General features: G+C 44.3%; 2 protein-coding genes and 1 long non-coding RNA gene across 10 annotated transcripts; 2 read left to right on the plus strand and 1 right to left on the minus strand.

Annotated features, from left to right (window-relative positions):
- Positions 1-2781: 2781 nt before the first annotated feature.
- Srsf12 (serine and arginine rich splicing factor 12) lies at positions 2782-27729 on the plus strand. Of its 7 annotated transcripts, none has more exons than XM_087547903.1 (6): positions 2782-2895; positions 2979-3047; positions 18260-18364; positions 20512-20615; positions 20775-20916; positions 25462-27729. In XM_087547903.1, the coding sequence occupies exons 2-6, from the start codon at positions 2983-2985 to the stop codon at positions 25829-25831; spliced, it is 786 nt and encodes a 261-aa protein (XP_087404029.1). In that variant the 5' UTR covers positions 2782-2895; positions 2979-2982; the 3' UTR covers positions 25832-27729.
- A 15548-nt stretch (positions 27730-43277) lies between these two features.
- Pnrc1 (proline-rich nuclear receptor coactivator 1) lies at positions 43278-46368 on the minus strand. 2 transcript variants are annotated; one of them, XR_015687524.1, is made up of 2 exons: positions 44472-46345; positions 43278-44358 (listed from the first exon to the last, which is right to left on the minus strand). XR_015687524.1 is itself a non-coding variant. In NM_173322.2 (2 exon segments), coding segments are annotated over 2 exon segments (894 nt in total). In that variant the 5' UTR covers positions 46236-46368; the 3' UTR covers positions 43279-43914.
- Positions 46369-60056: 13688 nt separating this feature from the next.
- Positions 60057-67478, plus strand: LOC148005729 (uncharacterized). The gene is made up of 3 exons (XR_015620779.1): positions 60057-60161; positions 63342-66091; positions 66150-67478. It is a non-coding gene; the product is annotated as an uncharacterized LOC148005729 (long non-coding RNA).
- Positions 67479-71779: the final 4301 nt, after the last annotated feature.

The following is a 71779-nucleotide window of genomic DNA, read 5'->3' on the forward strand; positions in this document are numbered from 1 at the left end:
TTAAATACAGTAAATCAACTAAAAATCTGAAAAATTAAGGAAAAACACCCACATCCAACACATTCAAGATCTTGGTTCCGTTCACATTGAGCAATAGACTCATGGACTTCTGAAAGAGATTGACTTCGCCCTTCCCTCCTGCTTAGGTTATCACAGACTGGACCTTTACATATCCCCTCCCACAGCATAAGTGTAAACTTCATAAAAGAGGTAATCATATATTCTCCAACTGGGCGATATGAAATGCTGTTTTATAAACAGTGTGGGGTGACAGTGGAGGGAAGAGGATTTACAATTCTTCCTGTATAAATCTCCTATCGGCTGGGTATATGGTCTGTGGTAGAGCATTTGACTGGCATCACAAGGCCTCAGGCTCAATCCCTGCCACCAAACACACCAAACAACTACACCAGCAGCAACAAAGCCAGCAAACGAACCCAAGCTTCCCTATCACCTTCCACATCAAGATTATGACCTGGTTGTGATAGTTTAGGGCTGCTCACTCACTAGCAGCATTAATTCTTCAAATTACCACAGAAGCTTCAAGGCACATGCACAGGACCAAGCACAACTTAAATTTTCTTTTTTCTTTTCCTTTTTCTAAAGATTTATTTATTTTACTTATGTAAGTACACTGTTGCTGTCTTCAGACACACCAGAAGAGGGCATCAGGTCCCATTACAGATGGCTGTGAGCCACCATGTGGTTTCTGGGAATTGAACTCAGGACCTCTGGAAGAGCAGTCAGTGCTCTTAACCACTGAGCCATCTCTCCAGCCCCTAGACCTGTAATTTCTTATTTCCTCCTTCTCCTTTCCCTTCCTCTCCTTCTCCCCTCCCCTTCCTCCTCCTTGTGAACTGTTTCAGTGTTGATATTCAAATCCAAGGCCTCATGCTCACTAGTGCCCTACCAGGGAGCTACATCCTAGCTCTGTGGCATGATTTCAGTTACAACCTTTTAAAAGCACGGTGGTGCGTGTCTGTAATTGCAGCAGGACAGAGGCTGATACAGGAGGACTGCTGCAACTGCAAGCCTACCTGGGGCTTACAACCATGAGTACTAAACCATCAATGCTACCTAATGAGACCCTCTCTCCAAGGGGGAAAAAGGTAAAAATAATTATAGTATCCAAATGAGAAAAGACAAAAATATCTTAAAATACTTTTAAAATAGAGGTCCTGTTTTGGGGAGAAAATAAAAAGCATGAAACAGACCAAAAACTTTCATGCAGATTTCCCTAACCAGGTTGTCCCTCTTGGCTAACTTTTTATTTAAAAATTTATTTATTTATTATATATAAGTACACTGTAGCTGTCTTCAGACACATCAGAAGAGGGCATCAGATCCCATTACAGATGGTTGTAAGCCACCATGTGGTTGCTGGGAATTGAACTCAGGACCTCTGGAAGAGCAGTGAGTGCTCTTAACCACTAAGACATCTCCCTCACTAAACCTGAAGGTTTGGACCGCTCCATATCGCCAGGGACTGCTGGCCAATGAGCTTCTGGGATTCACCGGTCTCTGACCTCACAATGCTGGGTCACAGGTGTGTGGCTATGCCTAGGTTTTTTGCACATGGGTGCTGGGAACTCTGACTCAGGAATTCATGTCTGCATTGCAAGCACTCGTATGTACTGAGTCTTCCTCCTAGTCATTATGCTCAATACACTCCTTGACACACCTCTGACCACTGTGTAGTGTCCCCTGATGCTCTGAAGGCATGACTCAACAAAACAGTGCTTTGGTAACCCGTAGTTACTGAACATAGCTGCTTCAGACACCGGCCAAGCTTAATGCACTACTCCTGTTTCCGAACTATTATTTTTATTGTATGTGTAAGTGTTTTGCCTGCATGTGCATTGCTTGTGTGCCTTGCAGCCCACAGGGACCGGAAGAGGGTGTTGGACACCCTGGAACTGTAAGCCACCACGTGGATGCTGGGAACGGAACCCGGGTCCACCGCAAAAGCAGTCAAGAGCAGCAAGCGCTCCTGACTGCTGGGCCTTCTCTCCAGTCCCCATCTAAAACCCACCCTTGTATAATATTATTTAGTCATTTACACTTGAAAATGTTCCTGCCTCAGACCCTCAAACAGAAAGCTGTTGTACTAAAAGAAGTACTTAACTGCTTCAAAACAGACCTGGAAAGTGTGAGAGTAGATCTATGCATTTGTCAGTAATGACAGGTCTCAGCTGGCCTCCAAATCCTCCATAGTAGATGACCTTTGACCTTCGTGCCATCACCCTACTCCCCTGCCGTCCTAGGATTACAGGTGCCACCACCATCTCTGCTCGGGTACTGGAACAGTACCTCCTGCATGCTAGAGAACCACTCCACCATTGAGCCACACCCCCCAGTCTTTACAAGATGAATTTTATTAAGCCACCAAATGTGTTGGATTGTTACAGCAGCCCCACTGACCAATACACACTACTCTCAATTTTCCTATTAGGAAAGCCAGCCTGACTGGAGCCCACTACAAGAGGAATTCTAGGCCTGAGCAAACAAGCAGGCAAACAAAAGACTGCAGCCTACTCTCCTGTCGGGTTTCTTTGATGCTTACCCTGGTTATTGTCTTGAGGCCTTTACTGCTTAAACCACATATGCTTAAACTGCAGCAGTTCTTCTCCTATGCCCCGTGTTCAGTCGTTCTCCCCTGAGGATAGAGTTGATCTCTTCGGGGAAAGGCTGTGGCTAAGCTTGCTTGCCCACAAGTGGCGCCCTGTCCCTGCACATGGCTCTTTCGAAGCCCTTTTCATGAGATCTTTTCTGGGCCTGTTTGGGAGAGGCGTGTCTTCCTACGGAGCACCTAGCTGGCCCGCAGCGGTGGGGTTTCCGATCTATTCCCTAGAGGCCCGGTGCAGTGGCCAGGTTTGTGCTCGCGCGGCCGCGCAGGCCCCGCGCCCCCCGCCCGCGTCTGCGGCTGCGCGGCCGGCCCGGGAGGGGGCGCGGCGGGCGGCTGGGAGCGGGGCCGCGAGCGGCATGTCTCGCTACACCAGGCCCCCCAACACCTCCCTGTTCGTCAGGAACGTCGCAGACGCCACCAGGTGAGTGAAGACGGGACCCCGCGGGAGTACGGGCCGGGAGCCGGGGTGTCGGGGTGCGGGCTGGGCAGTGGGGAGCTGTCTGGATGTGGATGCCGCCCGGCTGCCCCGGCTGTCGAGCTGCAGGCTGTCGGGGTGTCATCCGGGTGTCGGGGTACCGGTCTTGTGTTGGGGTGCTGGCCGGGTTTTGGGAGTGCTGGCCAGGTGTCCGGGTTTTGGGGGCGGGCTGTCGGGGTGTTCGGTTTTTGGGGTGCGGGTTAGGTACTGGGGCTCGGTTGTGATGTCAAGGTGTTGGCCTGGTGTCAAGGTGCGGGCTGGGTGGCTCCGGCTGTCGTGGCAGTGCTGGCCCTGGCCCTGGTGTCACTGCGCTCTGCAGGCGCCGCCCACTAACCTTCCGGAGGAACTGGGGCCGTCTTCTCCTGAGGATGCGCACCTTAGGCCTTGCAATTTCCTCTGCACTGTTCAGACAGTGCTTATGGCCCAAATTTAATATACAAAAGACTGGTCAGCTCGATTTATATGTTTTTTGTTGAGTCCTGGGAACAATCTTAGGCTTCATCATGGTTAAGGAGGCGGTTTTAATGCTAGAAGTCTGTATTTCCTCTATCCCTGTTTGAAAATTCTGTCCAGATGGTTACCAGGCATAGAGCTGAAGAAATAACCCCTTTTCCATATAGCACGTTTTCCTTTAATAGGAGCCAGAGAGAATGGGAGGGGTGACATTAATAGACACCTTCATTTCATTGGAATTGTTTAATCCCCCTTTCTAGTTCTGCAATCTTGTTCACTTAAGGAAAAGTTGAAGCTCAAGGGTTTTAAGGAGCTACCTGGACCTACACAGACACAAATGTACACAGCTATTCACTTGTTAGTTATCAGGGGTAATCATAATTGGTGTTTGCTTTGGTTAGGTGGAGAGAGAGAGAGAGAGAGAGAGAGAGAGAGAGAGAGAGAGAGAGAATGAATGAATATGAATTAGAGAATCAGAGAATGAATATAGTCCAGGCTGGCCTCAAATTCCCTACATAGGCAAATGACCTTGAAACTTCTGTTCCTGGTACCTCCACCTCCCAAGTTCTGGGATTACAGGTGAGCCCCATCACCAAGCTGATAATTTACTTTTAGGAGAATTAAGTACTTTAACTTTAATCACTGTAAACATACATGCCACCCCTATAGACTGTGACTTAATAGAATTTTAAAAGATGCCTGGGTTTTATGGTTCTTCTCTTAGCCTGTTTATCGGGACATTATTACATAGGAAGCAAAATTAATATTCAGGTAGGCTAAAAAACAGTTAAACAACTTGAACAGTAAGCCCAGGGTCTTCATGGCATGTTTTCGAAAGAAACTCCATAGATTGCCAATTCAAGTGGCCACAAGAGCTAGGCAGAGTAGTGCAGATGGGTGGAGGGACCAGCTTAGAAGGCATAATAGAACGGTACAGCCTGTGACAGATGAACACGCGCCATCTAATGGAAAGTCAGGTTGGCACTTTTTCTTTTCAATTCTAGGGAATCAAGCCCAGAGTCTGCACATGCTGGGCTCCCTACAGAGCTATAGTTCCTGTGACATTGATTCAGTTTTGTAGCCCAACCAGGACTTGGGTTTTTTCCTCTTCCTACGTCAACCTCCCCCGATGGCTGTGATTATGAGCCTGTTCCACCCTTCCCCCAACCCCAGCGGCAACTTGCCTCAACTTCCTTTCAAGAGATATCAGAAACCTGGATTTTTGTGTGCCTTGAATGGATTTTAAAACATTAGCATTACTAGCTACGTAAGAGGCCAGCACGATGTGGTCTCCATGAGTAAAGATGTAAACTTGAGGATCTGAGCTCTGCCACTGGGATCGACACAGTGGAAGAAGGGAGTAACTCCCTCAACTGCTCCTCTGACATAAGCCACATCCACACATGCACCACAGCTAAATAAAGATGTCTTACGTTGAATAGTGTGAATTCCCACCTTTGTAGATCTAGAAAGTATAAAATATTGGCTATTTCACAGAGTTTTCAGATGTTCAGACATGGTGCATACTAAATAAAACCTATCTGGGGGGGGGGTGTCGCTCAGTAGTCGATTGCTCGCCTTAAATGCAGGGGGCTTTGGCTTCTGTAAAGTAACGACAAATAAAAACATGTCTTCATGCGACTACTAGCCTTGGGTCCAGGTAATCCTCCACCGAGTGCAGAGCCTGATAATTGGGAGGTACTAATTCTGTTTTCTGTTCTTTCATCACTTTGTAGCCTGCCACTGGGGAGGTGATCAGAACTGAGATTGTCCTGCACTAAGAGAATGATAGTTTACAGAGTTTGTTAGTATTCACAGTGCGACAGATCCCTTGTGAAGGCATTTGAATAAGCCAGGGAGGCGGCTCCTCAGGTTAAAACACTGTGGCCCAAGCCGGACAACCTCAGCTCAATCCCCAAGGCAAGGAAAGCAGCAGAGCTGAGTCCTTCATGTTGTCCTTGGACGTCCACGTGAACATGTGCTGTGTGTACCCACACACATACATGCATGCAGAAAGTAAATGCGATTTTTTTTTTTTTTAGAAACTTCACATGTACTACCTTATTGAGTTTTCACCCTCCTGTATGTCTGTATGTCTTAGTTAAGGTTCCCATTGCTGTGATAAAAGACCATGACCAAAACAACTTGGGGAGGAAAGGGTGTGTGCAGCGTATGCTTCTACATCGCAGTTCATCTTTGAAGGAAGTCAGGACAGGAACTCAAGCATGGCAGGAACGTAGAGGCAGGAACCTGATGCAGAGGCCATGGAGGGGTGCTGCTTACTTGCTTGCTCCACATGGCTTGCTCAGACTGCTTTCTTGTAGAACCCAAGACCAACAGCCCAGGGGTGTCCCCATCCACGGTGGACTGGGCCTTCCCACATCAATCACCAATTACGTGATTAAAATAAATGGCCTACAGCCTGCCCACAGCCCAATCTTATGGAGGCATTTTCTCAGTTGAGGTTCCCTCCTCTCTGATGACTCTAGCTTGTGTCAAGTTGACATAAAACTAGCCAGCCCTCTGTATGTACAGTTGAATTTTATTTCAGTTTTTGGAGGTAGAATTTCATCATGTGGTGTAGGCTGCACTTAACTGCATGGCTATCCATCTGCCGTAGCCTCCTGAGACTATATGGTGTGAGAGTGTTTGCTTGCCTGTTTTCAGAAAAGAAGTCGTGGAGCCCGGGTCTGCCTGGAACGCTCTATACAGACAAGGATAATATTGAACTCCTGATGCTTCTATCCTTCCTCTGCCCCTTTATCCAGTCTAGAGTCTGTATATTTTTTATTAATCCCATTTACAGATATGAAACCAAGACTTGTAGGGTCGTTGTAGTTAGGATTTCCATTGTTGTGAACAGACACCGTGACCAAGACAACTCTTATAACTCTTAACTCTTAATTGGGGTTGGCTTACTGGATCTCAGGTCCAGTCCTTTATCATCATGGCAGGAAGCACGGCAGCGCCTAGGCAGGCATGGCACCTGAGGAGCTAAGAGTTGTTCCGCAGGCAAACAGAAGACTGTCTTCCAGTGAGCTAGGAAGAGGGTCTCAAAGCCCACCCCGACAGTGACACACTTCCTCCAACAAGGCCACACCTTCCAATAATGCTACTCCCTGGGTGGGTCAAGCATATTCAAACCACCACAGCGGTTAACGTAGCTTACTTAAACATGCATAGGAGGTGAATGGTGTGACAGAGCCCTCATAGAAAACCTATATCAACAATTATTTGTACAATGTCTGTCTTAGTTAATTAACAATGTGTTACTTTGCCACTTTTGTCAGCTTTGAAATATCAGTACACCTATGAAGAAAATAGCTACATACACTATGATTTAAAGTATATGGAAATTGATTTTTAAATGTGTATTTAATAATATGGTAGATGTATAAAAAATATATATGACTATATAATGACACTGGAAGCAGAGTGGTGCTACATCCCAGCACGTGGGAGCCAGTGGGATCCAGAGTTCATTGCCAGCTTGGGCTCCATGAGGCCCTGTCTTTTTCCATGATTGTCCTTACAGGCACATGATGCCACACCTTTAAATATCTTGTCTCAAGAGAAAGAAAGAAAGAAACAAAGAAACAAAGAAACAAAGAAAGAAAGGAAAATAGGAAGAGAAGAAAAATAAAATGAGATTGTAAAGAAATTTATTTGTCTGATTTTCTTCATGTGCTTTTTAAAAGTGTGTGTGTATGGGGGTGTTCATGTGTATATATGGGGGCGTCAGATGTGTATGTATGGGGGTTATGAGGGTGGTCAGGTGTGTGTGTAAAGATGGGGGTCAGGTGTCTTCCTCTACTATTCTCTACATTCATTCATTCATTTTAGACAAGGTCTCTCACTGAACCCAGAGCTCACTAATCCAGCTAGATTATCAGGTCAGCAAGCCCAGGGGTTCCATGTCATGCAGCAGGACTATTTTGGTTACTGTTCTATTGCAGTGAAGAGAAACAATGACCAGTGCATCCTATAAAAGAAAGCATTTAATTGAAAGCATACTTACAGTTTCAGAGGTTAGCCCATGATCATCGCGGTGAGGAACATGGCAGCAGGCAGGCAAGCATGATGCTGAAGCAGGAGCTGAGAGCTCCCATCCTGACCCACAAGCACCAGGCAGAGATAGTGAGACTTGGCCTGGTGTGGGCTTTGGAAAACTCAAAGCCCAGCCCCCAGGGACATACCTCCTCCAACAAAGCCTCGGCTCCTAATCCTTATTTAAACAGTCCACCAACTGGGAACTAAACATTCAAATATATAAGCCTATGGGGGCCATTCTCATTAAACTACTACAAGACCTTTGATCCAATTAATAAAAGCACAGTTGGCTGCGTCTACAGCATTTTGCCATGTTGTACCTATGGGCACGCATATGCAGGCAGGTTTTTCCATGCAGCTTTGTCAGACAACCTTTGGTGTTAATTATCCCTCCTCATATTCTCTCCTACACCCTGCCCCTCCCTTCCCCATTTAATCCTTCCTGTTCCATTTCCCCTTTATTCCTTTATAAAATGATACTCTATTTCCCTTCCTTAAAATCCCCCTCCTGCCCCATAGCTCCTGACTAATTACATAGCCTCCATTGGAATTCCAAGTGAATTACCCACATCTAAAAGCTAGTTTCCATCGATGAGAGAAAACATCTAACGTTTGCTGTATGGGTCTGGATTACCTCACTCAGGATGATTGTTTCCCAATCCATTTGTTTATGGGAAAATCTCTTTCTTTTAATCTCTTTTTCCTCTTATTGAAAATAGATTTCTTTTCTTCACATAATATATTGTGTTTACGGTTTCCTCCTTCTCTACTCCTTCCAGCTCCTCCCTACCTCCTTTCCCATCCAGATCCCTCCCCTGACTGTCTCTCATTGGAAAGCTATTAGGCTTCTGTCATGAGAGGTGGAATAATAAAATATAAGAAGATAAAATAAAGCCAAATACATTGGAATTGGACAAAACAAACAGAAGGAAAAGAGCCCAAGAGAAGGCACAAGGAACAGAGACTCACGTGTTTGCATATTCAGGAATCCTATACAAACACTAAACTGGAAGCCATTGTGTGTGGCACACACACACACACACACACACACACACACACACACACACACACACACACACAGGACCACCTGTAGAGCACTGCTGAGCATCAGGCCTACCCACCAGAGTAGTTTGTTTTCCCCGGTGAGACTCCTTGGAGGAAACTGAATTTTCATTCGCAGCGGTTACCAATTGGAAACTGCTCCTGGGTTAGAGATGGGACATGTGTCCACGTCTCCTCTCAGCCCTAGAACCTCATCTGGTGCAGACCCATCGCAGGCTCTATTCCTACTGCCTCAGTCTTCGTGAGATCGTATGTGCATAGATCACGTTGATGTAGAAAGACTTCTTTCCTTGGTGTTCTCCATCCTCTTTGGTTCTTACACTCTTTCCAGTTCCTCCTCCAAGTGCCCTGAGGAGAGAGATTTAGAACCGTCCAGTCTTGGTTTGGGTTTCGTTGCTGTGAACAGACACCATGACCAAGGTAACTTTTATAAAGGGTAACATTTCATTGGGGCTGGCTTACAGTTTGGAGGTTCAGTCCCTTATCATCGTGGTGGGAAGCAAGGCAGCATCCAGGTGCTGGAGAAGGAGCTGAGAGCTCTACACCTTGATCCTAATGCAGCCAGGATGAGACCATCTTTGTAGGCAACCAGGAGGAGGCTCTCCTCTGTCCTAGTTGGAGCTTGAGCACAGGACCTCAAAGCCCACCCCCACAGTGGAGCACTTCCTCCAACAAGGTCACACCTATTCTAACAAGGTCACACCTCCTAATTGTGTCACTCCCTGCGGGACAAGCATCCAAACACACTAGTCTTTGGGGGCCAACCCTATTCAAACCACCACACATCCCATTCAGGGCTAAGTGATCCAAGGTCTCTTTTTCTCTGCATGATGTCTGGCTGTGGGTTCCTATCTGCTGCAGGAGGAAGCTTCTCTGATGATGGTGGGGTAAGCACTGACTTGTAAATACAGCGGGATGTCAATAGGCGTCATTTTATCATTACTTTTTCATTTCCTGCCTTCTTCCTTTCCTCTTTTTCTTTCTTTCCTCCTCTTCCTTTTTATTTTAGAGTACTAGTATTTGATTTTTACTCTAGATCCCTAAGCTAGCTGGTCTCTCAGGTTCTGTGTCACTCAAGGAGTGTCATGGAGTGGTCCTTAACTCAGATCAGATTATTGGGTGGTTACTCCCACGAGCTGTGGCACCCTTGCAGATCTTGCAGGCAGGATGGCATTGTAGATTAAGGGTTTTGCAGCGTGGTGTTTACATTTCTCTTTTGGTAGCATGTAGAGAATTGTCCTGAACCAAAGACACTAGCACATAGGCTCTACGTAGGCCCCAGCTCTGCTTCCCCGTGTTCAGTGAGTTCTATGGGTGTTACCTTCAGCAGTGGGGCCTAGCTATCAGTTTTCAGAAAGCAACCCATAGTCTTGGCAACAGCCTGGGTTGTTTGGGGGCTCCCATGAGATTCCTCTGGTCAACAACTCACTTAGATAAATAATATCTAAGTCTGGGTCAAAAGTCTGAGGGGCCAACATAACATATCAGTGGAACTGGCTGCTAGGTTCTCCCTGCCATCCCTCAGTCCCTACCCATTACAGGGCCCTCCTGGCTGACACATCCCACCCCCTACCCTGAAATCTCCAGCACAGAGGGCGGGGTTGCTCTTGGGCCTTTCTGGCTGCTGCATCTGGTTCTGCTCTCTCCCTTCTGCCTTCCCCTCCCCCAACTCCCACCTGGCACAGCTCAGCCTGGTCATGTCTACTCTTGGTTCTCTCAGATGTCACTGTCTATGGCCTCCCACATATATTCAATAAACTTTCTCCACCATACCTAGGAGTGGTCATGTTCCTTTCCTTTTTATTTATTTTATTTTTTTTAATTCAGATATAACTCATTCCCAGTACTAGAAGTTTCATTTGGTGTCAAGAAATGTCCAGCTGGAGCTCGGTCTCCCTTAGTATTTGGTGATTTCATTTAGATCTTCGTGTGTGCGTGCGTGCGTGCGTGTGTGTGTGTGTGTGTGTGTGTGTGTGTGTGTGTTAGGAAGCTTCTGATTTTATTTTTTTTTAACAGTCATACAGTCATAATATTCCTTCTCCTTTCATCAGTTAGTGGACATGTAGGCTGTTTGTGCTTCCTGGTCACTGTGACTAGAGCAATATTGAACATGGGCTTCACAGTGGGGTGTAGGGTCTTTTGTTTATATGCCCAAGAGTGGCACAGCTAGATCTTGAGATCGATCAGTCTCAGCTTCCAGAGGAACCTCCACACTCATCTCCAGAGTGGCTGCAACAGTTTGCACTCCAGTCAGCGTGACTAAGAGTTCCCCTGCTTTGAGTCCTTGCCAGCTGTCTTTTTTTTTTAATCTTGGCTGTTCTGGCTGGTGTGCTATAAAATCTCAGAGCCATTCTAATTTGCATTTCCCCGATGGCTAAGGATATTGGACCTTTCTTAAACTGTTACTCGGCCATCGGCGTTTCATCTCTCAGCCACCCTCTGTTTACTCTCCATTTTTAATTGGGTTATTTGTTTTCTTGATATGTAGGGGTTTTTTTAGTCCTTTGTATATTGGAGATATTAACCATCTCTTAGACATGTGGTTAGTAAATCTTTTTTTCCATTTTGTAGGCTGCCTCTTCACTGGAGTGATGGTGTCCGGTGCTGAATAGAAGCTTTTTTGTGTAATGAGATCTCATTTGTCAGTTGTTGGTCTTAATGTCCGCTATTACGGTCCTGTCCAGAAAGGCTCCTCCCGTGCCTATAGGATCAACCACATTGCAACCTTCTGCCCGGAAAGACTCGGGGTATAATGTCTTATACTGAGACCCTTGATCTTTGTTGAGTTTTATCTGCAACTAGATATGGATCTAGTTTCATTCTTCCACATGCAGCAAATCCAGTTTGAACAGGACCATTTGTTGAAGATGCTGTCTTTTCTCTAGTTTTTTGTTTGTTCGTTTGTTTTTGTTTGCCTCTTTGTCAAAAATCAGGAATTTATAGTTAGGTGGACTTAATATCTGGGCCCTCAATTCTTTTCCATTTATCTGCTTTGATGCCAGTATCACCCTGTTTTTATTACTGTAGCTGTCTAGTAAAAGTTAAAACCAGGAACGGTGATGCCTTTGGGAGTTCTTTTATTGTTAAAGGTTGCTTTAGGAGTTTGGAGAGATGGCTCAGCATTTAAGAATATGTTTGCTCTTCCAGAAGACCCGGGTTCAGTTCCTAGCACCCACTGACTGCTCACAAGCGTCTGTAACTGCAGTTCCAGGGGCTCCAATGCCCTCCTCTGGCCTCTGCTGTCACTCTGATGCACACGACACACAGACAGCATGCAGGCATAACACCCACACGCATAAAGTAATAATTTTAAGAATTGAAAAGTTTTTACGGGTTTCCATGTAAAGTTTGATATATGTTGTTCAATTCTGTGAGGAGCTGTGTTGGGGATTGTGTGAATCTGTAGATGGCTTTTGATAGGATAGCCATTTTACAATATTGATTAACCAGTCCATAGGCATAGAAGATCTTTTCTCCTAGTATCTTCTTCAATTTCTTGAAGTTTTATAGTATTTCACTCCCTTAGATCTATCCCAGGACTTTTGTTTTTAAGTTTTTATTTCATTTTATTTTATGTGTTTTGCCTACATGTATGTCTATGCGCTGTGCGCATGCCTGGTACCCAAAGGAGATCAAAAGAGGGCATCCGATGCCCTGGAACTGGAGTTATGGACAGTTGTAAGTTGCCGTGTGGGCCTGATGAACCGAGGTCCTCTGTTAGAACAAGTGCCCTTAACCACTTCCCCACTGTCCAGGCCTCCCAAGACATCTGCCTTTGTTCCCCATCCCCTGTATTTCTCAGTCAGTGTGCTGGTTGTCTGCAGCAGGAGGGCTACCGGTTTCATGCAGTTTTGCATCCTGCTACTTCCCTAGATGCATTTATCGGCCGTATGTTGGCTGTGGACTATTTAGGGTCTTTTATGTATAAATCGTATTATCGGCAAACAAGGATATTTCACCTTCTTCCTTTTCTGTTTGTATCCTTTTTATCATCTTCATTTGTGTCTGGGCAGGAGTGGAGAGGCACTTATCCTGGTCCTGATTTCAGTGGAAATGAAAACCTTCGACTTTGAGCGTTACTCGATGTTGCTTTTCTAAACTTTATCATTACGTCGTTAATGTGTGAGCGAGTGCTCCATCTTTTGGACGCAGGCACCTAGTGTCATCCATCTTCCTCTTATCCATCTTCCTCCATCCACCTTCGCTGCGCCCCACAGATGCTGTATGCTTGTTTTCACTTAATCCCAGGAAGTTTCGCATTTCCCTGATTTCTCCCTTGACTCAACTTTCATTAGGTAGTGTGTCGTTTAGTCTCCACAGGTTCGTGTCCTTTCTGCCATTCCTATTACCATAGGTATACACACAGCATTACTCTTCAGTGGTCGGATAGGATGCAGGATGTTATTTCAGTTTCCCCACATTTGTTGAGCCTCTGCCTTGTATGTGGTTACCTGCGGAGACAGATCCGTGGGCAGCCAAGAAGAATGTGTATTCTCTAGTGTTTGGGTGACTGTGCTGTACATATATTGGATCTATTTACTCTGTGATGCCATTAACTCCAGAGAGTCTCCGTTTAGTTTTCGTCTAGGTGGGCTGTCTATTGGTGACAGCTGGGTACTAAAGTCACCCACTATTGCTGTGTGAGGGTCAGTATGTCATTTTAGACCCAATTTATGAAACCATTTGCCCTGCGTTTGGTACATGCATGTTTAGGATTGGAATGTTTGTTGGTGGATTTTCTTTGAGTGAGCATGGAGTACCCCTCTTTACCTCTTCAGACTAATTTTGGTTTGAAGTCTATTTTGTCAGATATGAAAATATCTACACTTGGTTGCTTCTTGATTCTGTTTTCCTGTGACTACCAGCTATCCTTTTGCCCTACGGAGGTGTCTGCTCTAGACGATGTGGGTTTTTCGGACGCAGTACAAAGAAGGATCAATTAGTCTGTGTGCTTTTATTGGGAGACCAAGACCTTTAATACTGAGAGTTGTTATGAGCAATTAATTAATTAATGTTATTAATTCTTGTTTTGTTATCATGGTGGTGCTTTCTTAGATTTCTTAGACCACGTGCCTTCTCTGGAGTTTGATCACCTTTCATGCTGAAGCATTCCTCTATTCCCCTTCTCAGTTCTGCTTGACTGACTGTAAATGCCTTACATCTGTCTTTATCGGGAAACAGCTTTCTCTCCCCGTTAGTTACAACTCGTGGTTTTGCTGAGTATAGAGGGCTGGGTTGGCACCATGGCCTCTCAGAGCTTGTAGAGCACTGGTTCAGGTCCTTCCTGGTTTTGTGGCCTCCAATGAGCAATCAAGTTCTGGTGACTAGAAAGATGGCTCAACAGTTAAGAGCTCTGGATACTCTTCCAGGTGACCAGAGTTCAGTGCCCAGCACCCGTGTGATGGCTCACAACTGTCTGTGACTCCAGTCTCAGGATTCGAAGCCTCTTCCGGCTTCCCTGAGCACCAGACATATAAGCATCACATCTACATACATGCAGGCAAAACACTTCTGCACAACCTCTGCACATAATGTCAAAGAAAAATTTAATATATATTAAATTATATTATATATTAAATATATTACATATTAAATTAAATACACACACACATATATATATATACATATATATATGTATATATATATAATCTTTAATCCCAGCACCTGGGAGGCAGAGGCAGGTGGATCTCTGAGTTCAAGGCCATCTTGGTTTACAAAGCAAGTTCCAGGACAGCCAGGATGATTAAGCAAAGAAACCTTGTCCCCAAAAAACAATCAAACTGAAAAAAAAAAGTCTTAAGAAAAATTACTGTAATTCTGATGGGCCTGTCTTTATTTGTGACTTGATCTTTCTCCCTTGAAGCTGCTTGTACCCCTTTTAGACGTCCTTTACATTTGGTGTTTTGATTGTTATGTGTTGAGAGGAGTTTCCTATTGGAGTCTATTTGGTCTTCTTTATGTTTCTTGTACCTTGATAGGCACCTTCTGTTTAGGCTGAGGGGTTGAGGAGGTTTTCATCTGTGGCTTCATTGAAATACTTTTGGTGCCTTTGACCCGGTTTCTTGACTGTCTTCTGTATCTGTAATTTGTAGGTTTGGTCTTTTCATAGTGACCTAGATTATTCCCTGGATATTGTGCTATTGGTTGTTTTATTTTAGATGTAGTATTTTCTTGACTGGGTCCATTTCTTTTACCTTGTCTTCAAGACCTGATGTTCTCTCTTCTACTTGATCAAGTCTTTTGGTGATATTTATCTCTGAGCTCTTTGTTTGACTTCTTGAGAATTTTTAAAACGTATTTTCTTTTGGTTTTTCTTCAAAGATTTTTTTCCTTATTAACTTCTGTTTTCATATTTTGAATTGTGCTTTTTTTTTCAAACTAGTCTTTTTTTAAAAAAGACTTATTTATTTGTTTTATGTAAGTACACTGTAACTGTCTTCAGACACACCAGAAGAGGGCATTGGATCTCATTATAGATGGTTGGGAGCCACCATGTGGTTGCTGGGATTTAAACTCAGGACCTCTGGAAGAGCAGTCAGTGCTCTTAACCACTGGGCCATCTCTCCAGCCCCTTTATTTATTTTTCATTCAGCAGTTTTTTTTTCATGGACTTCAGGCATTTATCCATATCCTTTGGAGCACCTCAGACATATTTATTGTTGCTATTTAAGTTCTTATCTTATGGCAAGCTAAGTTGCCTTTATCAATGAATATTTCGGGGGGGGTGCAGGCTTCTGGGGGAGACATGCTGTCATGGTTGTTCGTGGTGTTTGTGATTTGCAATGGGATGGAGGCATCTGGGGTAAGGTTGTTTGTGGCATTTCTTGGTATGCATATCTGGTTTCATTTTTGTTGAGCAAGTGTTTAGAACTAGGCTTGCTGTTACCACAACTTGTAGACCAGCTGGCTGAGGCTTGGTTTCCAGCCTTGGGGCCACTCTGGGTTTCATGGTGGGGCTCCCCATGGTCTGTGGTTAGGGCTGTTGAAGATATGGCTGACATTCAGGTATATAGGAGGCAGATGTTCTTTTTAGAAAACCCATTCCTTCTGACTTACTGAACGAAGGAGTGAAAGGAAAAAGACATGGTCATGCTAATAGACTATTTGAGATGACAGCCAAACAATATTAAATAAAGTGTGCCATAAAGTAGATACTGCCTAGGGCAGATAGTAGATTTCTAGTCAAGTTAGATCAATCTCTATGTTATTACGTAAAGCTGCTAGCCTACTGATATATTGGGCCATCAAGATAGCTCAAGAGAAGAAAAACGCTCAATGTGCAATCCTGACCACCTGAGTTTGATCCCCGGATCCCACCGTGTAAGAGAGAACTAAGTCTTAAAAGCTGTCTTCTGACCTCCACACGATGCTTTGGCATGCCCAGACTCCCAGACACACATCGTACGCACAAACATACAATAATATTAAATTAAAATGTACAAATTTAATTGAAAATCAGAGACGTTATTGTCTAGTCCTCAGAGAAGTCGGTTAATATCACTCACATGACCACAGGCTTTCTGAATACTACGTTATATCTCGTTCCTCAGCCCTGCCTCAGGAAGCACTTCTGTCTGGGTTCTTTCATTGAGCTCTTTTCTAATGTCTGACTTCTGTTACTGACAGCAGTTTCCTTCCATTTGCTGCAGCCAGAGCAGACCTTTGAGTCTTCCTCCTCTGTGCTGTTCTGAAACACTTCTTTCTTCTGGGACATGCTTGGACCCGGAACCCTGAGGCCGAGTCCCTGTGAGTTCCCCGAGGCTGTATGCTGCGGAGATTAATAAGTGACTAGTGATTGATCCCAGCTCCATCACTCGCTAGCTCAGCGACCTCACAGACACGTTAGTCTGTCTGCAAACAACCATAGAGTGGTGAGAATTAACTCATCTGCAGGTGAACAGCTCCTTGTGTATATGGCTGCCCGCTAGCCCTGCTAAATGTGTTGTGCTTCAGTTAAATTGCAGCTCTGCAAAGACAAAAGGTGCTAATGTTGGGTACAAAGGAAACTCCTAAAGGCAGTCTAAATGAACATCCAGAAACCAGCTGGTTCCCCACCCCCATTCCCAAATTCTCCAGCTCCCAGGCTTCCCTACTCATCCTCCCTATAACCTTACTAGTCTACTCTCTCCCTCTCTCCCTCTCTCCCCCTCTCTCTCCCCTCCCCTTCTCCTCCCTCTCTCTCACTCTCTCCCCCCTCTCCCTCTCTCCCTCTCTCTCTCCCTCCCTCTCTCTCTCTCTCTCTCTCTCTCTCTCTCTCTCTCTCTCTCTCTCTCTCTCTGAAAACAAATGAGAATAAACATGAAGTGCTGGTGAGGCAAGCGAATGTGTTCATAAACGAAACCGTCAGGGCCTGTGATGGAAATAACTTCTGAAGGCGATGTGCTGGGTCAGGCTTGTAGAACTTGACTAAATTTAACAACCACCTGAAATGCCTATAAAAAGTACAGACGCCCAGGTCGCTAATCCACACCTTCTGCATTAGGGTCTCCGAGATCAAGAGGACCGAAGGTGGTCTTGTTTTGATTTTCTTTTCCTTTCAAAACTGTCGGTGAAGGTGCATGAGGTGTACCCTGCAGTCTTAGCAGTTGGAGAACTGAAGCAGATCTGTGAGTTCGATGCCAGCCTGGTCTACAGAGCAAGACTTGGTTCCTCTACCCTACCATACCCCCAAAGACAGAAATGTGGGTAATTGTTACGAGACACAGTCTTATATAAGGGAGGTTTAGACAACACACTTTCTTTTAAATTTTTTTTTTTTACATTTATTTGTGTGCACCTCTCTCTGTGTTTCTCCTCTTCCTCTTTCTTTGGCTCCGTGCTTGAAGATGAAGGGACAACTTGCAAAAGATGGTTCTTTCTTTCCACCATGTAGCTTTTGAACTCAGGCTTTAGGCTTAGCCTCATGTAGTGACAATTTTGAAATTTTGGTTTCTTTTAAAGACATAGATATATAAGACATTTTCGTTTTAATCCCAGGTGTGGAATATGGGGCTGCTTCAGACTGTCCACAGTAGCTGACTATGATTTGCCTCGTGCTCTAGCTGAGGCGTGATTTTACCAGCTGCAGAGAGCTTCTGCCATTGTCTGCCGTTTGGGATTCTGGGGACTTTTCAGAGGATCCCAGGGCACTGAGGGGTGCGGTGGGTTGTGGGCTGTTTGTTGGTGGTGGAAGTTTGCTAAGTAGCTGTGCACAAAGAAGGACAAGATTAAGAAGAAAATAGATATCCTGATAGCTAAGATCATATTTGTGCCAAGGATCTGGATGTTTCTAATCATTAATTCGTCTAACAATAATGTCGCCCCGCCCCCTTCCTGACTCCTGACTTTATTCAGGGATCTCTTCTCTTTCCCCTCTATCCTTTCTTCTCTCTTATCTAGTGTTAGTGGATTGAAAGGGCAGAGAAGGGTGGAAGGAAAGAGAACCCTCCAAGTAGCCAAATGCCGGCTACAGCCTCATATACCCTTGCCCATTGAGCTTTGCCCCACACTGACCCAAACATACACTTTGTTTGAACGTTTCAATTGGATTTCTGTAGACAAAGTATTTATTCCAGCTTTTTATATTTCTTTGCCTTGCTTCTATAATGCTCCAGGCCCGAGGACTTACGCCGTGAGTTTGGCCGATACGGCCCCATAGTAGACGTTTATATCCCGCTGGACTTCTACAGTCGCCGCCCCAGAGGATTCGCTTATGTTCAATATCCTTTACTTTATATGTGCACACAAATGTACTGCACACTGGGCATATACACACACACACTCACCACACACACACCACACACACATACACACTCACCATACACACACATACACACACACTCACCTCACACACACACTCACCATACACACACCACACACACATACACACTCACCACACACACTCACCATACACACACTCACCATACACACACATACACACACTCACCACACACACACACTCACCACACACACATACACACACACCACACACACACACCATATACACACATACACACACTCACCACACACACACACACACACACGAGTGAATGAGATCAACATTGTCTAATTAAATGTGTTTGTTTCTTTATCTCAGAAAAGCTAAGACAGTGCACAGCAGCTGGTGAGTGCCTCCCTAGTTTGAATCTACTCGTTAGCTAAATGTAAGCCAAGCAGTCTAGACAAAAGGTATCTAAGTTCAAGCAGTAAAGAAGGCTGGTGGGCACTGGTGTGAGACCTGGAAGAATGAAGCCTTTTTCAAGCAAAGGACAAAGCAATCTTTGAGACCAACTTTCTTACATTTATATAGCGTTCTGGAGTCAAACCCAAGACGGATTTTTATTGGTTCTACGTCTCTTATAAAGTGCACTTTGCAAGTCCTAAAAATTAAAGATGGCGGTTCAAGGTGTAGAGTTGCTGGAGTCATTGCCAGGCCCCTTTTATATGCAGTTTTTTTGAGTTTCCTTGTTTGCTTATTTGCTATTTTAAGGAAACTAGTAAACAGAGCCCAGCATGATGACTCATACCTTTAATCCCAACATTTGGAAAGCAGAGGGATCTCTATGAGTTCAATGACAGCATGGTTCACACAAGGAGCTCCGGGCCAGCCAGAGCTACAAAATGAGACCCTGTCCCAGAGAGAGAGAGGGCGGGATCTGTGAACACCCTCCCGAACTAAGCTATTTACATTTTCACACAGCTACTGTCCATTATAGTGAGGCTTGCGGTCATATGCTTTAGATTAGGGCGTTGAGCACAGCACTTCAAATCAGTATACAGGACTCCAGATGTTTGCAGATTGTTTTTGAATGGAAAATGAACATTGGTGTTCCTAGGTATGGTTGTAGAGATGAGAGAGAAAACAGCCAGAGGCATCTGGAAGGTCCGGATTGAACAGAGCCATGCCAGGGAGGAGGTCGCTGGGGATGGACCAGGAGCCAAGAGGCCAAGAGCACCAAGGCAGCATGGAGCCAAAATGGCTGGATTATATAGGGGAAAGAGGTTGGGTGAAGGGAAGGGAAAGGAAAGGAGGAAAGGGGAAGGGAGGGGAGGGAAAGGGAGGGGAGGGGAGGGGGGAGGGGAGGGAAGGGAAGGAAAAGGAAAGGAAAGGAAAGGGAAAGGAAAGGAAAGGAAAGGAAAGGAAAGGAAAGGAAAGGAAAGGAAAGGAAAGGAAAGGAAAGGAAAGGAAAGGAAAGGAAGCCCAGAGACTTTAGGGTAGGCTAGGCAGCCGGGATGACTCTGCAGTTGATACTCAGTGATACTGAGACTGGCCACCAGCCTCCACTTTGATATGTTAATAGTTACCTCTGTTAGCCATTTGGCTCTGGTTTCTTTGAGCCCAAACAGTTTTCCCAGTACTTTATACTTACATCCCAAGTAGTCACACAGAAGGGATTGTTTATAAGTGGACCCCATTCTTAAATGACCAAAGTAGTCTGTTGGCTTAGTTTACTTTTTCTGTTGCAGTTCTATGAGTCATTTCTCTTGAACTTCATGAGTGAACTTTAATGCCATAGAACTTTTACCTGCAGAATAAAGCTTCTGCATGCAGATATTTTCAGGGAAAACTTGATGGATCCTTATTCTGAAAAGCAGGAGGAAGCCTAAACATTCTCTTATAACGCCAGCTAATTTGGGATTAATTGTTTTCTCATGCTTCCAATTATGTCTACTGTTTATTTTTGTATTCATGTTTCTAATCACAAGAGCGCATTTGTTTTCATAATAGGATATAAAAGCTTCTTTGGTTACTCATATTAAAGCCACCACTTGGTTTCCTTATTGACTTAATTTCACATGTAAATAATATCCTAGGAATATTTTTATCTACTATCTGATGTCCTAAGTGTCCTTAACAACTGATCACGTTTGAAGATGTTCGTGATGCCGAAGATGCACTTTACAACCTCAACAGGAAGTGGGTATGTGGCCGGCAAATTGAGATACAGTTTGCGCAAGGTGACCGCAAAAGTAAGTGTAAATGACCATTAGCCCTTGCTTACTTAGCCGAACAAGCGTCAGCAACAATAGCATTTATGTAAAGTTCTTCAGAAAATGATACCGACTGAGTGGCAGCTACCGCGGTTTCCAGGTAGTGAACTGTTAGGAGCCTTGTTCTTCATATTCTAGCACCAGGTCAAATGAAGTCAAAAGAGCGTCACCTGTGCTCCCCGAGTGACCACAGGAGATCCAGAAGCCCCAGCCAGAGGAGATCTCGAAGCCGGAGTTCCTCATGGGGAAGAGACCGGAGGCGCTCCGATAGCCTGAAAGAGTAAGTACGGAAAGAAACGTGGACGGCCTCATTTTCTACTCCGTCTGGCAAGCGTTTTAAAGAACTACTGGAGAGGTGGAGGGGCCGGGTTCTTGGGTGATTTCGTTTAATATACATAAACTGTCTTTTGTAGAAAGACATGTTTTTCTCTATCATATATTGTTTTTCTGAACACTGGGGTTGAACTCAGGACTGGGCCGATCCTAGCAGGCACTCTCCTATATCCCTACTATATACCCCTCCCTTTTAAGCTTTCTGTCTTGAGACAGGGTCTTGCTATTGTCATTTCGATTGTGTGTGTTATAAGTACATGTTCATGCATGTGTGTGTACATGTATTCATGTGGGTGTGAATGCATGTGTGTGGTTAGTTTATGAGGTGTCTATCTTGAGTCTCTGTACCTTAGTTTTTAGTAACAGAGTCTCTCACTTAAACTGAAGCTATCATTTAGCAGACTGGCTGGCCACTGAACTGGAATCTACCGTTCTTCACCCACGGCATGCCTCAGTGCTGGGTTTACAGATGTTCACCACTGCCCCCTAACTTCTTTAAAGTGCTATGCAATCCAGGCTGGCCTTGAACACACTATTTAACCCGAGTCAGGCTCAAATTCAAAAAGATCCTTCAGCCTCTGCCTCCTAAGTGCTGGGCACCGCAGCTAGCTCACTGTTGTCCAACGTGGAGCTATTGGCTATATTCCAGTGCTTTTAAGTGGTTGCTTGTTTTAAGTATCAGGGGACTATGACTTAATTTTAAGTAGACAGATACCATGAAGCCGACCACAGTGGCGCACACCGTAATCCCAGTATTGGGAGACAGGAGCTACATATCTAGAGCTGTCTCAGCTTCTTCTCCCCAAAGAAAACACGTCCACAAAAGAGATGACAGACACCTCCCCTCCCCAAGTGTGGTGAAAACAGAAGCAGGATGTGGTGGATACCACACGTCCCGTGGCCCCAGCAGTCAAGGATGCAAAGAGCAGGATCTTAAGGTCAAGGCCAGCTGGGGCTTCACAGTAAGACCCTACCCCTAAATAAATGCATAAAATAATATATACTCAACAAACAAACTTAGGACTTTTAGACAAGTGAAATGTTCCTAAAGGAACCCAATAATTCAGAATTTCCTCCTTTGACTTCTGAAAAGGAGTGAACTCAAAAGACGTGATAGAGCTGTTTATGAAAAGGAGGAGGCCAGCTAAAGTTAAATCAATTTATTCTTGCTTGCTTGTTTGTTTTGTTTTTCAAGACAGGGTTTCTCTGTGAAACTTTGAATGTCCTGGAACTCGCTCTATAAGACCAGGGTGGCCTTGAACTCAGAGATCCACCTACCTTTGCCTTTTATTCTGTAATTTATTCTTATATGTTGTTAATGTATTATTATTATTATTAAGAACCAGTTCCAGCTATGCTCATTATATAGAAGGGAGTAAATTTGTTAAGAAAAGACGTTTGCAGGTTATCTATCTTTCTACGTAGCAATTGGTGTCTATTTTACTAGAAAATACTAAATCAAAGTGGAAATTAAATGGTGATACTATTGAAAGAGTCATTGAACTGAATCGTCGTGCCTAACTTCTCTTAGATATTTATGGTTTAATGCCTTAGCTTTTTCAGGCATGTGGAGTTTTAAAGGTGGTTCTGATCTTAATGAATGATCTGAACATCTGGAAAGGTTGTGGGAGGGGTCTCAGGACTCTGAGGTCACCAGCAGCTACATGTAGAGGTCAAGACTAGCCAGGGCCACAAATGTCCCAGGCTGAAAACTCAAACAAAAAGAAGAAAGGAAGGGAAAGGAAAAAGAAAGACATGATTGCATTATAGAGCCGGGCAGGTGGTTTCCCCAGTACCATGCAAAGGCTGAGCTTGCCGGCTTGTGCTTCTACCCCAGCACTAGAGGAAGCAGGCAGGAATATCCCTGAAGCTTGCTGGCCAGCCAGTCCAGCCAGTTATTGAGATCGGAATTCACTGAGAAACCCTGTCTCAAAAAATAAAAGGGGAAAGCCATAGAGTAAGACACTCAGTGTCTACATCTGACTCCAAGTGCATGTGCCCTGTAATCTTAGCTACTCAAGGCCTGTCATGCTTGGCAACTTAGTGAGACCCTGTTTAAAAATAAAAGTTACAAAAAAAAAATAGCTGCTGCCTATTTTTTTAAAGCACCTGCCTAGTGTATACAGATCCCTTGTTTAAATCCCCAGTACCATGGGCGGGGGAACCTAGGCTGTTGCCAGGCACCTTTATTTAACCTTTTAGAAGTCACAACCCGGGTTTCTGTCCCTAGCACTATGTCTTTTAAATTTTAAGTTCAGTTCTTGAATTTCTCAATTGCTGTTCTCTTTTTACTGGTCTCTTGGAGTCGTATCCTATGCGCTAACAATATAGAGACTGTTAATCACCATTGAGCAATAGCAAAGATGTCTGATGCCCTTCTTTAGCCTCTACATGCTCGCACATGCATGCAGCCCCTGTCCTAACATACATACATATATATATATATATGTGTGTGTATATATATATATATCTCCCTCCCTCCTCTTGAGACACGCACATGCACACTCATGCACACTCATCCATGCACACACACGTAAACACACACAGTTAAACATAAAGACAGCCAGTTACTTCAGGAGAATTTGTGGGCACATTTTAGGAATTGGTCTGCAATGTACCCATTTCTGGCATTTTTCTCTTAAGTCCCTGCTGCTTTGGTGACTTTGAACTCTGAGGATTATAACTCAAGTCCTGCTTATGTTGATCACTCTCTAATGCCTTCAGATTATAGACGTCGTGAGGAAGGTTTTGTTTTTCTTTTGATAGAGAGCATCAGTCTGTAAGCCTGGAACTTGAGATCCCCCTGCCTCGGCCTCTTAGAATGCTGTCACTATCATGCGGGATCATAAGCAGTCACTGCTCTTACAGGCATTATTTACGAACCGTAAACTTTTCTTCCTATTTATATTTATTTTCTTCCGATTTTTATACTTGCTAGCAGTTGTTTAACCCAGCTGGGTGTTGGGTGCATGCCAGTAATTCCAGCACTTGGAGGGTGAACAGGCGAGTCACAAATTAGACACTGTCTCAAAAAGACATTTGAGAGGGAGAGGGAGAGGGAGGGAGAGAGAGAGGGAGAGGGAGAGGGAGAGGGAGAGGGAGAGAGGATGAATATGAATGTGAATATGCTTAATCTAGTCTAAATATACAGGGCTTTTTGCCGAACTAAGGTGTACAATATAGAACCGTATATTCTAGTATAATAGATATTACAGACTTGTTATGTCTGAACCAACAGTATGAATGGTAAAGTTAGAATTATTTATTTTAGGGCCAGAAATATAGTTTGCTGGTCGAGCATTCATGGAGCAAGCACACAGACCTGGGTTCTGGCCCTATTGCTGCCCAAAAAAAAAAAAAAAAAAAAAAAAAAAAGTATCATGAATAAACCACTAATTAAAACACGATGTGCTAATCAGACATCACATCATATGATGAACTTAGGCAGGAAAGATTTATCTTGCTCAGCTCCAGAGGCTCCAGTCCATAAAAGGCTGGATCCATCGCTGTGGGCCTGAGGTGAGGCCACTATCGCGCACGGAGAGTTTATAGTGAGAGCTGCTCGATTCATGGCAGACAGTAAGCTGGGGGAGAGAATAGGTGATAGGAAACAAAAACAAACAAAAAGAGCTTCTCCCTTCCTCCTTCCCTCCCTCCCTCCCTTCCTCCCTCCTTCTTTCCTTCTTTCTTTCTTTCTTTCTTTCTCTCTATCTCTCTCTTCCTTTCTTTCTTTCTCTCTCTCTTCCTTTCTTTCTCTTTCTTTCTTTCTTTCTTTCTTTCTTTCTTTCTTTCTTTCTTTCTTTCTTTCTTTCTTCCTTTCTTTTTCAGTTTTCTTTGATAGGGTTTCTAACTGTCCTGGCACCTGGTCTGTAGACCAGACTAGCCTTGGTGTCAGAGATCCTCTGCCTCTGCCTGCCGAGTGCCCGGATCAAAGGTGAGCACCACCAGCAAACTGGTGAAAGAAAGAAGCAGCAGCTTTCGAAGCAGCCCCAGTGACCCACTTTCTCTAAGAAGGCCTCACCCCCTACCTTTTACCTCCTCCTGATAATGCCATATCCTAAGAGTCCATCAAGGAGTTAATCCACTGGTTCGGTCAGAGCCCTGAGGATCTAGTCACACCCGCCAAGTCCCCTAAGCTGGCCACCAGGCCCTCAGTACTTGAGTCTGGGGAGGATTTCCCCCCATTTTATCCGTATGGATCTTTTACCTGTATGTATGTCTGTGACTCAAGTGTATGCAATACTTTCAAAGGCCAAAAGATGCCAGATTCTCTGGAACTGTGTGACCGACCATGTGGCCGCTAGGATCCTCTGGAAACCCAGATCCTCTGGGAAGAGCAGCAAGTGGTTTTAGCCATCTTGACACCCCCTGTGGGGTATATTTCATATTCAAACCACAGCACACGTTGAGTGTCATAGAGCACATCAGGAAGTGCTGTCTTACCCTGCGGTCTTGAATACGGTACATGCTCTAATGGTGTGCATGCTTTCAGGTCTCGACACAGGCGATCTTCTTACAGTCAGTCTAAATCTCGTTCCAAATCACTACCCAGGCAGTCTACCTCAGCGAGGCAGTCAAGAACACCACGAAGGAATTCTGGATCTAGAGGACGATCAAGATCCAAGTCGCTACCGAAAAGGTCCAAATCGATGGAAAAGTCACAGTCACGCTCGCCTCAAAAGCAGACTGTCTCGGGAGCAAAACCCAGATCGCACGGACGGCACTGTGACTCCATAGCAAGATCCCCATGCAAGTCTCCCAGAGGGTACGCCAGTTCGGGGTCGAAGACACAGACAACGAAACATTCTCACTTCCGGTCACACTCCAGATCCCGGAGCTACCATCATAAAAACAGTTGGTGAACAGCAACTTCCAGCAGAGCCACAGAGCCCTGCTCCAAGTCGTCACGGCTCATCGTGCTTAAAACTCTTCAAGGCTTGTAGAAATGCGAACCGGTGTTAGTTACTTCCGGCATGTGCAAGGAATAAAATTGCCCTAGCTTTGGTTAATAAATGTTTTATCTCGATTTAAGGGCTCATCCACAACTCACTCACTGTGTGCAATGTCGCCTTTGCATAGCCTGTACCTGGTTCACGCGGTAGCGAGGGGTACTTTCCGAAAGATGTTGGTAAAACGGAACCAATGCAAAAATTCTACTTAGGTATTAAATACTGTCGATAATATCCTTTACAAGAATATTTTTATCCTAAAGCACTTTTCACATAAAAAGTAATCGTGACTCTGTAATTGAATAGGCCAGACTTAAGCTGTTTTGACATCGGTGTCTTTCTTGTGACTTCTGTTTAAGCCTGAGCCAATTCCTGGTTGATACTTGTTCAAATTACAGCAGTCTGAAATCTCAAAAGGTAAAACTTATGAAGATTCCACAGCCGTTCAAAAGATAGCTAAAAGACGCTTAAAAGATAACTCAAAGAATGTTCCATTGTTTTTGAATACAACAGCACAGACCAGTTGACTTGAGATTGTTATCCATATTTGTTTAATCGGCTTACACAAAGCCAGGTGTTGTGGTAAATGCCTGTGATCCCAGCCCTTGGGAAGGGGTAAAACCAGCATGGACCGGGCTACATGAGACCCTGTCTAAGGAAAATAAATAAATGCTTTTTGTTTTTTGTTTTTTTAAAAAAGAGAAGTAAAACCATTTTAGAAGTTCTAGATTTTGAATGGCTTGAGAGTACTCTAAAAATTATGGTGTGGAACACTCAGAATCCACAAAAACTCATGTTAAGCCTTACATATTTGAAGTATAGTACATTTTGTATAAATCCATATTTATACCATTATTTCTATATAGCTATTTTCATCTGCATTTTTCTTTTTAGAGCTCTAGTTCAGTATCCTAATTATATAAAAATCTGTTAAAAATTAAACGCAGTACATTATATTAAGAAGTACTAGCTACTGAGATGGCTTGGTGGGGACAGCCACCCTCTCACCATCCAAACCTGGCAACCTGATAGCTAGCTGGGCACCTTGAGTGCAAACTCATGGAAGCCTCAAGGGTGACTCCTGCAGACTCTCTCTGACTTCCACACTTGTACTATGGTATGTGTGCACATGCAGACACACACACACACACACACACACACACACACACACACACAAACACACGAAAGAGAGAGGGGAAAGGAGAGAAAAGGAAGGAAAGAACGAGAAGGAAAGAAAGAAAAAGAAAGAAAGAAAGAAAGAAAGAAAAGGTCTCTATTAAACAGCTTTAAGGTATTTGACTTTTACTCTACATTTTTTAAACCAAATAACTTTGTTGACAATTGTTGCTTTTGTATTGTTGTAACTTAGAATTTCTTTCACAATGTGTTTGAGGTTTACATTCAGAGAGTTTTAGTAGATCTGTGATCAAAAATGGTTTGCATATACTTGTCAAAGAGATATGTTTACAGATTTACTCTGTTAGGTCTCATTACTGAAACACACTCGGTCCTTACAGCTAATATTTATGCCTGGAATACCTAAGAAACTTGTCTTACATTTTCAGTATTTGGAGCCATGTCGCTTCTATTAATTTCAAATATAAAGTTCCATTTTCCTTTGCATTTTAAATCCTCTATGTGAGAAACAACTTTACAAAATAATTTGTACATTGGTGATCTTTGGAGAAGTACCACAAATTGATGTATATTATACTCCCTGAATATATTTTCTCTATTTAACCATAGCAAAAGTTATTTATTTCGAAAGTTCACTCTGGTGTTCCTCTGTAATAAAGCAATTATAACGGAGAGTTTGACATGCTATCCTGACACGTGTATGTGTATATGCTGTTGTCTTCTGTGATGACTAGCATGTATAAAGCCTTGGGTCCTTCAGTCCAGCACTGTAGGAGCAGGGGTTAACTATACTTTTACAGTGTCTTTACAGTTACAGATCATTTTCTCAGGGGATTATTATTTCAGAGGTGCATGACTTTTCCTGGGGAATTTGAACAAACTTCTATTTGCCACAGAAAGGATCCCATGTTGCTTCTATTAATTTCAAATATACAACAGACCAATAATAATATTCTACCCAAGTCTAGCTTGGGGGAGGGACAAGTTGAATTAGGCTTACTTACAGAAGAGCTTACAGGCTGCTATAAGGTACTTGTTGGGAGGAACAAAAGCCTCCCCCAACAAGTATGTCCTGTGTCCCATGTCCTGTCTCATGAGGCTTCCTTCCCTTTCTACAGGGGATGTTAGTGGCCTCTTGGTGGGTTGTGAGGGTCCTATGGATTAACCATGGCTGCTCTGATTTCTACATGCACTGGCCACATCATGCCCAGATAACAGCATTCTATAGCACTTAGGGGAAAAAGTTCATACATTCCTAAACATTTTAAACTATTCGCTTAGGTTTGCCATGGTTTTTCATTATAGCGCTGTTTCCTAAAGGTTCTAGGAGAAAGAACACTGACCCAAACCATCAAGGCCAAGTAAAGCAAGCAATTGATTAAAGCAAGCCTTTTTATTCATGTACATGGGATATCTCCCCCTGAATGTGGGGTTCAAGAGATCATTACTGGGCTTGAGGAAGACAGGACTTTTTAAAGATCAAGGGTAGGAGATTTCCAAGTGGGGGATTGGACAGGCAAATAGGCAGGGTTACAGAAGCAGAACATAAACACATTAAATTATTCATAATAACATCCTGAAACAGACATGGTTGCTAGGTGCTTATAACAAGGTAGTCACAGCGACAGGTAGTGGTTACAAGGTAGTTCTAGATGGTCAAAATAACCTTCTGAAACATAGATACAGTTGCCATTTCCTGGAACAGGCAGCACAGAGCCATTTGTGTTAAGGATACATGTGGGGCACAGCCCAGTCTTTAAGAAACAGAGGTTTAATCATAAACAGAACTAAACCTAGTTTGTCTTTACTCTAAAATGGCTTTTAAACCCAAGATGGAGGCAGAATGGCTCATGGGTAACTAATGCTGGGGAGAATACTGTTCAGTCTGGTGGAAATACAGAATGATAGTGGCTTAAATAACTTTTTAAATTTGTATTATATGTATGGGCGTTTTGCCTGCATGTATGTCTGTGCACCCCTTGCATGCCAGGTGACCACAGAGGTCAGAAGAGGGTGTCAGACCCCTGGAGCTTGAGTTATATGTGGTTGTGAGCCACCGTATGGGTGCTGGGAATTGAATCTGAGTTCCCAAGAAGAGCATTCCATGCTGTTAACCACCGGACCATCTCGCCAGCCTCTTAAATTATTGTTACTATTTCTTGAGAGGTGCGATTTATCAAGACACAGTCCATCATGGTAGGAATTATGGAGGCAGAAGCTTGAAGTTCCTTGTTAACATGGCACTCGAAGTCAGGAAGCAGAAGGAAATGAGTGAATGCCTGTGACCAGCTAGCTTTCTCATGTTTTATAGAGTCTAAGACCTTAGCTCAGGGGCTAGTACCACCCACTACTAGTGTTGGTCTTTCTTTGTCTTAGGTAAGGTTACTACTGCACTGACAAAACACATGGCCAAGGCAACGTTTTGTTTGTTTGAAAGAGCGTCTCTCTGTGTAGTCCTGGCTGTCCTGACGCCTGCTGTGTAGATCATGTTGGCCTCCAAAAGAGATTGGCCTACTTTTGCCTGCCAAGTGCCAGAATTAAAGACATGTGCCACCATGCCTGGCTTAACCAAGGCAACTTTTAAAAGAAAGCATTTAATTGAGAGCTTGCTTACAGTTTCTGAAGGTTGGTCCATAATCATCATGGTGGGGAGCATGGTGGCAGGCAGACAGGCAGGCAACGCGCAGTAGCTGCAAGTTCACATCTCATCTGAAAATTGCAGGCAGAGAGGGGCTGCAAAGACTGGGCCTAGCTTGGGCTTTAGAAACCTCAGAGCTGGGGCTGGGGATTTAGCTCAGTGGTAGAGCGCTTACCTAGGAAGCGCAAGGCCCGGGGTTCGGTCCCCAGCTCCGAAAAAAAGAACCAAAAAAAAAAAAAAAAAAGAAAAGAAAAAGAAAAAAAAAGAAACCTCAGAGCTCATCCTCAGCGACATGCCTACTTCAGCAAGGCCACACCTAATTCTCCCTAACTAGTCTACCAGTTGGGAAACAAACATTCAAATATATGAGCCTTTGAATGATTCTCATTCAGATCATCACATTCCACTCCCTGACCCCCATAGACTCTTGGCCATATCATAATGAAAAATGTATTTAGTCCAACTTCAAAAGTCCCCATAGTCCTTCATAGTCTCAGCACTGTTTAAAAGCTTAAGATCTCTTCTGAGTCCCAAGGCAATCTCTTATGTGTAAGCCCCTGTAAAATCAAAAAGCAGATCACACGTTCCCAACATACACATGGCACATGGTATATATTACCATTTCAAAATGGATGAAAGGGGAAAATAAGGAAATGTTGTACCAAACCAAAACTAAAAACCAGCAGGGCAAGTTCCAAATCTGGCTTGTCTGTGGCCCAATATCTAAAAGCTTATTAGATGTTTCTGTATCTCTCCCATTCCTTTCACATTGCTGAGTACAACACGTCTCTCTCCCTTGGACTGGCTGGCTCTCTGATCCTCCTGTATCCAACTCTTCAACATAACACATACATCAGACGTGAGCTCTTGGCTACTTCTCCAGCACCATGCCCGCCTGCTTGCCACAATGATCCCTGCTATGATAGTCATGGACTCACCCTGTGAAACTGAAGCAAGCCCCCAGTTAAATGCTTTCTTTTAAAAGTTCCTTATCGTGGGTTTTGTAACCCCACCTAAGACAGAAGTTGTTTCCAAGAGTGGCAGCTTACCACGAGGGCTACACTTCCCTGATTCCATGTAGCCCTGGGCCTTTCTTTAAATTTCTTATCTACTTGAACACAGGACTGGGCTCTAACACTACATTTCCTGGTGTCCGTTTTCTCTTCAAACTGTACATTTTGTTTATCTTTTTGCCCTACTTAACCTTTTCACTGTAGATCTGTGTAAGAGTGATCATTAATAACCACATGACATAGTCAATACTAGGCTGTCTTGAAATGTCCACTGCCGATGACATTAGTCCAAACTTTTAGGCAGATGTTTTTGGGCAAGGGCAAAGAGCAGACATACTTGCTGCCAAAAATATCAAAATAATGGTCTCTAATATTCTTCTCTGAAACTTCTTGAAACCTATAGCCTTTCATGTTCCTACTAGGATAGCCCAATAAGCCCTGCTTACAATATTCAACCACTTTTCCAGTCCTGTGTCCCAGGGTCTTCCATATTTCTCCAATATGACCTGTCACAGCAATATCCCACTCCTGGTACCAACTTCTGTCTTAGTTATTGTTAACTATCACTGTGAAAAAAACACCGTGACCAAGGCAAATTTTAAAAGTTAGCATTTAATTGGAGCTTGCTTACCATTTCAGAGGTTAAGTCCAGGACCACGATGGTGAGGAGCATAACAGCAGGCAGGCAGGCAGGCAGGCAAACAGGCAAGCACAGCACTGGAACAGTGGCTGAGAGTACACATCTGGTCTGAAAGTTACAGGCAGAGAAAGCAAGGCTGAGCCTGGCTTGAGCTTTTGAAATCTCAAAGCCTACTCCCAGTGACACACCTCCTCTAACAAGACCACACCTCCTCTAACAAGACCACACCTCCTAATCCTTCCCAAATAGTTCACCAACTGGGAACCAAACATTCAAATATATGAGCCAATGGGCAAAGGAGTATTTTTTTAAATTTTATTGGTTATTTTGTTTATTTACATTTCAGATCTTATCTCCCTTCCCAGTTTCCCCTCCAACCCCCCCCCATTCTACCCCCTCCCCCTGCCTCAGACGAGGGTTCTTCCTCATCTACCCATCCATTCCCACCCCACAACCCTAGCATTCCTCTACGCTGGGGCATCAAGTTCACAGGATGAAGGGCTTCCCCTCCCATTGATGCTAGACAAGGCCATCCTCTGCTACATATGCAGTTGGAGCCATGGGACCCTTCATGTGTATTCCTTGGTTGATGGTTTAGTCCCTGGGAACTCTGGGGAGTCTGGCTGGTTGATATTGTTATTCTTCCTATGGGGTTGAAAACCCCTTCAGCTCCTTCAGTCCTTCCCCTAACTCTTCCATTGGAGTTCCCATGCTCAGATGGTTGGCTGCAAGCATCCTCATCTGTATTGGTAAAGCTCTGACAGAGCCTCTCGGGAAACATCCATATCAGGCTCCTGTCAGCAAGCACTTCTTGGTATCAGCAAGTGTCTGGATTTGGTGGCTGCAGATGGGATGGAACCCCAGGTGGGGCAGTCTCTGGATGGCCTTTCCTTCCATCCCTGCTCCACTCTTTGTCCATGTATTTCCTTTAGACAGAAACAATTCTAGGTTAAAATTTTGTGAAGGGTGGGTGGTTCCATCCCTCAACTGGGGGCTGTGCCTAACCTCTGGATATGGTCTCTATAGGTTCTCTCTCCCCTTTGTTGGGTATTTCAGCTAGTTTCATTCCCATTGGGTCCCGGGAGCCTCTGCTTTTCTGACATCTGGGACTTTCTGGTGGCTACCCCCAGTTCCCCATCTTCCATTGGTACCCACCTCTGTTCAATTTCCTGACCCTCTGTACATCTTGCCTGTCTACTCCCATACCTAATCATGCCCCATTTTTCCTCTCCTCCTCTACTTCCCAAAGATTTTCTCTTTCCCCCTACTGATTAGTACTGTGGCACCCACACTTTGATATGATCGTCTTTCTTCTTGAGTTTCATATGGTCTGTGAGTTGTATCTTGGTATTCCGAGCTTCTTTTTGGCTAATATCCACTTATTAGTGAGTACATACAATGTATTTTCTTGTGACTGGGTTACCTCACTCAGGTTATTCTCTAGTCCCATCCATTTGCCTAAGAATTTCATGAAGTCATTGTTTTTAATGGCTGAGTAGTACTCCATTATGTAGATATACCACATTTTCTGTATCAATTCCTCAGCTGAGGGACATCTAAGTTCTTTTCAGCTTCTGGATATTATAAATAAGGCTGCTATGAACATAGTGGAGCATGTGTCTTTGTTATATGTTGGGGCATCTTTTGGGTATATACACAGGAGAGGTATAGCTGGATCCTCAGGTAATTCAATGTCCAATTTTCCAAGGAACCTCCAGACTGATTTCCAGAATGGTTTTACCAGTCTACAATCCCACCAACAATGGAGGAGTGTTCCTCTTTCTCCACATCCTCACCAGCATCTGCTGTCACCTGAGTTTTTGATCTTAGCCATTCTCACTGATGTGAGGTGAAATCTCAGGATTGTTTTGATTTGCATTTCCCTGATGACTAAGGATTTTAAACATTTTTTAGGTGCTTCTTAGCCATTGCATATTCTTCAGTTGAGAATTCTCTGTTTAGCTCTGTACCCCATTTATTAATAGGGTTGTTTGGTTCTCTGCAGTCTAGTTTCTTGAGTTCTTTGTATGTTTTGGATATTAGCCCTCTATCAGATGTAGGGTTAGTAAAGATCTTTTCCCAATCTGTGGGTTGCCATTTTGTCCTATTGACAGTGTCCTTTGTCTTACAGAAGCTTTGCAGTTTTATGAGATCCCATTTGTCGATTCTTGATCTTAGAGCATAAGCCATTGGTGTTCTGTTCAGGAAAATTTCCCCTATGTCCCAAGTATTTGAGTCTCTTCCCCATTTTCTCTTCAATTAGACTCAGCATATCTGGTGAATATTCAGCATATGTGAAGGTCCTTGATCCACTTAACTTGAGCTTTATACAAGGAGATAAGAATGGATCAATTTGCATTCTTCTACATGCTGACCTCCAGTTGAACCAGCACCATTTGCTGAAAATACTATCTTTTTTCTACTGGATGGTTTTGGCTCCTTTGTCAAAGATGAAGTGACCATAGGTGAGTGGGCTCATTTCTGGGTCTTCAATTCTATTCCATTGATCTACCTGCCTGTTTCTGTATCAATACCATGGAGGGTTATTTGTTTGTTTGTTTGCTTGCTTGCTTGTTTGTTTATTTATTACTACTGCTTTGTAATACAGCTTGAGGTCAGGGATGGTGATTTCTCCAGAAGTTCTTTTATTGTTGAGAATAGTTTTTGATATCCTGGGATTTTGTTATCCCAAATGAATTTGAGAATTACTCTTTCTAACTCTATGGAAAATTGAGTTGGAACTTTGATGGGGATTGCATTGAATTTGTAGATTGCTTTCAGTAAGATGGTCATTTTTACTATATTAATCCTGCCAATCCGTGAGCATGGGAGATCTTGCAATCTTCTGAGGTCTTCTCTGATTTCTTTCTTCAGGGATTTGAAGTTCTTGTCATACAGATCTTTCACTTGCTTCGGATTTTATATTATTTGTGACTATTTTGAAGGGCGTTGCTTCTCTAATTTCTTTCTCAGCCCTTTTATTCTTTGAGTAGAGGAAGGCTACTGATTTGTTAGAGTTAATTTTATATGCAACCAGTTTGCTGAAGTTGTTTATCAGCTCTAAGAACTCTGTGGTAGAATTCTTATGGTCACTTATGTATACTATCATATCTGCAAATAGTGGTACCTTGACTTTCTCCTTTCCAATTTGTATCCCATTGATTTGCTTTTGTTGTCTAATTACTCTGGCTAGGACTTTGAGTACTATATTGAATAGGTAAGGAAAGAGTGGGCAGCCTTGTCCTGATTTTAATGGGATTGCTTTGAGTTTCTCTCCATTTAGTTTGATGTTGGCTATTGGTTTGCTGTATATTGTTTTTATTATATTTAAGTATGAATCTTGAATTCCTGATCGCTCCAATACTTTTAACATGAATGGGTGTTGTATTTGTCAGAGGCTTTTTCAGCATCTGGTAAGATGATGATATGGTTCTTTCCTTTGAGTTTGTTTATATAGTGGATTACATTGATGGATTTCCCTACATTGAACCAACCCTGCATCCTTGGGAGGGAGCCTATTGATCATGGTGGATGATTGTTTTGATGTGTTCTTGGATTTGGTTTGTGAGAATTTTATTGAGTATCTTTGCATCAATATTCATAAGGGGAATTGATCTGTAGCTCTCTTTCTTCATTGGGTTTTTTTATGGTTTAGAGATCAGTGTAACTGTGGCTTCATGAAGAGCAATGGGTAGTGTTCTTTCTGTTACTGTTTTATGGAATAGTTTAAAACATATTGGAATTAGATCTTCTTTGAAGGTCTGGTAGAATTCTGCACTAAAATCATCTGGCCCTGTGCTGTGTTTGGTTGGAAGACTTCTACTTCCTTCCATGGGGCTGTTTAGATAGTTTATTTGATCTTTATTTAACTTTGGCAACTGGTATCTGTCTAGAAAATCATCCATTTCATCCAGGTTTTCCAGTTTTGTTGAGTATAGACTTTTGTTGTAGGGTCTGATTTTTTTTTTAACTTCCTGTTTCTGTTGTTATGTCTCCTTTTCGTTCCTGGTTTTATTACTTTGGATATTATCTCTGTGCCCTCTGGTAAGTCTGGCTAAGGGTTTATCTATCTTGTTAATTTTCTTAAAGAACCAACTCCTAGTTTTGTTGATTCTTTGTGTAAGTGCTCTTTGTTTCTACCTGGTTGGTTTCAGCTGAGTTTGGTTATTTCCTGCCATGTACTCCTCTTGGGTGTATTTGTTTCTTTTTGTTCTAGAGCTTTCAGATGAGCTGCTAAGCTGCTAGTGTATGATCTCTCCAATTTTTCTTTTTTTATGGAAGCATGAGTTTGCCTCTTAACACTGCTTTCCTTGTGTCCTGTTAGTTTGGATATGTTGTGCCTTCATTTTCATTGAATTCTGAAAAGTCTTTTATTTCTTTATTTCTTCCCTGACCAAGTTATCATTGAGTAGATAGTTGTTCAGCTTCCATGCGTATGTGGGCTTCTGTTGTTTTTTTTTTTTTTAAGATTTATTCATTTATTATATATAAGTACACTGTAACTGTCTTCAGATACACCAGAAGAGGGCATCGGATCTCTTTACAGATGGTTGTGAGCCACCATGTTGTTGCTGGGAATTGAACTCAGGACCTCTGGAAGAGTAGTCGGGTGCTCTTAACCGCTGAGTCATCTCTCCAGCTTCTGTTGTTTTTGTTGCTATTGAAGACCAGCCTTAGTCCATGGTGGTCCGATAGAATACATGGCATTAATTTAATGTTCTGGATCTGATGAGGTTTGTTTTATGTCTGAGTATATAGTCAGTTTTTGAAAAGGTACCCTGAGGTGCTGAGAAGAAGGTATATTCTTCTGTTTTAGGGTGAAATGTTCTGTAGATATCTATTAAGTCCATTTGGTTCATAACTTCTTTTAGTTTCACTGTATCTATGTTTAGCTTCTGTTTCCATGATCTTTCCTTTAGTGTTGAAATCTACTATTATTGTGTGAGGTTCAATGTGTGTTTTGAGTTTCTTTCTCAAATGCCTTGCATTTGAGGCACAGATGTTCAGAATTAAGAGTTCCTCTTGGTGGGTTTTTCCCTTGATGAATATGTAGTGTTCTTCTCCATCATTTTTGATACCTTTTATTTGAAAGTCTGTTTTGTTGGATATTAGAATGGCTACTCCAACTTGTTTCTTGGGACCATTTGCTTGGAATTGTTTTCCTTTTACTTTGAGGTAATGTCTGTCTTTATCACTGAGGTGTGTTTCCTGTATGCAGCAAAATGCTGGGTCCTGTTTATGTATCTAGTCTGTTAGCCTTTATCTTTTTATTGGGGAATTGAGTCCATTAATGTTGAGAGATATTAGGGACCAATGACTGTTGGTTCCTGTTATTTTTGTTGTTATAAGTGGAATTATGTTTGTGTGTTTCTCTTCTTTTGAGTTTGTTCTGAAAAGATTAATTTCTTGCTTTTTCTTGGATGTAGTTTCCCTCTTTGTGTTGGACTTTTCCTTCTATTATCCTCTGTAGGGCTGGAAAGATATTAATGGAAAGGTATTGTTTAAGTTTGGCTTTGTCTTGGAATACCTTGTTTTTTCCATGTATGGTAATTGCGAGTTTTGCTGGGTATAGTAGCCTGGGCTGGCATTTTTGTTCTCTTAGGTTCTGTATGACATTTACCCAGGATCTTCTGGCTTTTAGAGTCTCTGTTGAGAAATCTGGTGTAATTCTGATAGGTCTGCCTTTGTAATATTACTGGACTGTTTTCCCTTACTGCTTTTAATATTCTTTCTTTGTTCTGTGCATTTGTTGTTTTAATAATATTATGTGACAAGAGGAATTTCTTTTCTGATCCCATCTGTTTGGTGTTCTGTAGGCTCCTTGTATGTTTATGGGCATTTCTTTCTTTAGGTTAGGGAAGTTTTCTTCTATAATTATGTTGTAGATGTTTACTGGCCCTTGAGTTGGGAATCTTCACTCTCTTCTATATCTATTATTCTCAGGTTCAGTCTTTTCATTGTGTCCTGGATTTCTTGAAGGTTTTGAGATAGGAGCTTTTTGATTTTTTATTTTCCTTGACTGTTGTGTTGATGATTTTTATGGTATCTTCTACCACTGAGATTCTCTCTTCTATCTTCTGTATTCTGTTGGTTATGTTTACATCTGTGACTTCTTTTCTCCTTCCTAGTTTTTCCATCTCCAGGGCTATCTCCCTTTGTGTTTTCCTTAATGTTTGTATTTCCATTTTTTGATCCTGGATGGTTTTGTTCAATTCCTTCACCTGTTTGATTGTGTTCTCCTGTATTTCTTTAAGGGATTTGTGTGTTTCCTCTTCAAGGGCTATTTCTTGTTTACTAATGTTCTCCTGTTTTTCTTTAAGGGAGGTTTGTTTTTTTTTGTTGTTGTTGTTTTGTTTTTGTTTTTATTTTATGTTCTTCTTAAAGTCCTCTATCATCTTTATGAAATGAGAATTTAGGTCTGAATCTTGCTTTATAGGTGTGTTGGGTTATCCAGACCTGGGTTCTGATGTTGCCAAGTCACATTGGTTTCTGGTGCTTTTGTTCTTACACTTGCCTCTTGACATCTGGTTATCTCTGGAGTTAACTGGCCTCCCTGTCTCTGACTGCAGCCTGTCCTTCCTGTGAGCCTGTGATCCTGTGATCCTGGATGTGTCAGAATACCTAGCAAGCGGAGCTACACCTGGAATGTGGGCTGTTTGGGTTTGGATCCAGAGCTGAGGCTCCGTTCCCAGCACAGATGGAAACTGGAAGGTGCATAAGTCTCTCGCTGGGTCACAAGGGGTTATTCTTATCCAAATCACTACGCTCTCCTCACCTCAACCTAATGAACATAATTCTGGACTGGCATGTAACCAGCTAAACAATCACTAATAGGTATGCTTAGAGGATTGTCTCCTAAGAGATTCTTTCAATTATATTTTTGACCATTACTGTGTGCTTGGAACTGCTCTCTTCAAGTTTTAAGTTATTCATTCATATATTTAACCATATCTACATGATAAAATAATATGATTCCAAATAAAGAGGCTAAGATGAAAAAAGTTACAGGGCACACAGTCACAACTAGAGAGCTGAAGGAAGGTTTGCCTAGAATTCTTTCCCTGAGCACTGTGCTATGTCTTTTGCAAAAGCAGCTTTTGTGAGTTCCAGGCCAGGCAGAGCTATACAATAAAACTCTTATCTCAAAATGAGACAAAATAACAACCAAAAAATAACCTTAAAACTAAGACAATGTCTAGAGGAAACCAAAGGACTGAATTGGGGAGAAAATGCGTTGGGGGTCTGGATGGGGGGCAATAGGATGGTTCAATGGGTAAAGTACTTGGTGTGCAAGCCTGGTGACCTGAATTCAGTACCTGGGACCCATATAAAGAGAATTGTCTCCAAATATGTGTCCTCTGACCTCCAGAAGCACATTGTGGTGTACATGTACACAACTAAATAATTTTAAGTGCCTTTGGGCCATCAAAAGTTGGTGGTGTATCATGGAAAGTTGCCTCCTAGAATATCTTTATTCTTCGTTATAGGTTGTATCTTGGGGTCAGACATGGTGGCTATCATAGTTAGAGCTCTCTTGCTGTGAAGAGATATCATGACCACAGCAACTCTTACAAGGGAAAGCATTTACTTGGGGCTTGCTTACAGTTTCAGAGGTTCAGTCCATGATCATCTAGACAGGAAGGATTATTATCCTGATGAAGAGAATGGAAGTCTGCAGGCAGACATGGTGCTGAATACGTAGTTGAGAGTTCTACATCTGATTCCATAGGCAGCAGGAAGAGACACTGGGACTGGCTTGGCCTTTTGAAACCCCAAAGCCCACCCCAGTGACATACTTCCTCAAAGAACACCCCACTTCCCAAACAAGGCCACACCTCCTAATCCTTCTCAGCTAGTGCCACCCCTTGATAACCAAGCATTCAGGCATATGGTGCTCCGGGAGTTATTCTTATTCTGAGCATCACAGTGGCTCATGCCAATAATCCAAGCATTTGAGAGGCAAAGGCAGGAAAATCAATAGTTCAAGGTTATCTTCAGCTACCTCCAGAATTTTAGGCTCTTCTGGGCAATGTGAAACTCAAAATCAAAAACAAAAGTAAAATACACAGAGGCTTAAGGATATTGGTTTGAATGCACAGTGGCTCTAAGCTATAGAAGGTAAAGGAAGGGCAACTCTCCTTGAGACTGGTGTCTTCTATCATTTAAAAGCAGCGTAATATTTAAAGGCTAAGATTTATTTGTTCACCTTTGTATAAAACCAGTGTGAGCCCTTGTTTTGTAACAAGAAAATCCTATCAGTAACTTGCCCAAGGTTTGGGAGAGGGGGAGTGTTTTAGTTTGTTTTGGGTAGTACTAAATAAACCTAGGGCCTTGTATAAGTTAGGAAACAATTGTACCACTGTCAGGGTTTGAATATGGTTGGCCAAGGGAGTGACACTCTTTAGAGGTGTGGCCTTGTTAGAGTAGGTGTATCACTGTAGGTGTGAGTTTTAAGATCCTGTCCTAAGCCTGGAAGTCAATACTCTACTAGCAGCCTTCAGATGAAGATGTAGGACTCTCAGCTCTACCATGCCTGCCTGGATGCTGCCATGCTCCCACCTTGATGATAATGGACTGAACCTCTGAACCTGTGAGCCAGCCCCAATTAAATGCTGTCCTTATAAGAGTTGCATTGGTCATGGTGACTATTCATAGCAGTAAAACCTTAACTAAGACAAGCACTGAGCATATTTTTTGTTTGTTTGTTTTAGCAGGGGCTATTGCTAATTCTAAGTCAGTTATGTCATCTAGGAAGGCCCTGATCTCCTGCCTCATCCTCCAGAGTACAAAGGATTACAGAAGTAAGCAGTTACATCCAACCTTGACAGGATCAAAACCAAAGCCCTCTATGATTTCATGTTTACAAGCAAATGCCAAAATATCTTCTTGCTCACATGGGTGTGGCCCATGCCTATAATATACACTTGGGGTGCATAGCAAGACTGTATTGCAAGAATTAAAACAAAACAAAACCCAAAACCAAAACAAATGCAGCAACAGTGAAAAATACCACCATTACCACCCCCCCCCATCTATTGTTTGAATACCTCAAGCCCCTCACACAGGCTTGGGGTTGAGGGGGGCGCATGTGCAAGGATTAAACTCAGGCCTTGCACATGCTAAGGAAGGTACTCTACAGTATATTGAGATAGGTTGGAGATAACCAAGAATCACCAAAATGTTTATGAAAGGGAAAAACTGAGCATTGTGGCACAGCCAGCAGTCCTAGTACCTGAAAGGCAGGGGCAGGAGAATCATGAGTTTGAGGTCAGTGTGGGCTATAGGAGTCCCCGTCTATAAAGAAATAAATGAACAAGTAAGAAAAAAAAAAACCTGTAAAACACAAGTCTTATTACTTAAAAAAAAAAAATCTGAAAACCAAAATGCAAGAGGAAGTTTTGTTACTTATAAAAACAAAAAGTAAAACAGAAAATAACCAGGCATGGTGCATGTCTGTAATCCAGAAATCAGGAAGTAGAAGTAGGAGGCCCACCAGTTCCAAGCCAGCGTGGACAATGAGAACCTGCTAATCAGCAGCAACATACACACAGACACACACATACATATGCATACACATGCATACACACATGCATACACACATATACACATGCATACACACATATACACATGCAAACACACATACACATGCATACACATATACACATGCATACACACATATACACACATGCACACACACATACATATGCATACACACATACATGCATACATACACATACACAAGACATGCATACACACATACATATGCATACACACATACATACACATACACACACATGCATACACACATGCACACATGCAAACACATACACATGCATACACACATTATACACATGCAAGCACACATATACACATGCATACACACATACACACACATGCATACACAAACACACACACATGCATACACACACATACACACATATGCATACACATACTCAGACACACCCAGGGGCTGGAGAGGTGGTGTGGTGGTTAGGGATGCTTCTCCAGAGGAACAGACTCAATTCCTAGCATCGACCTGGCAGCTCACAGACATCTGTAACTCCAGGGTGATCTGACTCCCTTTTCTGGCCTCTGAGGGCAACAGGCTTGCACATGGTGCACAGACATTAGATATAGGCAAAACCCATACATGAAAACTAAGATTTTTTAAAAACTTAAGGAAACTATTTTTGACTTGCTACCTTTCCTCCCCAAACACAAGACTGCCAAGAACCCATCTATAATTCATTTTTGACAGTCAGGCTAGCAAAGTCCAGTCTTGGGGAATTCTCTGTAACTCAAGTACCTGTGTATACACAAGCAGCTCTGGAGGGCTGCCTGTAGCATTTGCAGGTACATTTTCAGTCAGGATGAGAGTATGGCTGAGAAGCCCATTTTAAATAGAAAATATATGTTGAAAATTCATAGTGTGTATGTGAGGGAAGGGTTTAAGGCAGGTCTGGATAAGGAGCCCATTTGGCCTCAAACCGTGGAGATGAAAACACATAGCACTATGTCTGGCAAAGAAGTCAGTGGTTTTGAATTTTTGTTTTTCAGTGTGGGAAATTGAAACTAGGGCCTCGTGTTTGCGAGGTAGGCAAGAACTCTTAGCACTGATCTGTATTCCCAGCCTCCGTGATCTATTTAATACACCCAGCCTATCCTGGACATGGCTGTCATCCCAACACTGGGGAGGCAGGAGGACCACAAACTCATGGCTGTCTGCTGTTGGTAGAAAGACCTGTCTCAACCTGAAAAATCAAAATGGGGGTTGGTATAGAGCTCAATAGTAGCACGCCCGCTTTCATGCCCAAAGCCCAGAGCTCACTGTCCAGGGCTCACACACAAGCACAAAAGGACTGTGTTTTGGAGCTGGGTGTGGTGATGCATGCCCAGAATCCCAACGTTTAGGAGGCTGAGGCAGGGGTCACCCCGAACTCCTGGGCTACAGTAACGTGGGAGACTGTGGCTTAAAACTAAACAAAAATAATTTTTGTGTGTGAGGGCTGCGTGCAGAAGACATTAATGATGATATGTGACAAAGTGGACAGCCAAAGCCCCTCTATGCCATCCGGAGGTCGTTGACAGAACTTGGGGGAGATTCTGTTTGAGGAGGTTGAGGTGGAGCAGCCACCGGAGGTTATCTGAGGGGATCTCAATTGACAGGCTACCCAGATCAGAGCGGCCTGTGGCCATCTGTGAGAGATTATGGGCACTGTACTCACATGCACATAATGGAAGTCAAGCAGTGACACTTCACACAAAAGGAGATCCTAAATCAGGTGTGAGAGTTTGCCTGTGACCCCAGTTCCTCAGGCAAACAGATTACAAAAGTGCCAGCCCTGCTTGGAGCAGGAAACAAGATCAAGATCAGAAATAATTATCTCCAAATGGCAATGAAGACGAGGAATTACGTACTCTAGAGCTTGTCTGTTGGCACGGTGCTTGCTTGCCGAGCATGCCGAGCCCTGTTTATCCCCAGCACCACTTAAACCAGGGGTGGTGGTGTATGCCAGCAACCCCAGCACTGGAGGCAGAACCAGAAGTTCTAGGTTATCTCAACTCCACAGCTGAGCTAACTCGAGATCCTGTCTTAATTTTTTGTAATAACCAGCTTCACCTGTGTTCACATTCATTTCTAAGATGGGAAATTCTTTCTCTTAGAGGTAGGTTAAATTATTAACCTTAATAATTATTAAGCATGGAGTTGGGGATTTAGCTCAGTGGTAGAGCGCTTGCCTAGCAAGCGCAAGGCCCTGGGTTCGGTCCCCAGCTCTGAAAAAAAGAAAAGAAAAAAAAAATAATTAAGCACATCTAAACTTCATAGCATAATTGCTATTTTAGCACAAAGACGATAAATGTTCCAAGTCCAACCACAGAGTCACCTGCTTACACATTCATTCAGTCACACACAAAAAGCCAAGACCACCATAAAGGGGGGGGAGGCCAAATTATTATTATTGATTTAAAATTTGATTACAACCAATTTTGTTGGTATTTAAAATTAGAGGTGTTTTAAATCTTTTCAATAATGGCAATATACTGATATCCAGAAGTCAAGTTTGGTAAAAATAGGAAGCTTTCTAGTAATTACAGATTAAAAGTCAAGTCAATTTAGAGAAACACAAACTCCATGTTTACAGTGATTGTGCCAGACTTAAGCTTCAGTAGTACATTAGGTAAACTGTTCACATTTAGATCTTCACTTTTGAGATTTGACAGCTGTTCTTAAAAAAATGTCAGTACCTGTGCAAATAAACAGTCTTCCACGTGCCTTAGCACCCACTTAAAATATCTCCACTGTATATATACAAAACACCCACCACATCCGCAGGGAAAATACATACTTTCATAACAAAACTATAATGTACCTCTCAAGTATGAACAATATACACATAATACATGGTATACAGTATTTACAAAATACAAAATATAATACAAGCTGCTTGTGTGACATAAGCTCATTGTGTCGGATGCTGCGATACGGCAAATTTCCACTGCCGTATCCACTTCCTTCAGTCCGAGGATGCGGGGGAATCTGTGTCTAATACACACTGCAGACTGGAGCCTAGGTCTGCACTTTGAGGAGCGTTTTCAAGTGCACTGCCATCAGCTCCCGGCTCTGGCTGGGATTCTCAGTGGTACTTCCCATCCAGTGACTCGGAGGCTTTGGGAGGACACTAGGGGACGGTGGGTCGCTGAACTTGGCTCCGGCGTAATTTTCCTTTTGGCTCCCTTCTGTTAGAAATGCTGATTTCTTCAAATGGTTATTCTTAATGTTCTCAGTATTTTTCAGAGGCTTTTTTTCCTGCTTCTGCATTCTATCAGAGGAAGCGGAATCTTGCCAAAAGTCATTTTCATTCCTTTTTGCAGAGGTGATCTTGGTTAGTGGCAAGTTAAATTTGCTTTTCTGTCTGCTTATCTTTGGTTGTTCACACAAGTGTATACCATGCACAAGCTGGCTATGGGGAGGGGAAATTTTCTCCGATTTTCCCATCTTTGATTTTAAAACCTACAAAGAACACAAAAGTGAACAGTTTAAGATAAAAATTATCTTTAGATCTATTTTGCCAAGTTGTTCTTAAGTTCCTCTAGAATTGAATCCAGTTTTAACTAAATACTTACGTGCAGGCTGTGCTTGCTACTGGATGTCCAAATGGCATGCCTCTTAGTTGCTATTGAAATTGATGCTCTTAATTACAGCATACACTAAACTTATATACAGTAAGAAATCGCTTTAAAAACTCTAACCAACCCCATGTTTTCTAACTGTAAACAACGGAAAGGAGCAAGTGTCCTCTATAGGTTAGAAAAAAACGTTTTCGACTGCCTTTGAGATTCAACAACCTCATGGACAATCTTCTAAACTCAACCAAAAGGCCTGTAAAGGCAGACGCAGAAAGGTAAATTCTAGGCCAGCCTGGGCTACTTGGTTAATCTTATAAACTCAGCCCCACTCCTAACAAACAGACCAAAAACTTTTGCACCCTAGTAACTTTCCTAGCCAAAAGTATAATCTACAGAATTTGCACCAGATGGAAACTCTACCCTTAGATCACTTCCCCTAACGCTTGCACAAAAACTGAAGGCAAGTACAAGGTCACACAAATCCACACCCTAACGGTAGCCTTTAAAAAACAATGTTCTCCGATGCACAGTGAGTTCCAAGGTAATGCAAACGCCTGTCTGAAAAACTAAAAAAACCACCTCAGGATCTAAATTTTTATTCCTCTCCATTGGCATACCTTGATCAAGTACAATTTCAGTACAATGGCTGCTTTTTGTGTCATTATCAACAAAGAATCCCTCAAATTGTATGTTACGATGTTTTGTTTTGTTTTGTTTTTGGTAAGAAAACTCTCAAACCTTTAAGCCCCGACAAAATTTTATCCCTATCAGTTAACTGCAATGTCCATTTTATAACTTCTAAAACTCAATTCTGGGCACTGCTTAGAAGCCCCTCCAGCGAGGAAAGCTCGTGCCGGCCTGCACCGCTCACAGCACAAGGACTGTGAAACACTAGTGTCGGGCATCAGACTGAGACTCTTGCCAACTTCCAAATCCCGGGTCAGACTCAGTGGGTCAGGCCGTGAGTGGGTCGGGTCGGGTGCCCTACTGGGCAAGGCGCCTGCGCCTCCGCCCCCACCCAGCACCGCCTTCATGAGAGCCCCAGAGCGCCGCACGTAGCGGGCTGACGTCAGCCCTCCGCAGGTCTCAGAGCCCCGAACGCCGAAACCCCCTGGATCGCCGCCAACCTTCTAAATGCAGGCTGTTGCTGGGCCACAGCCGCTGCTCCCATTGGCTGGCTCCGGAGCCAGAGGGCGGAGCCAGCGCAGCAGTCCAGCCCCTCCCCCTCCCTGCTTCCGCCCCACGACTCCAGCGAGCGTCACGGAAACTTCCCTCCCGAGTAAACAGCCGCCCCGCCCCCACCGGCCCTACCTCCTTCGCGAGTGGGGGCTGTCTGTATAGCAGGGCAGTGGCCCCTGGACCCCGCTCCTCCTGCGCTGCGATCGGCCCCGGCACCGGGCTGCGGCCACCCTCCAGGCTCGGCCGGTGCTGCTGAAACTGGTGGAAGCGGCTTGGGAGCTGCCCGGCCGGGCTGGCCCGCACCTTTTTCTTCCGCCGCTTCTTGGGCGCTGCCCGTGGGGCAGCGGCCGGGACCAAGCTGCAGCTGGACGGTGCAGCGGTGCGAGGCGCGGGCGCCAGGCACGGCCCGTCCCCTCCGAGGAAGTGCGGCAGGAAGAGGGTGGGTGGCAGAGCGCGCGGGTCCGGAAGGCGCGGCAAGGGCGGCGGGGCCGGGCTCACCATCGGGAGGGCCCCGAGGAACCCAAGCGGCGCTAGGCGGCCGCCCAGAGCGAGATCTCGCTGTGGAACGGAGACGACAGTCATGGCGCGGGGCTCGGCAGACGACGGGGAGCAGGCGTCACGGGGCGGCGGCGGAGGCTGCTGCTGGAAGGTTCGGGGCAAGGACCATGACTCGGGCGAGGCGGCGCAGCAACAAATAGCGCTGGCCACCGCGGCTAGTGTTGTTACCCGAGGCCCCGCCCCGCACCCGTCCACCTCTCTGTGGCGGTCCAATCCGAATGCGCCTGCCAGGCCACTCCCTCGATCCCGCCTCCGCGCCCGGAGGCAAGACACAAACAAGCAGCCTGCTGCAGCCCCTCACAAAGAACGCACGTTGCGCAGGCGCGTCCAACGGGCTCTTCGAGAGAGTGTCCCGTGAACAATGAAGTTCGACTTTGGCCTCACCTCCCTTGCATCAATCCTTTGGGGTGGCCTCGGGGTGGGGCGAGTGAGGAGGGAGGAGAGAGGCGGTGGAGGAACTAGGAAGCTGCTGACCTCAAGAAAGGATTGCTTTGTAGTTTTTCAGTTTCAGCTCAACATATTATTTAAGAGATTTCGGAGAAAACTAAGGATTTATTTCATAGCGCTGGTGAAGATCTGCCTCCATTTAACCTACATTGAAGTGTGGCTATGTGATTTCTCGTTCAGTTTTCTGATGCTGCCAGTTAACCCTGGTGGTGAAAATTAAAAAAGGTTTATTGATGGATTCCTCAGTTTACCAAAAGTGCTCTATAATCCCGAAAATGGGCCTTAAAATTCTTACTGCTTTTATAGTTAAAGATCTGGGAGGCCCTTAAGATCTCACATTGCCCCTGATACTTGATGCTACTGCAAGCCAATTGGCCTTTGTACTTAGAAAACCAGCTCTGCTACAGTTTGCTAGCTAACTGGGTTAACAGAACTCTCTCCTCACAGTTTAATACAGAAAAGAACTAAATAAGTTACCAAATAAGTATGACCTCAGAACTAATTCTGTAATTCATCTTGTTTGAAACATAGTTCTTTAATGATTAGGGTTTTATTTCATTTCTTTCTTTCTTTTTTTTTTTTCCCTTGGAGATGGTGTTTCTCTTTGTGTAGCCCAGGCTGTCCTCTCTTTACTCAATCTGTAGACTGGGCTGGCCTTGAACACAGAGATCCACCTGCCTCTGCCTCCCTAGTGCTGGGATTAAATGCTCATGCCGCCACTGTCCAGGAATTTCTTTTTTTAACATTTTACAGTAATCAAGGCATTCAGAAACTAAAGAATCACACACAAATCATTAGAAAATTAGCAGAAGAATCTGAACTCCAGTCTAGGTATGGCAAGATCAAGACTTGTAACACTAGCTCCTGGAGAGGCTGAGTTGGAGTACGGGAAGCTTAATGAGACTCTGTCTGAAAATAATAAAAAGAGCGGGGCATCTAGATGGATCAGGGAGTAATTAAAGTACTTGCAACATAAACCTGGCAGTCTGAGTCCCATCCCTATAAGTCACCTAAAAGAGAACCAAAACCACAAGTTACCCTCTGATGAGAATAGAAGATGGGGATGAGCTAGGAGGTTTAGAGACTGGGAATGGGGTTCCTTTGTCTTTGACCAGCAGTAGGGAATGTCTTTGTTCTCAGACTAGAGATCCTAGAAGGGAGCTCTGACTTCTTATTTCTTCCTAAAAAGCCACTCCCAGCCCATACAGTAATTTTTTTTAAAGATGTATTTATTTTATGTATATAAGTACACTGTAGCTGTCTTCAGACATCGGATCCCATTACAGATGGGTGTGAGCCACCATGTGGTTGCTGGGAATTGAACTCATGACCTCTGGAAGAGCAGTCGGGTGCTCTTAACCGCTGAGCCATCTCTCCAGCCCCCCCCCCCCGCGCCCCATACAGTAATTCTTAATGGTAAACATTTAAAATCAAGTCTCTAGCTTTGAGAAAAGTAGGGAGTATTCAACCTTTCAGGTAAATGATTTTGGGGTTACCTCTTCTGAAATGGGAGTTTTGCAGTTCCCTTGATCTGGGCTCTGTTGAGAGAAAGTCATCTCCTGGTCAAAAGAATGGAATCTACCTCTTGCCACAGGTAGAGAACCGACCTTCTGGTAACTTCCTTTTCATCTCCTTTACTCTCAGATCCTGGGTATGAGCATGGTTCCCTGGGCACTCTGGGATTGTTCACTCTCCCCTGAAGCTGTCTAATGCCTTTCAACCCCCTCGTAGCATGTGACACCCCAAAGCTTCTAGTAACAATTTAAGTAAACATTTTTTTAAATTTTATTTTATGCAGAGTCTTGCTATACAGCCCTCCCTGGCCTAGAATTCACTATGTAAGCCAGACTAGCCTTGAACTCATGGAGATCTTCCTGCCTTGGCCTCCCTACTGCTCTGGTTAAAAGTGTGAGCCATCATTCTGGAAAGGCTCTGGCCTCAGTGCTAAGATATGCACTTCCTTCCTTAAAAACACAGATTTGGCCCAGCGTGGTGGCACATGACTTTAATCCCAGTACTCAGGAGACAGGAAGGTGCATCTCTGTGAGTCCAAGACCAACCTGATCAACAGTGAGTTCAGAGCTATACAGTGTCTTGAAAAACAAACCAAAACAACAAAAAAATAAAAAAGCACAGCTTTTTTGATGATTATCACCTATATTGTCTGCCATACTGTGTTACTGGTTTTGTTTTATTTTCAGTTCTTTGAGGGACTAGCTAGCTTGAAACTCAATATATAGCCAAGTGTAGTGGCTATTCCTGGTTGTCAACTTGACTACAGCTGGAATGAACTACAATCCAGAATTGGAAGGCTCACCTTTGATCCTGATCTTGAGGGTGGGAGACCCAAATCTCTAGTCCCAGGAGTTTAAGGCAAGGAGATCTCTGAGTTCAAGTCACCTGGGACAGAGTAAGTCCCAGACTCAGGCAGGGTGGTACACATCTTTAATCTGGGACACTCCTTCTGCTGGAGATTTACCTGAGGACATTGGAAGAAGGAAGAGTCTCTTTTTTGCCTGCCTGCCCACCTCGTGGGACTGAGCCACCACTAGATCCTGGACTTCCATTCACAGCTGCTGCTGATCGTTATTGGGGAGTTGGACTACAGACTGTAAGTCATCAACCAATTCTCTTACTATATAGGGACTACCCATAAGTTGTGTGACTCTAGAGAACCCTGACTAAGACACCTAGTATGACCTTGAACTCTTGATCTTACTGCCCCCACCTCCCAAATGCTGGCATTAGGGGTCTGAGCCATCATCCCTGGCTGGCAGTTAATTGACAGTTTTAGAAACCACAGCCTTATTCCTCTCTTAGCCTTACAGGCCTCTTCCCAATAATTCTTAAACTAGGTAGTAGCAAACAGTGCCTAAAACATTTTATGACTGATAGCAAAGTTGATCATGCTGACTGTACATTTCCTCATGATTAATTGCTGGGCTTTATCATTTCTGTGGACTTTACTGATTTTTTTATGTTTGTAAGAGTTCATGGTAGGTGATCATGTCCATTGGATGAGTGGGAATCACAGATCCAAAACTGGAAAAGCTCTTACAAAGCCATTCATTCACATCTTTAATAGTCAGGTGTGGCACATGGCACGAGTTCTAGTCCTTTGGAGGCAAAGACAGGAGATGTGCTAAATGTTCAAACCAAGCCAATCTGCACATAGAGTTCCAAGTCAGACAGTGCAAGAATGACACTATTTCTAAAAAGCAGAAATAAGAATCAGCAAGCAAGGGGTTGGGGATTTAGCTCAGTGGTAGAGCACTTGCCTAGTAAGCACAAGGCTCTGGGTTTGGTTCCCAGCTCCAAAAAAAAAGAAAAAAAAAAAAAAAAAGAATCAGCAAGCAAGTCTTCCAATCTGTGGATTGAATTCGATTCAGCAACCTGTGAGGAGAGGAGCCTCGCCACAGCTGGTGAAGAGCCAGCAGAAACTATAGGTGAGATCCCTCACAGGGATCCACCATTTTTGGATTGTAGTTCCTTCCAGATGTAGTCAGGCTGACAGCTAAGAATAGCCAAGGAAGAAGCTTTGGCTCTTTGCCTGCTTGCTCTCCCCTTGCTAGCAAGGTCATCCCTTCACTGTGTATACACATCCCTTTGTATACTGAGGACCAACTGAGACATCTAGCCTTGTGGACTGAACAGCTACTGATACTTGAACTTTTCTGTCAGGAGTTTATAGTCAGCTTGAACTAGACAGCAAGTTTACAGCCAGCTTGTACTATCAGAGACCCTGTTTCAAACATAGGAGACTATGGCTGAGGATTTAAGTCAGCAGTGTTCAACCTATGGGTAGTTGGCAGGGGTGTGGGGGGTGTGCGCACCAAACGACTCTTTCACAGAGGTCACCTAAGATCATTGGAAAACACAGATATTTACATTCAATTTATAACAGTAACAAAATTACAGCTATGAAGTAGCAACAAAAATAATTTTATGGCTGGGGTCACCGCAACATGAGGTACTGTCTTAAAGGACTGCAACATTAGGGAGGTTGAGAACCACTGACTTAAGTAGTAAAGTGATTGCCTGGACTCTGTCTCTACTGTCACAGAAAAATTAAAATAAAGCAGGTTAACTAAGGGTTGAGGATTAAAACACATCCAGCTAGTCGTGTTTATTTTCCTGGTCTTAGAATATTCAGCTCAATCGTTTCTCCTGATTAGCTAAAACCTGTGAGAAAAGTAGCTCAGAAAACAAAACCAGGGCCAGTGAGATGGCTTGGTGGTTGAAGGTGCCTGCAGCCTGATGCTGTAACCCTAACAACTTGAGTTCGATCCCTGTCATAGCATGTGAAGTTAAAGGAGACAACCGATGCCACAAAGTTGCTCTCTGACCTACACAGTTGCAGCATGGCACGAAGACCCCTCCCCCACAATAGCAATAAATACAAATAAACTAATAGGTTCATATATTTTCTGTTATATCAGTTAAAAAAAAAAAAAACAAACCACAAGAGCCGGGTATTGTGGGACATGCCTGTAATCCTATCCACTTGGGAGACAAAAGCAGGAGAATCACGAGTTCTACGTCATCCCTGGCTACATGATGAGTTCAGTACCAGCCTGGATTCTATGAGACCCTGTCTCACACAACAACATAAATCCAAGTGAGCACAGAGAGACCAACAAGGTGGCATGCAGAGCTAAAGGCCAAATGACATCTCTTTCAAGAGACTCTGAAGGAGCTGCTCATGTTGGCGTTCTGCCAAGTCATGTTTTGATATTGGTGGTGACTCATTGCTATAAATGCAGTATCTAAAATGACGTAATTATCACTTTGAGTTTCAGGAGCGAACCACTAGAGTTTAGCTTTACTAGTAAGTTAGCATGTTTCAGTTATTCTTAACACGTATAGGTGTACAACGTGATTCATTTAAATGCTTATGCTAATATTTTCTTCTTTGATTACGAGATCTCACTAGTATCAGATCTGTATCTACCACGTACCTATGGTTTTTGAAACAGAGTCTAGCCCAGGCTGGCCTGGACGCTTAATCGTCCATTGTCGGCCCTCCAAGTGCTGGTATTGTGCACTGGTGTGGTGATACCTGGCTATAGTCCCTTTACTTCTTCTGTCCTTCAGTTATAATGTTCTCTGAGTCACAGTGTCCTGGTTCTCTAAGCCTAGTCAAATTAGTCATCCCTTTGTGACTCCCTCTAGGTTAATAATTCATGCTTTCCACACAAAGTCTACAATCAGTCTCTCTCTCTCTCTCTCTCTCTCTCTCTCTCTCTCTCTCTCTCTCTCTCTCTCTCTCTTTTAAAAGTCAGGTTTCCTTATGTAGCCCCAGCTGAGCCTAGAATTCACTATATAGTTCAAGTTGGCCTCAAACTCATGACCCTCCCGCCTCAGCCTCCCAATTGCTGGCATTATAGGTGTACTCTATCATGCCAAGCTGGGCCATTGAGGACTGAGTAGTAACAAAAGCAATTGTGAGGCATGGAGACAGGAGCCCCTTTGCGTTAGTTCTTGTCACAGTGACAAAACATATGCTTACAGAAAACACATCTGTACAGAAGAAAGGTCATTTGGCTCATGGTTTCAGCCCCTGATCGTTTGCTTTAGACCTGGGGTGACACAAAGCATCAGAGCAAGAGGACGTGTCAGCAGAAGCTGGAGGGAGGGCAGGGGACATTACCCTCTTAAGAGCATGCCCTCATAATCTACCTTCTTTCAACTAGGGCCCTACCCTTGGGATTCCACTTCCGAATAGCACCACAGGCTGAGGACCAAGCCTTCAACACACAGGTCTCTGGGGGGACATTCAGGATCCTAGCCGTAATGTGCTCTAATGAATTATCTCAGAGTATCAAGAGTGTAATGGATGAGAAACATGAATCTCTAGGCTGAGGGCACATAAGTTGTTCAGCATACTAGTTGGAAGTATTTCTATACCATAATGTTCAGAAACGAGATGAACATTAAAACCCTCCTGGAGAGAAACCGGTCTCACATGAAGCATTAAAACCTTGGTAGTATCATCACTGAACTTGGAAGTTAGAAGACAATGCAAAATGCCTTTGACATTCTGAGGGGATGTGAATCCCAACATAGAGAGGACTGCTTCTCCCAAATGATCAAGCATGGGGGCAGAATCAAACTTTTTCAAATACATAAAACCTAAGAAATGTGCTCTCATTTAGTTGTTCTTAGGAAGCTATTCTTTGTAGAGACCAACCTTGAAAAGGATGATGTTCCTCTCAGGAAATGAGTGTAAAAGATTTATGGGTAAGACATTGAGGGGTGATCTTAGTGTAGAGGCTGTGCAGATGGCCTGGAGAGCAACTAGGCCAGACTGCAGCAGAACTGATTGCTAGGGTAGGGGTTCAAAGAAGATTGATCTGTAATATGTTTGAAGGACTTGAGAGGAGATGTATTCTTCTGTCAGAGGGTTCTGGGATGAAGAAATGATGGACAAACGGAAAGCAAAATCGAAGAAAGGAGGAGGGGATTATTAGTATTTAAGACAGGGTCTCACATACTCAGACTTACTGTATAGCTGAGGATCTTTTTGGAAGGTTCCAGACCTTTCCCTCTCTGCCTTCCAGCCCTGGAATTACAGGAAGCTCTATCAACAACCTCATGCAGTACTAGGGATCATACCCAGGCTCTCAGACATGCTAGGCCAACACTGCACCAACTGAACCACATCTCTAACCACACTATTTGGAAAGCAAAACAAAAGTACAAGAAACAGATGTCAAGAGATTGCAAACCTATGACATACTGACAGTAGAAAGAGTGGGAAGGGGATATGTGCATTGTGATGGTTTGTATATGCTTGGACCAGAAAGTGGTACTATTTGGAGGTATGGAGGTTAGAGTAGGTGTGCTACTATGGGTGTGGGCTTAACAACATCATCCTAGCTGCCTGGAATTCAGTCTTCCACTAGCAGCCTTCAGATGAAGATGTAGAACTCTCAGCTCCTCCTGCACCATGCCTGCCTGGATGTTGCCATGCTCCCACCTTGATGATAATCGACTGAACCTCTGAACCTGTAAGCCAGCCCCAATTAAATGCTGTCCTTATAAGAGTTGCCTTGGTCATGGTGTCTGTTCACAGCGGTGAAACGCTAAGACATACATATACAAAGATGTCTGTCTGTGTAAGGGATTCTGGGTGCTGACGGACCAAAGAAATGGCATCTTCAGCTGAGGGATGGCTTAGCCAATGGTGTGTATTTTTAGTATGGTCAAGGTCCTGGATTTGATCCTTATCACCAAATGAGCAAAGAAAACAAAAGTAAATTTACATATAATGCTGTACCTCACTACTAGGATTGTAGTCCACCATGTCAGGACAGCTTTCCTGAGTTCAGTGAAAACTGGAGGGCTCCCTTTTCTTAGGGGGGCTTCCTCTTCTCCGCCTGATCTGGGGAGCCTGACCCCTCAATCTTCTGCCTGAAGATTGTAGAAAGAAAGAAAAAAAGAAACCTGATTTCTTAAAGCAACCAGGTGCTTTTAAAAGGACATAGGTGGGGGTGGGACAAGTTTGGAGAGATGACTTAGTGGTTTAGAGCACTTGCTGTTCCTGCAGAGGACCTGGGTTCAGGTCTGGTTCCCAGCATCTACACGGTGCTCACAACTATCTGTCACTCCAGTTCCAGGGGTCCGATGCCCTCTTCTGAACTCTTATGGGCACCAAGCAGACATATGGTGCACATACAGACATTTAGGAAAAACACTCACATACAAAAATAAATCTTTTAAAAAGTTAGAGGATTTGGGGATCATTGTAAGGAAGTTGGACACAGGGTAGTAATAGGATGGTAAACAAATAGTCTGCAAAACAAAAACATTTCCCTTGTATTTTCTGTTTCAAGACTTTGGGGAACCAGCCTTAATGAACAGGTTAATTAAGGGGGTAGTGGAGGAAAAGTACACGCCTGTATTTCCTACATGTTCGGTAAGAGTCCATCCGCCCTCCCTCCTTCCCTCCCTCCCTCCTCTCTTTCCTTTTGTTTTGAGAGGAGATCTCACCATGTAGCTCTGGGTGTAGCCTGGAACTTGCTTTGTAGATCAGGATGCCCTTGAATTCACAGAGACCTGCCTTCCTCTGTGTTCTTGAAAGAGCGTACCCCAAAACGGGGAGCCGCGTCTCTCGCTCCGATCGCGGGGTGGGGTGCCCCCAGGAATCACGAGGAGCCATTCTTGATGTAACAGCAAGAGGTAGCTTTATTAACGAGATCCCACGTCTTAGCGGGATCCCGGGTCGACACGTATCTCACACAGGAGACAGAGGAATCGACCCCGAGCTTCCAAACTCGGGGGTTTTTATAGGGGAGGTAAGGGGCATTCACACGGTTACACATGATTGGTCAATTCAAAAGGTGCACGGTTACTTTCGGCGCGAAATGACATCAGCTAGGAGTATGTGTTATCTAGCAGCTCGGCAGGCAGGTAGGGTGGCTCATCTCACTCAGGGGAGTGAAGGAAGGGGAGGGGGTGGCTACGGATGATCAATGTCCTGGGGCTGATAGCTGGTTTGGCAAGTCCTATCTCTGGCTCTCCCTCAGGCACGTCCCGCCCTGCACATCGGGACTCTGACAATGAGCAACCTTTATGAAACTCTAGTTCTACATTCTGAGTGCTGGGGTTAAAGACACGCACTGCCATTTTATAAATGTTCACTCACTAAAGCTTCATGCATACTAAACACTGCAGCACATTTGAGATCTGTTGGGTTAAACATGGCGTTCATGGCCCCGGGTCACTTAAAGATTTTATTTTTATATTTTATCCATGATATGGGTTCTAGAATCAAGATACTGCCCCCCCCCCCCCGAAGAGCAGCAAGTGCTATTAACCACTGAGCCAGACTCTCTCTCCACCCTTGGGCCCAAGACACTAAGCAGTCATGTTGAGCAGTAATGCAAATCTTATCCCATCAGTAGCAAATACAGTTTCAAATGCAGTATCAAATACAGTCCTTTCCTTAGGGTTCACCACAAAGTCTCAGAAGCTTCGGAGGACAAAGGCTCTACTGTCTATTTACTGAGATGTTCCCCTGAGGCTGAGGACTGGCTCTTTCCAGGACACAGAGAGCAGGTCGACCTTCCTTGCCTGTTTTTCTTTGTTCAACGCAAATACTGGCAGTGAGGTGGATTTGTTGAGTTTAACTTGTATGTCGGGGTGGGGTGGGGGAGGAGGCTGATAGCCAGGACCTCACACAGGTCCGGTACCACTGAGAGGCACTGTCCCATACTTACACGTCTTTAATCTGTCTGCTCTGCTAACCGATAATGCGTGATGCCATTTCGTTACTGGAATCTCTCTCACACCCCCTCCTCCGGTCTCTTGTAATCTCTGGGAAGAACTCAGACACAGAATGTGGTGGGGAAGACAGGCAAAGGTCATTGAAACGTACACACAGAATGCTTTCAAAGATAACAGGGGACAATGGCCAAGGAAACCGCAGTGCCCCAACCAACACACCAGGCAGAATCTGTACTAGTTTCTCTTCTCACGGGAACGAAAGGTAAGGAACTTCAGGTCATAGTCCCCCAGGTGATTGATTGGTCTGCTTGACTTTTACAGAGGAGCTCAGTGAGGCCTCTCCTAGACTTGTGTTGTGTTTTCCCAGAAGGCCTTTGGCCTGCAGAGCTTTATGGAACCTGGATCAAATGGTTACGTACTTAATAATTTTTCGGGTGGCTCTGGAAAGTGTGTCAGTCTGGAGGCCATTTTTCCATCTGTAGTCAGAAGATGACTCAGGCCTGCCTTTCTGATCGTTCATTAATAATCTTTTATTTCATAGACCGCTGACCATGTTGGTCCTGCTCCAACCTCCTCTAAGCCTTCTCACATCCGGCTAGCTTCCTAAAAACATTTCCCCCCACCTCATCTCTTTATTAGGACACCAAACCTTCTCCCTTCACCAAAGACCATTCCTTTCTCGCCCCTTTCTGCCTTCTTCTGGGCAGTAGTTCCAAATGGCTGTTGCTCTGTGCATTTCTGAGTGGTCGCCCAGTTTAAGCACAAGCTGGAAGCTGAGTGAGAAGCCAGGATTCTAGCCTAATTTTAAGAGGCTGGGGAGTCAAGCACGGGTGCCGAAAAGGCAGAGAAGGGCACGGATCTGGAACTGCGGTGACAGGCAGTTGTGTGCCACTGGAAACTGAATTCAGGTCTTTTGCAACAGCAGCCAGGACTCTTGACAACTGAGTCTTCTTCCCAGGCCCCTTTTTCGGTATTTTTGAGGTGGTGGTACTTTTGGTTTTGGATTTTTAAAACCCTGCTCACACAGGCATTGGCTGCCCTTAAATTCACGAAGAGTCACCTGTCTCTGCCCTGAATCTTGGGATTAAAGATGCTGTATGCCACGGTGCCTGGCTCCAGCAGCCCTGGCTGGCATGGAATTCAGTATCAAACCAGACTTTACTTTGATCTTTAAGCCTCTGCCTCATGTGCCTGGCTTACAGACGAATGCTTGTCTATGCTCTGTTATTATTAACATGTTCTTCTCTCGCACAGACATGGGAGGGAAGCTGCCCTAAACCAGACCTGGAATCGCTGTTTTAGGCCTATGTACTTTTGGGCACAAATGCCCCCACAGGCATCAAGTAATGCTATGGGACCTTGCTCCCTAATTCAAAACTATTGGTTGAATAAATACGTCGACAGCCTACAGCTAGGCAGAAGAGAAGTGGGTGGGGTTTTGGTTCCTCGGCTTCGAGGCTGAGGAGAGCACAAGGGAAAAGGGGAAAGGTCGAGAGAGGAGAAGATGCCATGGGGTAGGTGAGTCGTGAAAACATGGCCGATTAGAGTTAAGAGCAGCCCAGATGGGAACATGGTTAGTGATATCGCAGGGATACTGGCAGGGAAGTAGACATAACAACATAAAGGTTAGTTATCTGCCAGGTGCTTTAAAGGCTTATAAATATAAAGTGTCAGGTAGAGAGTTTCCGAGCAAGTGTGAAGACAGGAGTTAGGATCCCCAGAACACAGGTCAAGCTGCCGAGGCAGGAAGTGCTTATAATCCCAAGGTTCCCCCAGAGATGAGGAGTGACGCAGGAGGCTCCCAGACGGCCAGCCAGCCTGTCTTATGCTGCAGCAAACCACAAAAGAGAGACCCTGCGTAATATGTCACATGAAATAATCCAATGTTTATGCTGTAGGAATGGCTCTGCACACCTGTGTTTCCAGCATCTGAGAGGCTGAGGCAGGAGGACTTCAAGTTCAAGGCCAGCCTGAGCTACATAGTGAGACCCAGTCTCAAAACAAAGCAATAAAACACAAACCCCAGAGAATGGCTAAATTCTTATTTCACGCGTTCTGTATTTTTATGACAGTTTTATGACAAAATCAAGACTCCCTTTCCATAGAAATGATACCAAAAGGAAGAGAGGTTAGGGAACTTGTTGCCAAAGACCTCAGGTAGAACTCCTCTGTCCAAATCTGTCGGATCTCTGCACGCTAGGACAGTCAGGACAGCCAGGGGCCTGAGCTCTTACAGAGGACCAGTTCCAGGGTATCTGACACTCTTTTCTAGTCTCAGCAGGCACTTGTCTATACCCACACACATTCAAACATAATTAAAAATAGAATAAATCCTTAAAACTGATAAAATCCCACCCCCAGCCCCTACCTCCCAAGTAAAACAACACAAGCAACAAAACGCTGACTCGGTCGTGAGGAGCCTGTAACCCAGGTGTGGTTACAATGGAACAGTTACGCCTGGGTGTGTGCTCGCCTCTCTTTAAGCTCACTTAAAAATTTTTAACATGGGAGTGGGGGGGTGTGCTGGCTGGTTTTGTGTGTCAACTTGACACAAGCTGGAGTTATCACAGAGAAAGGAGCCTCCCTTGAGGAAATGCCTCCGTGAGATCCAGCTGTAAGGCATTTTCTCAATTAGTGATCAAGGTGGGAGGGCTCAGCCCATTGTGGAGGTGCCATCCCTGGACTGGTAGTCCTGGGTTCTATTAGGAAGCAAGCTGAGCAAACCAGGGGAAGCAAGCCAGTACGTAACATCCCTCCATGACCTCTGCATCAGCTCCTGCCTCCAAGTTCCTGCTCTGTATGACTTCCTGTCCTGACTTCCTTTGGTGAAGTGGAAGGGTAAGCTGAATAAACCCTTTCCTCCCCAACTTGCTTCCTGGTCATGATGTTTGTGCAGGAATGGAAACCTGACTAAGACAGTGGGGGAGCACCGTCTTAGAGGCAAAGGGGAGGACTGATGGGGTGGGGAGTTTCAGGGGCAGAGGACACCAGAAAGGGGGACAACATTTGAAATGTAAGTAAATAAAATAATTAACAAAAATTTTAAACATTTATTTATTCATTCATTTATTTAGTGTGTATATATGTGCATGTGTGTTTATGTATATGTGTGTGCATATGTGTATGTGTTTATGTGTATGTGTGTATATGCATATTGTGTGCGTATGTGTATGTGTGTGTATATATGTGTATGTGTGTGTATGTGTGCATGTGTGTGTATGTGTGTATGTGTGTGTATATGTGTATGTGTGTGTATGTGTGTATGTGTGTGTATGTGTGCATGTGTGTGTATGTGTGTATATGTGTGTATATGTGTATGTGTGTGTGTGCATGTGTGTATGTGTGTGTATATGTGTGTGTGTGTATATGTGTATGTGTGTGTATGTGTGTATGTGTGTGTATGTGTGTATGTGTGTGTGTGTGTGTGTGTGTGTATGTGTATGTGTGTCGGTCTGGGGGTTGAATTCAGGTTATGAGACTTTGTATCAAGCACCCTGACCTGCTAATCTAACTCACCCTGGTTATTTTGGTTTTTGTTTGTTTCACTTTTTCTTTCCTCCCCCTCCTCCCCTTCTCCTCTTTCTCCCCTTCCTTTATTCCACCCTCCCCTCAGGCTGCCAGGCTGGCCTCAAGATCCCTTTGTAGCAGATTCCTCACGAGTGTTGGCTTTTTAGGCATGTGCTACAATAATAAAGGCCAACTCTGCTTAAAAAAAAAAACAAGGAGGAGGGGAAAGGGGACGGGAGGGAAGGAGGGAGGGGGAGGGGAAGGGAGGGGGGAGAGATTACACCTAAACTGGAATCTTGAAATGACATATTTGAAATTTAAAGTCACCGTGAAGCTGAAGCAGCCATGAGCAGCGAGTTTTAGTTGTCAAGAAGCATCTGAGGGCACCCCGAGGAAAGAAAATCCGCTGGAAAAGAACTAGGTCACTCATTACATGTTTCCAGTGTGAGTTAAACAAACCAGAAGCTAGGCTACTGCACTGCAGGGGATGACGGCAGCTTGCCCAAGGCCAGAAATTTCCTGAATTGCAACACTTCTTGGCCAGCACCTGCCCTTTCCCTTCCTGGCAAAGTCCAGTGCGTTGTTACTCATACCTCCTTCCCCTCTGCCAGCTGGTGGGATGTGCTTTACTTCTGGGGTGTGGCTGCTTTTAATACCAAAGTAGGCAGACAGCTGGAAGGCCAAGGCCATGAAGTTGCTGGCAGGAATAAGGCGGAGCTGAACTGGCATGTGAGCCATCCTACCAGACTGTCACACTTGGTCATCCCGGTGAGTCTGGGGTGTGGCTGAGCAGTGATTGGCATGCTGTGTTGGCAGAATTTACGTGGACCCTTGAAAGTCCGGGAGCGGACTGAGGTGAGCTGAGTCACAGTCCCTACTCAGAAGTTACTTTGTAACCATTATTCATGATAGTGAGCCGTCCATGAATATTCCAGGCTTACACTGTGTTGGGAAACTTGAGAACTGATGTTGATTGGCAGGCTGAAGTGCTTTCAAAACAAGGCAGTGACAGGCCAACACAAAGTCTCAGTCAAAATGGGTCATGCCTAAGACAAGGGACGATGCTGCCAGCCATTCTCCAGCGTCTTCTAACCTGGTGCTATCCTAACCCACCGGCTTACGGATTACCCACTTTTTTTTTTTTTTAAAGACTTGGGTTTTACTCTATAGTCCAGATTGGCCTCAATTTGTGGCAGTCCTCTCAGCCCCTTTCAAATTACGTAGGACCAACCACCCTACCTGGTTCCCATGACGCTTCTGAACTTAGTTGTGCCTTCCTGGAGCCATACCCTGGCTTTTCCTAGTGCCGCATGAAGTGGGACAATTTTTCTAGGACGTCTGTCTGGCTTGTCCCTCTTTCCCAGTTATCACATGCCGTGTTTGACGTTGGGTCTCCACATCATCTTATCCGGTCTTTACACGTTGTCCCCTCTCCTAAACTTATTTGTCTGTGATTTACATTTTACTTTTTTTGTTTCTTGGTTTTGAAACAGGCTCTCAATATGCAGCCCTATGGCCTGTGGACTTGATTAGGTACCCCAAGATGGCTTCAAACTCATGCCAACTCTTTTGACTTTGCCTCTTACCTGCTAGAAATAAAATTTTGCACATGGCACCCAGATATAGTTACTATATTTTTCTATTTAATTTTAATTTATTTTGGGGATTTTTTTTTTGAGATATGATCTCATGTATCTCAGATTGACTTTGAACTCCTGATCTTTCTGTCTCTGTCTTCCAAGTGGTAGCATTATAGGCATGCACCACCACGTCCGAGTTGTTTTTTTATTAACCCTATTCAAAAATTATTACACTTACTTGTTTGTTTGTATGTGTGTATGGGGAGCAGAGAGGAAGGGAGGGATGTGTAGAGATCAGAGGCCAAGTTGGAGCAGTCAGTTCTCTTTCTAGCATGTGAGTCCCGAGGATCAAATTGGGCTCCCCAGCAATTGCTTTTACCCACTGAATCGTCTCGTCAGTCCTTTTAATGGCTGAGCATGGTGGTGCTCACCTTTATTCTTAGCACCTGGGAAGCAGAGGCAGCTGGATCTCTAGGAGTTCAAGGCCAGCCTGGTCTACCTAGGGAATTTCCAGTTTGCCATTACACATTACATTGCGTGATAGCTAGTTTATGCAAACTTGACACAAACCAGAATTATTTGAAAGGAGGGGATCTTGGTTGAGAAAATACCTCCATTATATGGTATATACAGCATCATATACAAAATGCTGTAGGGCATTTTCTCGATTAGCAACCAACGGGGGAGGCCGTTGTGGGCTGTTGGTCCTGGGTTCTATAAGAAAGCAGGTTGAGCAAGACTTGTTGAGCACACCTGGGTGTGTGCACTCCTTTCTTTAAGCTCACTTAAAACATTTACGCATGAGAGTGGGTGTGTGTACCGGCTGGTTCTGTGTGTCAACTTGACACAAGCTGGAGTTACCCCAGAGAGAGGAGCCTCCTTGAGGAAATGCCTCCATGAGATCCAGCTGTAAGGCATTTTCTCAATTAGTAATTGAGGGGGGGAGGGTTCAGCCCATTGTGGGTGGTACCATCCCTGGGCTGGTGGTCCTGGATTCTGTAAGACAGCAAGCTGAGCAAGCCAGGGGAAGCAAGCCAGTAAGTAACAACCCTCCATGGCCTCTGCATCAGCTCCTGCCTCCAGGTTGCAGCCCTGTTTGAGTTTCTGTTCTGGCTTCCTTCAGTGATGAACAGCAATGTGGAAGGGTAAACTGAGTAAGCCCTTCCCTCCTCAACTTGCTCGTGGTCCAGCTGTTTTGTTAGAGCAGTAGAAACCCTGGCTAAAACACACAGCGAGATCCTGTCTCGGAACAAACAAACAAACAAAAACAAACAAACAAACAAACAAACCTTTAATGATTCACTGTTAACTGTCCAAACTCCATCATCACTACTGTCCAGTCTGTCACTGTGGTACCCTTATCTTCCCTTCCCACCTCTGCCTTCTACCAATCTCCGAATAGCCCCGAGTTTTCTCTTTTTTTCTTTTCTTTTCCCTTTCCTTTTCTCTTTGCTTTCTTTGCCCCCACCCCCACCCCCTTTCTGTTTTTGCTAGCCTGGATGTTAAGAAAGTTTGCAAGCTTTCATACATCATGTTTCTCATATGTAAAGGTAAAAGAATAACAACAAGCTTCTCTGACAGCTGCACGTGACCACATAACACGGTGCCTGACAAATATCACCCACGGCTACCACTCCGGAGCATTCCTGTAACAAGAATCATTGTAATTGAGAATGGCCCCTACAGGCTCATCCGGTTGAATGCTTGGCTGCCAAATTAGTGGAACTCTTTGGGAAGGATTAGGAACCATGGCTGTGTCGGAGGAAGTGTGTCACTGAGGGTGGACTTTGAATATTCAAAAGCCCATGCTAGGCCCAGTGTCTTTCTCTGCCTGAATGCAGACCAGGATGTAATTAAGCTCTCAGCCCCATGCCTGCTTACTGCCTTCCAGACTTCCTGCCATGACGGTCATGTACTAACCTTCTGAATGTGTAAATAAACCCTCCCCCCCAAATAAATGCGTTCTTCTGTAAGAGTTGCCTTGGTCATGGCATTTCTTCATTGCACTAAGGAACAGAAATTAAGACAGAGAGATGACTCAGAGGTTAAGAGCACTGACTGGTCTGGCAGGGGACCTGGCTTCAGTTCTTAGCACCCACATAGTGGTTCACAACCACCAGTGGACTGGACCCCTCTTCTGACTTCTGTGTGTGCCAGCAATGTACGAGGTGCACATCCATACATGCTGGCGAAACAGTCAGACACATTTTTTTTTTAAATTGTGAGACACAGGGTTACGATGGAGTCCTGACTGCTCTCAAACTTACAGCAATCCTCCTGACTCTGTCTCCAGTAAGAGTGACGATGCAGATGTGAACCGACACACCTGACTTAAATATACTTTCATTTTGTTTTCTATGTACTGGAGACCAAACCCAGGGCCTCGTGCGTGCTAGACAAGTGCTCTACCACTGAATTAGACCAGTAGGTAGCTCACCAACTGATGCATGATAGATGCCAAAAAACACACTCTGGGGAAAAGGAAGCATCTTCACCACACGGTGCTGGGAAAACAAGGTGTCCATATTTAGAAGAAAAATGAAATTATATCCATATCTATTCCTCGGCATAAAAACCAATGCTGAGTGCATTGAAGACTTTACTGTGAAATGTGACTCGAAACCCTAAGACTTCTAGAAGAAAACATGGAATCTATAAGTAGGACTCTGTTCAGGAATTAAGGATGACAATTGACAAAGGAGCCTTCATAAAACTTAAACGCTCCTGTATAGCACAGGGAGCAGCGAAGAGACAAGAAGAGAGAGCCCCAGAACGGGAGAGAACCTTTGCTAACTGCATAAAGCTGATTAATACCTAGAAAATGCAAGGAACTCAAAAAACAAAGAGTTGGCAAGCCAGGATAAGACCCGATTGCTGGAGACACCACATTCTGGATACAGGACTTGCTGAAATGGAGCTAGAATTGGCCTAGAAGTTTTCTTTCCAAGGAACCTTCTGAAAATGTTATACAAGCTACTAAGGGAGAGAAACAATCGGGGGTCCTACCTAACTGTAAAGCTATGAACCATGATGATGACTGCTTAGCAAGCTATCCCTAAGGGCAAGCAACTGCCAGAGGGAGGAAGCACCCATTCTTTGGGTGAGTTCCCTGATGGGTTATCACATCCAAGTGGTCTGTCTTGAACACCAGTACCTCCAAGCCATACAAAATGAACTCAGTAAGTTACGTATGTGTGACAACAATAAAAGTGGAGAAGAGACACGAATTTGAGAAGTTGGGGGGGGGGTTAAATACTGTGACTACAGTACTCCATGAAATTCTCAAAAAATTAAAAATTAAACCTTAAAGGTTAAAAACCTTTTTATTTATTTTTTTGTTTGTGTCTTGAGAGATCAATTGACTGATTCTTTTGAAAACAGTCTCTGTCCTTCTGTGTAGCCCCAGTGAGTTGGGATTCCAAGTGCGCGTCACCATTTCAGGTACTCAGAATGTGTTTCTTACTGTCTGATGCTTCTTAACAATTACAAATGCCTTCTAGTTGCACCTCCACATAACTAGCACAGTGCCCGGTACTTTCCCAATAAATATTCAAAAGTGGAAAGATTATGCTATCATGTGATACCTGCCTTGTTTGGATTCCATTCGTGTGAAAGCTGGACGGTGAGGTGACTCAACCATAAAGGGACTTGCTAGCAAGTCTAGTGACCAGAGTTCCATCCCTGAGACTTGAGTGGTGCAAGGGGTACTCTGGCCTTCCTATGAACTCTGTGGCACATGCGTGTGCTTACTTGCATGCACTTGGATGCTCACAAGCATGATTGTGGAAACGTGTTTTAAAAAGAAAAGTAAAAGAGAGGAGCCATATGTAGATTCTCAAATCAAAGTTCAGTCTCTGGCAAGCACTCCTCTGGAAAATGTGTCAAGGGAACTGATTGAAAATATGCCTTAGGATAATTATAGAAAATGATGATAATTATAGAAAATGAGGACAACAGTTCACATGAATGAAAGCGTCGTCTAAAACTCATTATTTTATATGCTTTTTAAAAATAATTGCATAAAAATAGAGGGTGCGACTGTCATTGAGAAGCACCTGGCCCCAGGACATTTTATTATTTTATGTATTGAGACAGGAGCTCATGTATCCCAGGTTAGCTCAGATTAGCTGAGGATCACCTTGAACCCCTGATCTTCCTTCCTCTATCTCCCAAGTGCTGGGGTATCAGGTGTGTAATGCCATACCTGCTTACATAGGGTTTGGAAGGTGGCTATGCTCCCCACTATTCCCCTAACACCATACCTTATGAGCTGTGCTTGGTGTTGGATCCTAGACTTCATGTATACTAGGTATGGTGGTGGTTGGTTAGCTGTTTGTCAGATTGACACAAGCCAGGGTCATCTGGGAAGAGGGCACTTCAAATCAAGAAAACGAGGCAGTTCTCACATCTGACTGATGAGAGGGCCCAGTCCACTGGAGTCAATGCTATTTCTGAGCAGGTAGTTCTGAGACACTGTGATGGTTGAGTAAGAATGACTGCCAGAAGCTCAGATATTTGAATGCTTAGTCATTAGGGAGTGGAACTGTTTGAGAAGGATAAGAAGGTGTGGCCTCGTTGGAGTAGACATGGATTGTTGAGGAAGTGTGTCACTGCGGGTGGGCTTTGAGGTTTCAAAAGCTCAGACTAGGCCCAGTGTGTCTTTCTTCATGCTGCCTGTGAATCTGGGCATAGAACTCTCAGCTACATCTCCAGGACTATGTCTGTTTGAGTGCTGACATGCTCCCTAACATGATGATAATAAGATAAATCTCTGAAACTGTAGGCCAAGCCCAGTTAAATGCTTTCTGTTGTAAGAGTTGCTGTGGTCATGGTGTCTTTCACAGCAATACCGAATAAGCTAGATTTCTCAGAAAGCAAGCTAAGCAAGCCATGAGGAGCCAATAAACAGCACTCCTCTATGTCCTCTGCTCCAGTTCATGTGTCCAGGCTCCTGATCTGTCTTCTCTTTAAAACGAACTACAACTGTAAGCTGAAACATACCCTTTCCTCTCAGCTTGCTTTTAGTCATAGTGTTTATCATAGCAAGCACTAGGTACTAGGCAAGCACTGTACTAACTTAGATATATTCGCAGAGGCTCCTAGATTGTGTGTGTGTGTGTGTGTGTGTGCGCGCGCGCACGTGTGCGCGTGTGTGTACGCATTGGAGATGCCTGAGGAGGCTGGGGCATCAGAGCCCTTAGAGCTGAAGTTACAGGTAGTTGTGAGCCATCTAAAATGGATGCTAGGAACCAAACCTTGGGTCCTCATAACTGCTGAGTCATTTATTCAGCCCTGCCCCCATCTGAATATTTTATGATGAATAGTTCATGGGACTGTGCTCCTTGAAAATGTAAAAGAACTAGAAAAAGCTGAAGAATGACACTAACCCTTATCAAGGGCAGAGAGAATTGTTTGGTGGTAAAAATAAAAAAGTCTTCCAGGAGGTTGGATGGCTCAGTGCTTAAGATGTTGTTTACTCTTCCAGGAGACGTGAGTCTGGTTCCCAACAGCCTCCAATGCCTTTGGCTTCTTAAGGCCCTTACACACACTCGTACAAACCCTCACATAATAAACACAACACACACATAGTTAAAAGCAAAATAGGAGCAGGGGAGATGGCATGGCTGTCGAGAACACTGGCTGCTCTTTCAGAGGACAGAAGCTTCATTTCTAGCACCTCCACAGAGCTCCAGTCCCAGGGGATCTGATGCCTTCTCCTGGCTTCTTCACATACTGCATGCATGGGTGCACAAGCATATGTGCAGGCAGACACCCACACATAAAACAAAGTTAAGTAAATATTTTTAAAATAAGAGGTAAATCTTTGAAAAGAATCTAGCTGCAAAAAAGATAAACTAGTGAAGAACATGGAATAGGAGAGAGACAGAGAGAGAGAGACAGACAGACAGACATAGAGGGAGAGAGATACACAGAGAGAGAGATACAGAAAGAGAGACAAAGACAGAGAAACATACACACACACACACACACACACACACACACACACACACACACACAGAGGGGTGGGTGGTAGAGATGAAAGACCCCCTCCCAGAAAGGGAATTGTACAAGCCCAAGGCCCTCAACTATAGAAATAAAAAGTAAGTTTTTAGATATGTGGACAAGCTGACCCATCATTTAGACGAAACAGACCAGAAAAGAAAACAAAATGCAGAAACCAGACTAAATTATGGGCACTACTCCATGGGCCACCTGGCAGGAAAAAGAAAAAGTCCCTGACCCCCCGGAAGCCCTGACCACCATGTACTTTTTGCTAACTCACTGTTATGATTATAGCCAAAATAAGTAACATACACGTATGCCTCATATACTCCACCAATCACATCCCTGTAACCATGCATCTGCTTCTGTAAGCCTGCTTCTGCTCCCAATACACTATAAAAACCCGTCCCTGGTTCTGCTAGGCGCGCCAGTCTTCCAAATTGACTGGGACGCCCACAGATACCTGTGTATCCTGATCAATAAAAATCCTCTTGCTGATTGCAGCCTGTGGACTCGGACTGGTCATTGGGCTTGAGGATCTCCCTCCTGAGGGAAGATTCTCTCTGAGAGTCTTACAGAGAGAATACCCACAGATGGTCCAGCAGTTAAGAGAGCACTTACTGCTCTTGCAAAGGACCTGAGTTCAGTTGTTCTCCTGTTCCGGTGTGGACATTCTCTTCTGGCATCCTCAGAAACCAGGCATGAACGCGGTACACGTACTTACATGTAGGCAAACACTCGCACCCATGAAAATAACAGTAAAATACATTTTAATGAAAAGAAAAGCCAGCTGGACAGGCATTCCCGGATTGTCTGCTCTTGGGAGACAGAAGAAGGAGGATCAGGAGTTTAAGGTCATCCCGATAAGAAGCTGGGGTAGTTTCTTTCCTATTGCTGCGATACGGTGCCATGAAACTTTGAGAAGGAAGGGTTTGGGGCCTTTACAGTTCTGGAAGCACAGGAGTCCATCATCATCCCTGCAGGGAGGAAGGCAACGGGCAGGGGGCGTGGTGCTGGAGCAGCAGCTGAGAGCTCACATCCTGATCCACAGACATAGGGAGATGTCTTAGGTTTTGTTCCGTTGCTGTGATAAAAGACTCTGACAGAGCAACCTAAGGGTCTGGCCCATCATGCAGGGGCAGTCAAGGCAGCTGGAAATTGAAGTTTCTGGTCACATTTGTTAGGTTCAAGCTGACAGCCAAGGGAACTCCAGATTGGGAAGCTTAAAAATGGAAGTTTTATTTTCTGAGTGCTCAAGGAGGGGATCTCCACTGTCTCCCTAAAGGGAGATTGTACAGCATTTTCAAAGGCTGGGAACACAAAGCGAGGTGGATGCTGGGGGGAGCTGCGGTGTTAGCCGGCTGTATTTTGACATTGGGAGTCAAGCAGGGAGTATCCGTTGGAGACTGGGCCATATCCAAGACACCTGGCTTCAAGGTCCTTAATTCATTCTCCTCGACCTTATGTCTGGAGCTCAGAGTGATAAGAGGCCAAAGGAGCAGGCCAGCTGCATGTAGGTAATTAGGGCAGAACAGGCAACTGGTTATGTATTTTAACAATATATGCACCTTGCTTTAGATATCAGCAGTTTCTATAATCTTTACTGGTTAACAGACGATTAAGGAAACATTTGGACAGGTGGAATAGGCGTTCATCCCTAGGCTTGGGAACATGAACTTGTTTGACCCAGCCAGTAAGATGGAGAAGTTGTCCTTGAGATGTCCGGACTCAGACAGCTGTTTGTATCAGAGGCTGTTCAGCTATAGGGAAGTCCCCAGCTCCCTTAGGGCCTGGGACCTAGAATTAAGTTTCTGAAAATGAAATGGTAGTGCTTAGAATACATTTCTTTTGCTTGTTCCCAGCATTAAGTCTCAGAAAAAGAGAGCAATGCATGCTTGGTACCGCCCAGCAACGGCTCTACACAGCTCAGGATCCTGTGTAGGAATAGTCCCAGCCACAATTTAGATGTGTCTTCCCACATCATAAAATAATCAAGAGAATAGCCCACAGCCATGCTAGGATGCTGCCTGTGTCTCCCTTAGGGTAGTTAGGCCTATTGAGCACTGAGCTGGACTGGAGGGAGGGGCGCTTAGCCAGGTGTGGGTGGGTGCAGTGCAAGGTCTTGGTCAGTGACAAGTGTGTGGGCAGTGAACACCTGGGAATAGCTTCAGGTAACTGCTTCATTTATTTAGGGGGGTGGGAGTGGGGGTAAAGCAGGTATTTATGCTCCTGGGGAGGTGGCCAGGGTCTCTGGGACAAGGGTTATGTGGCTGTGTATCATTGGTCAGGACAGGAGTGTTGCATACTCAGGGGTTGTAGAGTTCCAAGGGGAAGGGAGGAACCTTATAAGGTCACACAAGGAGTGCAACCTGATAGCTGTCAGGGTCATAAATTATTACTAGGGCTGCTGGTAGGAGAGCCGGCTTTATGGAACCAGGATGGGAGGTGAGGGTAGCCAACGCCTGCCTCCTGAAGTTTGAAGTATCCAATGTTGAAGTTCCCTGGACCCTTCCTTTGTAACCCTGGGCTGCTATGGTCCAACACCAGGAGTCCCATCTTCTAGGTGACTTTAGATCCTATCAAAGTACCAGTCAAAACAAACCATCACAGGAGTTTGAGACCGGCCTGAGCTATGTGAGACTTAAAAATCCACATCCTCACCATAAACGAATTGCGTGTGTGTGTGTGTGTGTGTGTGTGTGTGTGTGTGTGTGTGTGTGTGTGTTTCATATGTGACCTCATTAGTGAGGTCAGTGATGCACTCCTCTAAGTCTTAGCTAGTCTTATGTGTAGTTCAGGCTGGCCTTCAGCATCATAAGTAGCTGAGGATAACCTAAATGCCTGATCCTCCTGCTAGCACTCTTGACTTTCACATTTTAATCTGTTTTACAAATGGACCATTTCCATGTTGTTTATAGAATCCTTATTGTTCCTCTACTCTTTTCAAATACTTTGTTTTTACATACTCAGTGTCTATAAATGGGATTTTAAAAAAACTTTGAGTCCAGTCTTGCTTCGTAGCCCAGACTAACTTAACTTACTCTGTAGCCCAGGCTGGCTTGAAACTCACACACAGCAAGCCTCCTGCCTCACCCTCCTGAGAGCTGGGATTACATACAGTAAATGGAAAATGTCAAGGATGTGTCTTGCAAGTGAAAATGAAACCAGGGAAGGGGAAAGTGGATGACCAGGAGGTGGGGTTTCCAGCAGAGATGGGGGTGGGGCCTGACCGGCTGAGGGATGGGACTTCCTAAGAGGAGATGGGCAGTGGCTGAGTGGGGGGCTGAAGAGGGAAGAGGGGGTGGGGGTGGGGGAGAAGCGGGGGAGTTAAGAAAATAAGCTGGCAGAGGAACACTTCACTTCCTGTCATGTAAGTTTTTCTTTCTACTCTAGTAATTTAGGAGCTTAGGTGAAACTACAGCAGGGTAAAGAACAGAGGCGCATTAGCCCAGGCCTTGCACTTCTGGAAATCTAGCGATTCTCTCTGGCCTCAAACGTTTAGGCATAGGCCATCTTGCCTGGCTCCCGTGACTCTTAGTCAATAGAATTCAGCCAAAAGAGGCTGTGCCAGTTCAGGCCAAAGCCTTGTGAAAGATGAGGGTGGTTCTGTGCTCTTGAACCCTTGAAACTCTGAGCCAATCCACAAAATAACTGGTCATCCTGCTGAAGTGACCAGAAGAGAGTCCGAACTCTGGCCACATGACTACCCTTGCCATGTTCATAGAAAGAGCAGGAGAGCTCAGACGTCCGATGTAAGCACATAGTTCTGCCCAAACAGAATTGTCCAATTTCCGCCCTTTCCGGTCCAGCAACCATCATTTTTTGGAAGTAATTTTTTGGAAATGCATCAGTAGCACCTCGTCACAAAACACTGACGAAGAAATCAAAAAACCAGGACTGGAGAGTTGGCTCAGTGGTTAAGGGCATTCATTGCTCTGGCAGAGGACCCGAGAGTTGAGGTTTGGTCTGTTGCTATGTACTGTAACGCTAAATACTGGCCCCCAAAGACTGGTTGCTCCAGGGACTAGGGAATCCTCAGGTACACCCCCGAGTGATGCTTCTGCTCCTTAATTTAAAACTACTGGCTGCCCTGGGTTCGGTCCCCAGCTCCGAAAAAAAAAAGAACCAAAAAAAAAAAAAAAAAAAAAAAAAAAACCTACTGGCTGAATAAAGACGCCTACAGTTTGTAGCTGAGTAGAAGAGAGGTGGGCGGGGCTTCTGCTCCCTGGCTTGGGGTCTGAGGAGGACCGCAAAGGCAGAGGAAAGAGAAGATGGGAAGTGGAAAAGACAACGAGGAGTAAGGGCTCATGAGTCAGTCACAAGGGCTCGCCAGTCAGAGTAAGAGCGGCCCAGGCTGAACACGGCGAGTCCTATCGCGGGGTTATTGGCAGGGAGGTGGACATAGTAGCACAGAGGGTTGATGTCTGCCCAGCTCTGGGGCTTTAAAGGCTTGTTATAAAGGTTGTGTGCATCTTTTATCTGGGAACTGACTGATCAGAGGTGGGGTAGAAACCCCCGGCTGAGATTGAATAACTGCTACGGCAGCCCCAGGGCGGCTCGCAGCCATCTGTAACTCTAGTTCCAAGGGGTCCAACGCCTTCCTCTGACCTCCGAGGGCACCGGCGGGCACACATACATTCGGCCAAAATACTCACGCTCATAAAATAGCAAAACAGATCTTCTTAAAAAAAGCCAACAACAGAGAACCCAATGAAAATGTGAGCTAAAAGAGCTGAACGAAGCAACTCCAGAAGAAATAGAGAGGCCCAATAAATATTTTTTAAAGTATTCAACAACCTTAGC

This window comes from Rattus norvegicus, chromosome 5 (assembly GCF_021556685.1).
Source record: "Rattus norvegicus strain SHRSP/BbbUtx chromosome 5, alternate assembly SHRSP_T2T, whole genome shotgun sequence".
Taxonomy (NCBI): domain Eukaryota; kingdom Metazoa; phylum Chordata; class Mammalia; order Rodentia; family Muridae; genus Rattus; species Rattus norvegicus.

Excerpts from the sequence above, each read along its gene's own strand:
- Srsf12 (XM_087547903.1), top strand. The coding sequence starts at position 2,983 with ATGTCTCGCTACACCAGGCCCCCCAACACCTCCCTGTTCGTCAGGAAC. Across the intron at positions 3,048-18,259 it reads AACGTCGCAGACGCCACCAG|GCCCGAGGACTTACGCCGTG; the intron begins GTGAGTGAAGAC and ends ATAATGCTCCAG. Across the intron at positions 18,365-20,511 it reads AGAGGATTCGCTTATGTTCA|GTTTGAAGATGTTCGTGATG; the intron begins ATATCCTTTACT and ends ACAACTGATCAC.